Raw genomic sequence first — 72,089 nt, 5'->3', positions numbered from 1 at the left:
GAGATTGATTTATAATGTAGACGTAACGTACTGACAAGATCATGCCTATAATACACATTGTGCAGGCTTTATTTCTGTGTATAAAGTACTCACCTCCGTGACAGCCGTGTCAGTTCGGGGAATGCGCGGGGGGAGGGAGGGGGCGGGGCCAGAGCTAGCGTGCATTGCGTGAGGGGGCGGGGCGTGGTGTGGCCGAATTGCCAATGCCTGCAGGGTGCCGGGGCGAGAGGCCAATCTGTGGGGGGGCGGAACCTGGGCGAGCGGCTGGCCAATCCGTGTGGGGGCGCAGCCTGGGCGAGCGGCCAATCCGTGTGGGGGGGCGGGGCCATGGCGAGCCCAGCGGCCAATCAGCTTTGTGTCACCGTAAGGACACAATTTTGGAGCATGACAGACAGACAGACAGATAGACAGATAGACAGACAGACAGACAGACAGACAGAATAAGGCAATTATATATATAGATTATTATTATTGATAAAAATAATATTAATAGGCACAATTGGAGGGCATTGTAAGGAGTCACAATGGCCGGCATTATAGTAAAGAATAATGGGGAGAGATTATTACAATATAGATTTACATGGGAGCATTAAGATAAAGTGGTACGACGGGAGCATTATTGTAAGAAGGCATATTTGGGCATAATTAGAAAGAAGCACAAAGGTAGCATTATTTCAAGGAGGCACAATGGGGTATAATTAGAAGGAGGCAATGGTAGCATTCTTATAAGGGGGCACAATGGTATCATTATTGCAAGGAGGCACAATGGGGCATAATTATAAGGCGGCACAATGAAGCATTATTATAAGGAGCACAATGGTAGCATTATTATAAGGAGGCACAATGGAGCATTATTATAAGGAGGCACAATGGTAGCAATATTTTAAGGAGGCACTATGGGGCATTATTGCAAGGAGGCACAATGGTAGCATTATTGCAAGGAGGCAAAATGGGGTATAATTAGAAGGAGGCAATGGTAGCATTCTTATAAGGGGGCACAATGGTAGCATTATTGCAAGGAGGCACAATGGGGCATAATTATAAGGCGGCACAATGATGCATTATTATAAGGAGGCAAATGGAGCATTATTTCAAGGAGTCACAATGGGGCATAATTATAAGGCGACACAATGAAGCATTATTATAAGGAGCACAATGGTAGCATTATTATAAGGAGGCACAATGGAGCATTATTATAAGGAGGCACAATGGTAGCAATATTTTAAGGAGGCACAATGGGGCACTACTGCAAGGAGGCACAATCAAAATCATTATCAAGCCCAAAGAAAGCATAATTACAATTAAGAGACACAGAGAAAATTATACAGAGGAACAATGGAGGCATTATTACTTTAAAAAGGAACATGTGGACATTTGTTAGGGCCAGGTGGAAGGGCAGACCCAGGAGGTGGATCCACTGGGCCGAACTCCTTGATGATGGTAAGGGGTCCGGTAGCTGGAGCACTACAGGTAGCAGGGAAGTCCGTGCACAAGAGTATAATAGAGAAGTCCCTGGGACCACGGAGTCACTGATGGTAGTCCGGGTGACGGAGCTCAGGTTCGGAAGCCGAGATGATGTCAGGCGGAGTCCGGAACCGTTGGAGCGAGATGACGGGTCACCACAGGGATCAGAGATGGTACGGACTGTCAGGATGGCAGATAGGCAGCGTTCGGGGTGCGGGATTCGGCAGGACCGGATGGCGAGGCAGGATCGGCTCTAGAAGAGAGATACGTAAGTATGGCAAAGAGACACAAGGAGACCTGACTCCTAGCTTGGGAAACACGAAGATCAGGCCCCGCCCACTTGGACATTCAATCCCTTTATACCCTGAACCTGTGTGCTTCATTTCCTGTCAATGGACGCTGGCCCTTTAAGAAAGGATCAATGACCGCGCGCGTGCCCTAATGCGCATGCGCGCGGCCCGGGTGCCAGAAGCCAGAGCAGGAAGCTGGGAGGAGGAAGCAGCAGAGCCGGGCTGGGGCTGAGACGCCGACGGGCGCCGGGAGCGGGGACCAGGACGCCTAGGAAGCGCCGGCAATGGATGCTGGAGAGTGGGGAGCGGCGGAGACCGGACTGAAGAACCGGGGAGCGAGCCAGGGGAGCCGGGGAGCGTGACAGGTGAGCCGGGGAGCAGCGCAGGGGACCCGGGGAGCGTGACAGTACCCCCCCCCCCACAACCCCCTCCCCGCAACCGGGACAGGAAGGCACGGATCAGCGGAGTACCCACATTCTCCCGGGGCTCCCAGGACCTATCCTCAGGACCATACCCTGCCCAGTCCACCAGGAAGAACTGTCGACCCCGTACGGTCTTCATGGCCACGATATCCCTTACCGCATAGATGTCGTCATTGGCAATAGGAGGCGGAGCCGAACTGGCAGCAGCGGAGAAGGGACCAAGGACAACCGGCTTGAGCAGGGAGACGTGGAAGGAGTTGGGTATCCTCATCGTGGCCGGGAGCTGTAGCTTGTAGGAGACCTCATTGATCTTGCTGAGGACTTTAAACGGCCCGATGTAGCGAGGACCCAGCTTGTAGGATGGTATCTTCAATCGGACGTACTTGGAAGCAAGCCAGACTAGATCTCCAGGAGAGAAACACGGAGGGTCCAGACGTCTCTTGTCTGCATGTCTCTTCATCCGCAGGGAAGCACGCCCAAGGGACGCCTTGACAGAGTCCCAAATGGTTGCAAAGTCACGGGCTACAGCATCAGCAGCAGGGACATCCGAAGAAGGAGATACAGGCAATGGGACGGAGGGCTGAAGTCCGTAAACGACATGAAAGGGAGAGCTGGAGGGGGACTCACTGACGTGGTGGTTATGGGAGAATTCAGCCCAAGGAAGAAGCGTGGACCAGTCGTCGTGATGGGCGTTGACGTAGTGTCGTAAGAAGGAGGTCAAGATTTGATTGACCCTTTCCACTTGGCCATTAGACTGAGGATGGTAGGCAGAAGAAAAGTCCAGAGTCACTCCCAGATGTTTGCAGAGAGCCCTCCAGAAGCGGGAGGTGAACTGAGTTCCTCTGTCGGACACGATGTGTGATGGAAAGCCATGCAAGCGGAAGATGTGATGTATATAGGCGTCCGCGAGTTCCTGAGCAGAGGGCAGTCCAGCCATAGGGACGAAATGAGCCATTTTAGAGAACCGGTCCACCACGACCCATATGACTGTGTGTCCGGAGGACAATGGCAAGTCCGTAATAAAGTCCATTGCAATGTGTTGCCACGGAACTGAGGGTAAAGGCAGAGGCAGAAGACGGCCATATGGCAGGTGTTTGGGCGTCTTGTTCCTGGCACAAGAGGAGCAGGCAGAGACAAAAGCAGCGACGTCCGTGCGAAGGGATGGCCACCAGTAATGACGTACAATCGTACTCCATGTTCTCTTCTGACCAGCATGACCGGCTATTTTCGAGGCATGGCCCCAGTGTAACACTTTTTGCCTGTCAGTCTCAGAGACATAGGTCTTCCCGGGCGGTATCTGGGCCAGGGTGACAGGAGCCACTGGAATGATTTTACTAGGACAGATGATGGGCTGGGATGTCTCTTCCTCCTGCTCCATGGGCATGAAAGACCTGGACAAGGCATCAGCGCGTACATTCTTGTCCGCGGGTCGGAAATGGAGCTGGAAATCGAACCTGGCAAAGAACAAGGACCACCTGGCTTGCCGTGGGTTCAGTCGCTGAGCGGACCGCAGGTATTCCAGGTTCTTGTGGTCCGTGTAAATGATTACGGGGTACACTGCTCCTTCCAGAAGGTAGCGCCATTCCTCCAGAGCCAGTTTTACTGCCAATAGCTCTCGGTCACCGATGGTGTAGTTGCGTTCAGGCGCTGAGAAGCTCTTGGAGAAGAAACCGCAAGTCACCATCTTCCCGGAGGAGGACTTCTGCATGAGCACTGCTCCGGCTCCCGAGGAGGAGGCATCCACCTCCATGGTGAACTGGCGGTTTAACTCCGGACGGTGGAGCACAGGAGAGGAGGCAAATGCCCGCTTCAGGGAGCCAAACGCGGCGTCGGCCGCAGGTGACCAGTCCTTTGGATTAGCCTCCTTCTTGGTCAAGGCGGAGAGAGGAGCGGTCAGAGCAGAGAAGTGAGGAATGAACTGGCGGTAGTAGTTGGCGAATCCCAGAAAGCGTTGGATTGCCTTCAGTCCAGAAGGAGGAGGCCAGTTGAGAATGGAGGAGACCTTCTTTGGATCCATCTGCAGTCCGGTATCGGAGATGATGTAACCCAGGAAGGGGAGAGAAGACTGCTCAAAGACAAACTTCTCATACTTAGCGTACAGACGATTCTCTCTCAGTCTTTGTAGAACCAGCTGCACGTTCTCTCTGTGGGTCTGGAGATCCGGAGAGAAGACAAGGATATCATCCAGATACACCACCACACAGACGTAAAGAAGGTCCCGGAAAATGTCGTTCACCAATTCTTGAAAGACTGCTGGTGCGTTACACAGGCCGAAGGGCATCATGCAGTATTCATAGTGCCCATCGCGAGTATTGAACGCGGTCTTCCATTTGTCCCCAGAGCGGATGCGGACCATGTTGTAGGCACCTCGAAGGTCCAATTTGGTGAACACACGAGCTCCTCTAAGCCGGTCAAACAATTCGGGGATGAGCGGCAGAGGGTACTTGTTTTTTACGGTGATTTGGTTCAATCCCCGGTAGTCTATACATGGGCGTAGGTCGCCCTCTTTCTTCTTAACGAAGAAGAAGCCTGCTCCAGCAGGAGAGGAGGATCTCCGAATGAATCCCCTTGCCAGGCTCTCTGTGATGTAAGTAGACATGGCCCTTGTTTCGGCTGGAGACAATGGATATATCCGTCCTCGAGGTGGTGTTGTTCCCGGGAGCAGGTCGATGGCACAATCGTACGGACGATGTGGCGGAAGTACCTCAGATTCCTTTTTATCAAAGACGTCCGCGAAGGACCAATAGGCCGAGGGCAGTCCCGGTAGGTTCTCTGGAACCGGAGGTCGTCGGATGGGTTGTATGGTCTTCAGACAGTTCTCATGGCACGAAGAGCCCCATCGGGTGATTTCACCAGTGCCCCAGCTGACTGATGGCTCGTGTGTCCGTAACCAGGGAAGTCCCAGCAGGATTTAATGGGACATGTGTGGGAGGACGTAGAGAGCGATGTTCTCGGTGTGCAGGGCACCGATACGTAGTTCGACCGGCCTGGTGATCCAGGAGATGGTGTCAGAGAGGGGTCTCCCATCCACAGAGGCAATCACGAGGGGTTTGTCGAGTGGAGTAACAGGCACCTGGTACTTGTCCACCGTGGCTTGCTGGATGAAATTGCCTGCTGCCCCAGAATCGAGGTACGCCTCGGCCGTGAACCGCGTCTCTCCCGTTGTCACTTGTACAGTCCACATAACCGGGTCTGAGAGAGTCCCAGCACCTAGGGTGGCCTCTCCTACCAACCCTAGGCTTTGGAGTTTCCCGGCCTCTCTGGACAGGAGCGTAGCAGGTGTGTGCCCTCTCCGCAGTAGAAGCAGAGGCCCTTGGCGAGCCGCTCTGCTCGACGTTGTTCAGACTGCCGCACACGGTCGATCTGCATGGGCTCGTGGACGGAGACACCAGATGCCGTTGACTGTAGTACGGCGGGCTTCTGCGGAGGAGAGGAATGCCGTACCGGACGTCTCTCACGGGACACCTCTTTGGATCGCTCCTGAAAGCGGATGTCCACTCGAGTCGCTAGGGTAATCAGGGCATCCAGGGTGGATGGTACGTCACGACCAGCCAGCTCATCCGAGAGTCCTTCCCAGAAGGCGGCAGTTAGGGCCTCGTTGTTCCAGCCAAGTTCCGAAGCCAAGGTGCGAAAACGGATTGCGTATTGACCCACCGTCAGAGTCCCCTGACGTAACCGGAGAAGAGATGAAGCAGATGCGGAGGCGCGTCCGGGCTCGTCAAAGGTGCCACGGAATGCCTGCAGGAACTCCTGGATGTTTGTGGTCACAGGATCCTCCTTCTCCCACAAGGGGTTCATCCACGCCAGTGCCTCACCCTCTAGATGGGACATGATGAAGGCGACCTTGGCTTGGTCGGAGGCAAACAAATGCGGCAGCTGCGTGAAATGGAGGGAGCATTGGTTTATGAAACCCCTGCAGGTCTTGGGATCTCCGGCGTACCGGGGTGGTGAAGCCAAACGAAGTCTGGAAGCATCCGAAGAGGCTGCCACGGGGGCTGGAGCCGTGGATTGGCTAGTGGAAGCCCGAGATGCTGAAGATGTAATTGACGCTTGTAGCGTGTTCAGGCGGGCGTCCACCGAAGTCATGAAGTTCAGCATGCGGGTCTGGGTCTCACGCTGGCGTTGGAGTTCCTCCTGCAAGGCCGCTAGTGCTTCAGCGGGATCCATGGCCTGATCTTACTGTTAGGGCCAGGTGGAAGGGCAGACCCAGGAGGTGGATCCACTGGGCCGAACTCCTTGATGATGGTAAGGGGTCCGGTAGCTGGAGCACTACAGGTAGCAGGGCAGTCCGTGCACAAGAGTATAATAGAGAAGTCCCTGGGACCACGGAGTCACTGATGGTAGTCCGGGTGACGGAGCTCAGGTTCGGAAGCCGAGATGATGTCAGGCGGAGTCCGGAACCGTTGGAGCGAGATGACGGGTCACCACAGGGATCAGAGATGGTACGGACTGTCAGGATGGCAGATAGGCAGCGTTCGGGGTGCGGGATTCGGCAGGACCAGATGGCGAGGCAGGATCGGCTCTAGAAGAGAGATACGTAAGTATGGCAGAGACACAAGGAGACCTGACTCCTAGCTTGGGAAACACGAAGATCAGGCCCCGCCCACTTGGACATTCAACCCCTTTATACCCTGAACCTGTGTGCTTCATTTCCTGTCAATGGACGCTGGCCCTTTAAGAAAGGGTCAATGACCGCGCGCGTGCCCTAATGCGCATGCGCGCGACCCGGGTGCCAGAAGCCAGAGCAGGAAGCTGGGAGGAGGAAGCAGAAGAGCCGGGCTGGGGCTGAGACGCCGACGGGCGCCGGGAGCGGGGACCAGGACGCCTAGGAAGCGCCGGCAATGGATGCTGGAGAGTGGGGAGCGGCGGAGACCGGACTGAAGAACCGGGGAGCGAGCCAGGGGAGCCGGGGAGCGTGACAGGTGAGCCGGGGAGCAGCGCAGGGGACCCGGGGAGCGTGACAACATTATTAGAAGAGAGCCCAGAAGAGCATTATTATTATTATTATTATTATTATTATTATTATTATTATTATTATTATTATTATTATGAGGCAGAGGGGGATTATTATTCTAAAATGGCACAAGTGGTACTACTATTGTATGAACCAGGACAAAGTATGGTCAGAAGTAAGTGCCTGCCTAGGGTGCTACCTCAGGGGAAGCATAAAGGCATGCAACATGAAAGGAAAAATTCCTATTGTTGCTGTGTGGTGCCCCTGAGGCTTCAGGCTCCACAAGGTACTGCACCTCCATTAGGGTGTAGTACTTATCCCGGTTGCAAGGAAGGTCGGTACCGGTTCCACAAACACATACAGTGCCTACAAGTAGTATTCAACCCCCTGCAGATTTAGCAGGTTTGATAAGATGCAAATAAGTTAGAGCCTGCAAACTTCAAACAAGAGCAGGATTTATTAACATATGCATAAATCTTACAAACCAACAAGTTATGTTGCTCAGTTAAATTTTAATACATTTTCAACATAAAAGTGTGGGTCAATTATTATTCAATCCCTAGGTTTAATATTTTGTGGAATAACCCTTGTTTGCAATTACAGCTAATAATCGTCTTTTATAAGACCTGATCAGGCCGGCACAGGTCTCTGCAGTTATCTTGGCACACTCCTCCATGCAGATTTTCTCCAAGTTATCTAGGTTCTTTGGGTGTCTCATGTGGACTTTAATCTTGAGCTCCTTCCACAAGTTTTCAATTGGGTTAAGGTCAGGAGACTGACTAGGCCACTGGAACACCTTGATTTTTTCCCTCTTGAACCAGGCCTTGGTTTTCTTGGCTGTGTGCTTTGGGTCATTGTCTTGTTGGAAGATGAAATGAAGACCCATCTTAAGATCCTTGATGGAGGAGCGGAGGTTCTTGGCCAAAATCTCCAGGTAGGCCGTGCTATCCATCTTCCCATGGATGCGGACCAGATGGCCAGGCCCCTTGGCTGAGAAACAGCCCCCACAGCATGATGCTGCCACCACTATGCTTGACTGTAGGGATGGTATTCTTGGGGTCGTATGCAGTGCCATCCAGTCTCCAAACGTCACGTGTGTGGTTGGCACCAAGGATCTCGATCTTGGTCTCATCAGACCAGAGAACCTTGAACCAGTCTGTCTCAGAGTCCTCCAAGTGATCATGAGCAAACTGTAGACGAGCCTTGACATGACGCTTTGAAAGTAAAGGTACCTTACGGGCTCGTCTGGAACGGAGACCATTGCGGTCGAGTACGTTACTTATGGTATTGACTGAAACCAATGTCCCCACTGCCATGAGATCTTCCCGGAGCTCATTCCTTGTTATCCTTGGGTTAGCCTTGACTCTTCGGATAAGCCTGGCCTCGGCACGGGTGGAAACTTTCAAAGGCTGTCCAGGCCATGGAAGGCTAACAGTAGTTCCATAAGCCTTCACTTCCGGATGATGCTCCCAACAGTGGAGACAGGTAGGCCCAACTCCTTGGAAAGGGTTTTGTACCCCTTGCCAGCCTTGTGACCCTCCACGATCTTGTCTCTGATGGCCTTGGAATGCTCCTTTGTCTTTCCCATGTTGACCAAGTATGAGTGCTGTTCACAAGTTTAGGGAGGGTCTTAATTAGTCAGAAAAGGCTGGAAAAAGAGATAATTAATCCAAACATGTGAAGCTCATTGTTCTTTGTGCCTGAAATACTTCTTAATACTTTAGGGGAACCAAACAGAATTCTTGTGGTTTGAGGGGTTGAATAATAAATGACCCTCTGAATAAACTTTTCACAATTTAAAAAAAAAATAAATAAAGAAATAACATTATTTTTTGCTGCAGTGCATTTCACAGTTCCAGGCTGATCTACAGTCCAAATGTCACAATGCCAAGTTAATTCCGAATGTGTAAACCTGCTAAATCTGCAGGGGGTTGAATACTACTTGTAGGCACTGTACATACAGTTACAGTGAGTTGCCCTCCCCAATAGGGACCGGGCCAGGGTAGAGTCAAAAAAGGGGGCCACTACAGTGGTTGTGTTTACACGAAACCACCACACCAGGAGCTCCCCGATCCACTGGAACCGAAACTCAGGGTCAGGGAGAAGCAACCACCAGGGCGATTCAGGAGCACACAGTGAGAAGAGCAAGTTGTCCTAGTGAGAGTAGTGAACAAGCCGGTGGCAGCGGCTGGCGACAACAGCTTGGAACACACAACACAATTACAACAAAGGGGAGAACAACTACAGACACAGAGCAGAGCGGACGTGCTGCAAGGCAGCTCTGTGGGCCAAGGCATTCAACACGGTCGCTGGGGAGAAGCAGGCGTCTGCTTCCAAAAAAACGACGCTGTTGGGGTACAGAACCCTAGGGCAGGCTTACTTCACATTGTCTACCAACTCTGCACGGGTCGCAAGAACAGCTAGAAAAGTCACCGGACCTGTCCCACCATTTCTGGAGCCAAATAGCATATAGGATCCAGGGCTGAGATCTTCAACCGGCTCCACATCGGGGCGCGCTATCAGCATACAGGGCTGGATACTTTACTGACACCGGGATCCCCAATTACTTCAAGCCATGGGGATCCGATACTTAGCGCATCAAAGGAGGAAGGGCCGATAGGCTGACACACACTGGACTTGACCTTCCACGGATTCGGGATGGTCTGGAGCCCATCATGGCGGGGACCAGTACTCTGGGGAAGCACCTGAACTTCCAGTGAGTAAAAGACCTTCAACTACAGCCCCTGCCTCTGTCTCTCCTTTGCCGACGCCGTTGCCCAGCACTATAGCACCAACGGGTACTACCACTACCCCCTCCATCCTCCATCATCCTCCCCGGGTTAACCTCACTCTGCCTGTGGGGAGCGATACCATCCTGTCTGCGACCTTCTCCATCAGTCCCGGAGAGCAGCACTGCAACAGCAGCCCATCTCTGGCCGCGGACCACAGGTGGCATCACAATCTAGAAAGACTTTCCTAACCGTCACTACCACCCCATCCTCCATCATTCCACCGCCTTCCCTCCCTTCTGTACGCCTCGGGGTCACGAAACCGGGTCAGGCAAGTCCATGACGACGTAGAGGATCTGCACCTTAGGCGATGAGTCGGGTGAAAACCCCTTGACCCCAGGGTGTTACAGCAGCACCAGTACTGATGCTACTTAACCCTTGCATTAACCCTTGCTGTTACACCATCCACCATTTATCCTATCTTCCCAACTTTTTATTCACTTTTTTTTACCTAATCCATTCTGCACATTAACTATTGAAATTCTGCTAAATAATTAGCAACAAATGTAGAATTAGGATTTTTATGTCAATACAGTATTTATGTTTAATGGATACATTTATTATTGCAAATCCAAGTCCATGTTTGGAGTTTGTATTAAAAGGGACGTCGTGGTCTAAATCCACAAGTCTGCAGTCACTCTATGTGAATCCTCACATCTCATGCACTGAGCGGATGCTCCTATATCAGAGCCGAGAACAATGGTCACGTGATCATGAGCATGAGATATGCATATTCTGAGCCAGTATCCCTCTAGATGTGTGCAGCCTCGCTCAATACACTTGCATTGAGCAAGGGTGCAGCTATTTAGTTGGAATGTGACCGGGAGTGTGCATATTACATACTCGTAGTCACCTGACCACCGTTCCCGGCCTGATACCGGAAAATCCCTACAGTTCATGAGGATTCCCAAGTCTCCAGTCACATAAAGTGACTGCAGACTTGTGGATTTAGACTGGAGAATCTCTTTTAAATACTGAATAATTTCTTTATAAATATACCCAATTAATATCGTACATACCATTCAATGTGTATGCATGAGTTACGACAGTAAACCTTGGATTTGTATAGTGTATTTAAATGCTATGAAAAATAAATTTTAAGTGCTACATTTTTGTATAATATTCCCTGTGCATATTATGCTTACATTCCACAGTACCATTTTAACATATAATGTTACTGAAAAAGTGCAGAAATTGAATGGGAACTTAATCAATTTCAGTGCCTAAAGCAGCATCACTAAATGCAATCCTGCTCTCCATTATTTACTACTATCTTATAAGAAATTGGGAAAGAGCAATATAACAAAGCTGAACAATATCAGATCAACATTTGTGTATGTGGCAGGTGCATTAGCCGGGGCATAATTTTCCCCCAGCCAATAAATAGCATTCTTTATACACATACTATATGTGTTCCAGCTTATCATATAAGAAAATTATCATTATGACACTATTTGGCTCATCAGTATGTAAGGGGTGGACGGACCCCTGGTAACGAAGAAGCAGTTTTCCCCCCTGAAGATGCCCCACGCTGGGGTAGCCAGTGATGCTGATGTGATGTTATTTGTGTGTTTATGGTAGTAACTGGTGTCCCCACTAGGTGTCAGGGTGAACAGTGGTCCCGTTGGGAACAGTATAGGAGAAGGAGGGGCAGGACAGCCTATGGGGAGGGATAGAGGGCTCTGGAGCAGAGTGAGAGTTAGTCAGGAGAGGAGTGTGTGTAGAGACAGAGAGGAGCAACGGGGCAGAGTGTGGGAGCGACATGTGGCAGACAGCCAAAGGAAGAGAAAGTGCCTCGAACACGCAGACAGAAATACTCGGATAAGACCCATGCGAGCCTAGACAGAGAGAAGCAGAAGTGTGTGGGTAAAGCCCATAGTAGTGAAGTACGTGTATAGCTGAAGAGACAGAAGTAGACGGGTAACGCCTGCAGAAGAGAAAAGGAAAGTAGTCCCCCGGCAAGAATTGTATTTTGAACCTGAAGGGTTGGTGTGCCGAAACTGTACAGCAAGATGTTCAATAAAGTGTCTTTTGGTTTACCAGCTGAATGTCTGCGACGTTTTACTGAGCCTGAAGGAGAGCCCCTGCCATCCACATTCTGCCCCACAAACGGAACCCATACTTTAATAGTGACGGCGGGCCGGGGGTCAGCCTGATGCATAAAGTGGCCATGACAGCAACCCCCAAGGCACCCCCTGCCCCCGTTACAAGTACATGCACTAATTATCTTGCATATTGACTTTTAAGGGTACGTGCCCACAGCCAGGACACGCTGTGTCCTGGACCGTGAGTCTCCTCCACAGGAGAACGCAGGAGACCGCAGCAGATCGTGCCCACAATCAGGGTTCGGGGTGCTGTGGTCTCTTGCTTGTGTTCTCCCTGTGCAGGACACTTGCAACTCCGCAGCAAAGAATTGACATGCTGTGGCCTCGGAAGCTGCACCACAGGTCAGTTTTCGCTGCAGGCCACACACGCACAGTGGATATGGGATTTCTAGAAATACCACCCACTATGCTTGTACTGTACATTGCAGTGTTTTGGATGCAGCTGAAGCATGCTACATCCAAAACGCTGTGAACACTGATCATGGACACACAGCCTTAGGATTGCTACTTCCAATAGGTAGAAAAACTGTGAATAAAAAGTGCAATAGGGTCTTATCCAAGCATACCAGAAGGCTAAAAAATGGCAAACTGTTAACCTGGTCGGGTTGTGCGACCCACAACCAGTGTATATCACATGTGCAGCTGCTGCACGGACCGCGAGCCACAAGGTCTAAGGTACAAAATCCAGGGGAAACAGGAACAAAAACGTTTTTAATCCTGCACCGCTGATAGTGAAGGAATCTAATATAAAACCAGAATTGAAAATAAAAGGTGGTTTATTCAACGTGCTTCTAAGTAAACTTAACTTATTCTACAGGAAAGGCCACCAAAAGCTTTCCTGAAGAAGTTAAGTTTACTTTCAAGTGAATTGAATAAATCACCTTTTATTTCAAACTTTGTTTTTATATTGGATTTACCATGTTTTTATTCCTGGTTTTTCCCTGGATTTTTTACTTCCCTTAATTCTCAGTCTTAGCCTCTCACCTAGTCAAATCATATCTAATACTATACACTGATGAGTTGCAATAACCCTAAACACAGTGTCTTCAAACTGAGATTCTCATTTGGCTTTTCTCCTAAGTCATGTGACAAGGGTCGTTAAAGGGTCGAAATTGACTTTTAGGCTATGTCCGCACGTTGCTTTTTACCTGCTGTTTACCTGCTTTTTTGCTGCTTTTTCAACTGCAGCGTTTAATGCCAAAATGGTTGTGTTCTGCTTTTCAAGCAAAGTCTATGGGAATTTGGGTTTCTTGTCCGCACTATGCAGTTCAAACTGCAGCCTTTTTGTTGCAGAACTTTGGTCAAAAACTCAGCTTTGCAGTGCAAAACCCAAATGGCAAAAACAATTGACATGTCTATGTCAAAACAAAGCATTTTCGGGAGAAGAAAGTTTTTTGGTTTACACTACATCTGAAAATGTTGTTTATACTCCCAGTGAGAGCCATTCAGATACTTCAAGTGGCTCTCACTGGGCCAAGCACTGAACGTACACAAGCACTCCGATGCTCAATCGAGGGATTTGCATACGAACAGCACCCAAATTTGGGCACAGAGCTTCTTTTAAAAGACCATTTTCGAGTTTGAGCCCCAGACACCCAATATTCGGTATGAACCCCAGAGCTTTACAGGTCAGGTTCACTCATTTCTACTCTTGAGTGAAAAAAATAAACACATTGTCCAAAAAAGGGAAAAAAAATTGGATTTAACACACTGATAAAAAAAATGGTACAGTACTTAAAAAAAATGCCACTCAATAAGATCTAAAATAGAGAATATTTAAAAAAGAGTGTGAAGGGGTATTGGCATCCAGAGGTTAATCAATGCTAATCAAAGAGTATTGGGAATATTACATGTGTGGCACCCCTGACCCGGCCAGGCACCACTGAATACTGCACCCATGCTGGGACAGTGCTTCCAGGTAATACTAAGGGGTACTTTGCATACTGCGAGTGTAGCGATGCCGAGCGTGATAGTCCCCGCCCCCATCGCACATGCGATATCTTGTGATTGCTGCCGTAGCGAATATTATCGCTACGGTAGCTTCACACGCACTTACCTGCCCTGCGACGTCGTTCTGGCCGGCGACCCGCCTCCTTCATAGCGACGTCACACGGCAGGCGGCCAATAGAAGCGGAGGGGCGAAGATGAGCGGGACATAAACATCCCGCCCACCTCCTTCCTTCCTCATTGCAGGCGGGACGCAGGTAATGAGATGTTCCTTGCTCCTGCGGTTTCATACACAGTGATGTGTGCTGCCACAGGAATGAGGAACAACATCGTACCTGTCGCTGCAGCAAAATTATGGAAATGACCGACACTACACAGATCACAGATTTTCGACGCTTTTGCGATTGTTTATCGGTGCTTCTAGGCTTTACACGTTGCGACGTCGTTACCGGTGCCGGATGTGCGTCACTTTCGATTTGACCCTGACGAGATCGCAGTAGCGATGTCGCAATGTGCAAAGTACCCCTAAGGGCCAGAATGAGGTGTGTACACACAGACACATAGCAACTAGGTCTCCCACACGTTTAGAGGGGACCCTTGGGTAGTCTCCAGAGGGGGCTAGCTTTCAAATCTTTTCAAGAGGTGGAGAGGAGGGGCTGGGAGCTAAAGTACAGAGGTTGTCAGGAAAGGAGGAAGAGAACCAGTCTGGTAGTGGAGCATGGCAGTCGCAAGGCGGACACACGCGCTCACACTAGTCAGACCCTGCGCAGTGTAGTGACAGTCAGCGGGGGAGAGCGGTCACCAAGGAGTCAGAGAAAGAGGTGCTCCTGGTGACTAGGCACGTACAAGGAAAGGTCCCTAGCGCAGACTCAAGTTTAACTATCTGCTAAACCTGCCGGTGAGGGGAACTACAAGTACCTCACCAACCATACAGAGTCCGAGCCTCAGCAGCAATGCAGGGACCCATAAGGAGACAGAGCTAGAGCCATCTCACCTGGTCCACACTGCCGACAAACGGTCCAAAAAGGTGAGAAAAGGCAGTAGCGACTCCCTGGATAGACCCCCATGGTACTTCAGGTCAGGGGGTTATCCGAACACAGAAGTGCTAGGAAGGCAAGCTAACCTGTTATCCTCAGACTGGCCTGAAGGAGCCCCTGGTCTTACCTGGTTCATCACAGTAACACCCGGGTCAGCTCACCATAACATCTGTGTGAGTAAAAATCAGTTAAATGACTTTTGGACTCTGCCTGAGTTATTCTGGATCCGTTATTCTACACACCTGAGCCCCTGGGGCCTGCCTCACTGACGGGAGGCCACACCATCTGACTGCAGACCCCATCAGCCCCAGACGCTCATAAAATCTGCAGTGGCGGTCATCCATATCCCTGACCGCAAGCCGTGAGTGGCGTGACGAAACATACAAAATCTGACATACCTGTTTGCCATATACAGAAGAAGAATCTGTGGTGTACCTGAAGCTGGATCGATGTCCCTGGGGCGACACACATGCAATAACACCTGGCTCCAAATTTATTCAGCAGAAGGGCATAGACACCAAATACAATGACCTTAAATATACAGCCCATGTTATTAAGAACTATATATAACTATATTCATCATAAAGAACATGGAGTCCTGGAAGTAATGACATGGCCCCTTCAGAGCCCGGATCTCAACATCTTCAAGTCTCTGGGAATTACATAAAGAGACAGAAGGATTTGTGCCAGCCTACATTTACAGAAGATCTGTGGTTAGTTCTTCAAGATTTTTGGAGCAACTTCTCTGACAATTTCCTGCAAAAACTATGTGCAAATGTACCAAAGAATAATTGATGCTTTCTTTCTGTTTGGAAGGCAAATGGTGGTCACACCTAGAGATGAGCGGTTCTGTGGAGGTTGGGTTTGAAGGCAGCAAACAAGCTGAGCCTCCACTGGCTCGAGCTTGACCCGAGCCCCGAAGCAAGTAACTGATTAGCAGTTTGAGTCTCCGCCCACATACAGCCAGCCATAAGCAGATCACTTCCGGGTCGGGCTTTTTCAAACAATTTTTTGGGTTGCACACTACATGTAATCGTGCTGATGTTACCCCCAGTGTGAGCCGTTCAAACACTGCAAGCGGCTCTCACAGGGCTGAGCACCAAGTAGATCTGCTCGCGTGAGTGAAGTTCACACGTAAAGCATCCAAACTTCGAACCCGAACCTTGATTATTTAACCCCATAACGACCCATGACGTACTGGGTACGTCATGGATCGTGTGCAGGTAATCCTGCCCCCTGCCGCGGGCAGGCGGCAGCGATCTGCGCACATATCAGCTGTTATCAACAGCTGACGTGTGCCTGCTAGCCGCGGGTGGAATTGCTTCCACCCGCGGCCATTAACCCCTTACATTTCGCTGCCAAAATCTGGCAGCGATATGTATATGGGCGCCGCCATGACAGTCACTTACCCCGCCCCCACCGGAAGTCACGTGACATGATCACGTGACTTTCGATAGTTGCCATGGTAACACAGGGTCATGTGATGACGCCTGTAGCTAACATGACACACTTCCTCTCAATGCCGGAATACAGCCGGCATTGAAAGTAAAGCAGCAAATCTGCAGTTCTCAGCTGTGTAGCTGAGATCTGCAGATAGTGCAGAGCGATCGGATTGCTGATCGCTATAGCCCCCTAGGGGGACTAGTAAAATAAAAAAAAAGTAAAAAAAAAAGTAAAAAAAAAATAAAAAAAAAAATAAAAAAACCTAAAAGTTCAAATCACCCCCCTTTCACCCCATTGAAAATTAAAGGGTTAAAAAAATAAAAAATACACACATATTTGGTATCGCCGCGTTCAGAAATGCCCGATCTATCAAAATATAAAATCAATGAATCTGATCAGTAAACGGCGTAGCGGCAAAAAAATTCCAAACGCCAAAATTACGTTTTTTGGTCGCTGCAAATTTTGCGCAAAATGCAATAACAGGCGATCAAAACGTAGCATCTGCGCAAAAATGGTACCGTTAAGAACGTCAGGTCGAGACGCAAAAAATAAGCCATCATTGAGCCTCAGATCCCGAAAAATGAAAACGCTACGGGTTTTGGAAAATGGCGCAAAACGTGCGCCACTTTTTTTGGATAAGCTTGTGAATTTTTTTAACCCCCTAGATACAAGTAAACCTATACATGTTTGGTGTCTACAAAATCGCACTGACCTGAGGCATCACATAGATACCTCAGTTTTACCATATAGTGAACACAGTGAATAAAATATCCCAAAAACTATTGTATGATCACACTTTTTTTGCAATTTTTCCGCACTTGGAATTTTTTTGCCGTTTTCCAGTACACTATATGGTAAAACTTATGGTTTCATTTAAAAGTACAACTCGTCCTGCAAAAAACAAGCCCTCATATGGCAAGATTGATGGAAAAATAAAAAAGTTACGCCTCTCGGAAGAAGGGGAGCAAAAAACAAAAACGCAAAAACGGAAAGTGCCCGGGGGCTGAAAGGGTTAAGTTGGTGTTCGGTTCAACAATTGAACCTCAGGTTCACTCATCTCTAATCACACCAAATATTGATGTGATTTAGATTTCTCTTTTCTGTTGTCATTTGTATATTGTTAATTGATAAAAATAAATAGGGATGATCGAATATCTCAAATATTCGTCAATATTCGGCTTCGCGAATATCCGACGAATAGGTCGCCGCTATGCGAATATTCGATGCGCAATGTAAGTCTATGGGAAGCCCGAATAGTTGCTATTCGACAACTATTTGGGTTTCTCATAGACTTACATTGCGCATCGAATATTCGCAAATAGTCGAATAGTGGCAACCTATTCGGCGAATATGGGTTTTGCCGAATATTTGAGGTATTCGATCATCCCTAAAAATAAACCATTAACACTTTTATTTTTTAAGCATTTTTACTTTGCAGCATATTTTTTACACCTGCCTAAAACTTTTGCACAGCACAGTACATTGCCATGTAATCTTTTTTAAAGGGTTCCAAAGTAAAAAATGACTGTATATTAATTTTAATGGAAATCACTATAATATCTACCTTTCAGATGCTCAAATGTAATCACTAAAACACATTTGCATATATGGACCTATAATTATTCCATGTGATTATGATCACAAAGTAAATTTTCAAACAAAAAAGCTTTTTTTTTCCATTTTTTTGTACTATTATGTTAGAAAGACAATGACATATTCCCATTTTTTTGCTGGAAATCCTACAGCAGAGGGTTGTAAGTGTAAAAAAGAGATATGCTGTTCCCTAATGGCTTATTACCATCATATTTGCAATTCAGATCAGCTGTAAATTGACTGAAATTTTTAAACACATAGCAGGCAGTTTAAACTAATGATTGTCTGGAGGTTCACATCTGACATGAACTAAGCTTCTGTTCAAAACAAATTGCAAATAATTCCTCCCTTAGAGTCAAAATGTCACATTTTGAACCTTGGATTACTTTTAGATATTGTTAGTTGTATAAAAAAAGAAAGATCTACTTCAAGTAATTGATATGTATTTAAAAATACATGACACATTTTAGTATTTTTAAAAAAAAACATTCACTTTTACAATTGTCTGAATGTTTTTTTTTGTTTCATTTTCACATATCTAATTGTAAAGTAAAAGGCCCTTGGGGCAGAAGTAGGCCCACGTTGCCTAGCAACCATCAGCAGGTAGCAAAGATACAGCTCCGGCTGCCCTGATTCTTTTCTATTCACCTTATTATTGCTGCTTGGATTAATCTTAAAAATTATGCTATATCTGTTGCTTCCTTACTAAAATCACATAAAGTGGTTCTAAATATATTCCCCTTGAGGAATTTACTTTCTATAAGGTATGTCAAAATGTGAGCAAAGATTTAGTTATTTAAAAATATTATTTGTAATTTTTTTGGCAACATTATTTCAAGTTTGTCTATGGTTTTATCCTGCTGGGGTGATAGCCTATTGCCGTATTGTTTATTTATATTTTTCTGTCCAATTTAAATGAAGCCTAACATACTGCTCTGTTCCAAAATGCTCTAAAATTTGGTCTGTAGGTTGTAATAATTATAATATATCATATTTGTATGACATATGTATGTATATACAGATATATATATATATATATATATATATATATATATATATATATATCTCTATATATATATATATATATATATATAAATATATATATATATATATATATATATATATATATATACATATATATATATATAATATATATATATATATATAGAGAGAGAGAGAGATATGTATATCTAATATATAGAGCTGAGTGTATGTATGTGTGTATGTGTGTCAGCTAAAGGAATCCGCACCGTCGCATGTACAATCACAACATTTTGCACAGATGCCTCATGTGACTCAGGGAACGTTATAGACTATGTTTTAAACGGGAAAATTTAACTACGTGCTTCACAGTTACGCTCCAACAAACATACCTCCATTAAAGTGAATGGAGCTACAAGTTTTAAGTTATTAATAGCAGCTGTGAGTGGTTGCTATAGAAACGAAAGACATTCATAGTATAACAAGCTTATGTGTGAGGTGATAAGATGTCGGTAGAGAAACAGAGAGAGACAGACAGACATAGGCACAGACAGAGTAAGAGGCAGACAGGGAAAGAGACAGAGAGAGAGAGAGAGACAAACAGTCAAAGAGACAGAGGCAGACAGAGACAGACAAGGAAAGAGACAGATAGAGAGAGACAATCAGACAGACAGACATAGACACAGACAGAGTAAGAGGCAGAAAGGGAAAGAGACAGAGACAGACAGAGAGAGACAAACAGTCAAAGAGACAGAGGCAGACAGACAGGGAAAGAGATAGGGAAAGAGACAGACAGACAAAGAGATAGAGAGAGACAGACACTCAAAGAGACAAAGACAGACAGAGACAGACAGACATGGACAGGGAAAGAGACAGACACAGGGAAAGAGACAGACAAAGGGAAAGAGACAGAGACGGGGAAAGAGACAGAGACGGGGTAAGAGACAGAGACAGACGGGAAAGAGACAGATGGGGAAAGAGACAGGAGGAGAAAGAGACAGGCGGTGAAAGAGACAGGCAGGAAAAGAGACAGACAGACACAGACAGACACAGAGCTAGTGAGAGATAGAGACAGACAGAGAGATAGACACAGACAGACAGACATAGATAGAGACAGAGACACACATTGATAGAGACAGACACACAGACAGACAGAGACAGAGAGAAAGAAACAGACGGGGAAAGAGACAGGCAGGGACAGAGACTGACAGACAGACAGACACAGTCAGACACACAGCTAGAGATAGATAGAGACAAACACACACACACACACACACACAGACAGACTCACACAAACAAAGACAGACACACACACACACACAGAGACAGACACACACAGAGACAGACACACACAGAGACAGACACACACACACAGAGACAGACATACACACACACACACACCGAGACACAGAGAGACAGTCACTATCCCAGGCAACGCCCGGGTACTACAGCTAGTATATATATATGTAATATATATACTATAATATAATATATATACTAACATTCATTGAAACACCTTGTTGTATCTAAAAAATTGGGAACATATTGTTTAATAAACAAATTTATTGGAATATTAGACCTTGTGTCACTGGATTTCAACCAATACTGTGGTTGTTTATGGGTTAAAAAAAATATAAATATATATATATAGATAGATAGATACAGTATATATACTGTACAAGCATATATTTATAGATATATAGATATCAATATATATATATATATATATATATATATATATATATATTGATACATATCTATGTCTACATATATATATATATAGCTGAGTGTATGTTTGTGTGAAAGAGACAAAGAAAAAGACAGAGACAGGAAAGAGAAAGACAGGGAAAGAGACAACCAGGGAATGAGACAAAAACTTGAAAAGAGACAGAGACAAAGAAATAAACAGGGAAAGAGATAGGGAAAGAGACAGAGACAGATGGGGAAAGAGACAGATGGGGACAGAGACAGTCGGGGAAAGAGACAGACCTGGAACAAGACAGATGAGGAACAAGACAGACAGGGAACGAGACAGATGGGGAACAAGACAGACCTGGAAAGAGACAGATGGGGAAAGAGACAGACAGGGAAAGAGACGGAAGGGGAAAGAATCATTCCTGGAATGAGACAGGCAGTGAAAGAGGCTGACTCCAGACACAGAGATAGAGAGAGACAGACAGACACAGAAAGAGACAGATAGACACAGAAAGATAGAGAGAGACAGACACAGAGACATAGCGAGAGACAGACACAGAAACTGAAACAGAGACAGACAGAGAGATAGACACAGACAGACAGACAGAGAGATAGACACAGACAGACAGAATGACATGGATAGAGACAAAGACACACATGGATAGAGACAGATACACAGACAGACAGAGACAGACAGGGAAAGAGACAGACACAGAAAGAGACAGACAGACACACAGGGACAGACAGGTAAAGACACAGAGAGAGAGACAGACACACATAGACAGACAGAGACAGACACACAGAGACAGACACACAGAGACAGATACACAGAGACACACACAGAGACAGAAACACAGACAGAGACAGACAGACAGAGACAGGGAGAGAGATAGAGATACAGTTACTATCCAATGAAAATTATAAGTAAATACTTATGCGGGCTCACCTCTTTTGGTTGTGTAGGTCACAACTACCACAAACGTCTGTAGGCCACTGCAGAAATCCACGTGGAGATCAAACAACGGAAATGAAGAAAGAGTTAATCTCCTGCGCAGCCACAAGGTCCAAACGGTTTAAGGTAGAATATGATTTATTGGTCAACTCATTTCAAAGTCATCTAGACGTTTTTATCAGGACAATCATATACTATATATATATATATATATATATATATATATATATATATATATATATATATATATATATATATATATATAGTGCCTACAAGTAGTATTCAACCCCCTGCAGATTTAGCAGGTTTACACATTCGGAATTAACTTGGCATTGTGACATTTGGACTGTAGATCAGCCTGGAAGTGTTAAATGCACTGCAGCAAATAAGAATGTTATTTCTTTTTTTTTTTTTTTTTTTTTTTAAATTGTGAAAAGTTTATTCAGAGGGTCATTTATTATTCAACCCCTCAAACCACCAGAATTCTGTTTGGTTCCTCTAAAGTATTAAGAAGTATTTCAGGCACAAAGAACAATGAGCTTCACATGTTTGGATTAATTATCTCTTTTTCCAGCCTTTTCTGACTAATTAAGACCCTCCCCAAACTTGTGAACAGCACTCATACTTGGTCAACATGGGAAAGACAAAGGAGCATTCCAAGGCCATCAGAGATAAGATCGTGGAGGGTCACAAGGCTGGCAAAGGGTACAAAACCCTTTCTAAGGAGTTGGGCCTACCTGTCTCCCCTGTTGGTTGCATCATCCGGAAGTGGAAAGCTTATGGAACTACTGTTAGCCTTCCACGGCCTGGACAGCCTTTGAAAGTTTCCACCCGTGCCGAGGCCAGGCTTGTCTGAAAAGTCAAGGCTAACCCAAGGACAACAAGGAAGGAGCTCCGGGAAGATCTCATGGCAGTGGGGACATTGGTTTCAGTCAATACCATAAGTAACGTACTCCACCGCAATGGTCTCCGTTCCAGACCCGCCCGTAAGGTACCTTTACTTTCAAAGCGTCATGTCAAGGCTCATCTACAGTTTGCTCATGATCACTTGGAGGACTCTGAGACAGACTGGTTCAAGGTTATCTGGTCTGATGAGACCAAGATCGAGATCTTTGGTGTCAACCACACATGTGACGTTTGGAGACTGGATGGCACTGTATACGACCCCAAGAATACCATCCCTACAGTCAAGCATGGTGGTGGCAGCATCATGCTGTGGGGCTGTTTCTCAGCCAAGGGGCCGGGCCATCTGGTCCGCATCCATGGGAAGATGGATAGCACGGCCTACCTGGAGATTTTGGCCAAGTACCTCCGCTCCTCCATCAAGGATCTTAAGATGGGTCGTCATTTCATCTTCCAACAAGACAACGACCCAAACTACACAGCCAAGAAAACCAAGGCCTGGTTCAAGAGGGAAAAAATCAAGGTGTTGCAGTGGCCTAGTCAGTCTCCTGACCTTAACCCAATTGAAAACTTGTGGAAGGAGCTCAAGATTAAAGTCCACATGAGACACCCAAAAGAACCTAGATAACTTGGAGAAGATCTGCATGGAGGAGTGGGCCAAGATAACTCCAGAGACCTGTGCCGGCCTGATCAGGTCTTATAAAAGACGATTATTAGCTGTAATTGCAAACAAGGGTTATTCCACAAAATATTAAACCTAGGGGTTGAACAATATTTGACCCACACTTTTATGTTGAAAATTTATTAAAATTTAACTGAGCAACATAACTTGTTGGTTTGTAAGATTTATGCATCTGTTAATAAATTCTGCTCTTGTTTGAAGTTTGCAGGCTCTAACTTATTTGCATCTTATCAAACCTGCTAAATCTGCAGGAGGTTGAATACTACTTGTAGGCACTGTACAGTATATATGTATACCTATATATTTATATATTAAATTGCTAAATAAAATTGAAAATAATTTATGTCACATCAGGCTATAACATAAGTAGCTGGACCAAAAGCTTGTGCCAATACCATAAGCCAATAGAGTAATCAAACATAAAACATAGCTTTTAATATTCCAAATATAAAAATGAACTATAGTTCATAGCATGAGTTAAAACCAAGGTTCGCGATCGTACCAGTAATGGGACGATTAACCAGATCCTGAATATAGCGGTATTCGGATCATAGATAAACGGACTGCCTCAGCTGGTTTTTAATTTTTAGTAGGTAAATGCCAAAAAAAACACTTAATTCAGCTGTAGTAAATACACAAGGGGTTCATCAAAACCCTGGACAAAAGAGCCTGTCTTGACGTGTATTATAGGCAGATTTTGTTACATTGAGGAATTAGACTGAAAATATTCCTCTCAAATAAGGAATGGTCTTACCAAATCCCAAGATGACAGGCAGGCATTAATTGCAAGTTACCGGCTCCAAATACAGGGGGGCTGTTTCCCAGCACATCAAATCCCATTAGCCAGATAACCTCAGTCAGGCAATTTCAGTGGTTCCCACTCCCAACGTTTCAAACTGGATCATCAGGGGAGTCCAAGTGGGATATCAGCTGTGGACGTCATTAAGTCTCGCTTTAACAAGACCCTCCACAGGTGCCCGATTCACTACAATGGCAATAAATACATATCAAAAGAATGCCCTGGGAACTGCCATATAGGCTACGTTTATCATGCCCCATGGTTACATTAACTCACCGCATCCAGGCGTATGTCAGACCTGATTCAAGCTTGCCGCGCTTAGCATTTGGAGTACGCTCCAAATATAGCACAGCGCATGCGCGGATTGGTTGGAATGATGACGCGCACCTCCCAGAATGCCTCCGGACCGGAAGTACGCATCATTCAAGGCGGCGTCGCTTGGAAAGCGTCATCCTCCTCACCCGATGACCTCATATCCGGGCGAGTGGAACGCAAACAGCCCCATTGAAAGGGTGCATGTGTTGGCGCTGCCTAGCAACCTCGGTTCGCAGAACCGAAGCTGTATTTCTGATTAAACGGCATTGGGCACGAGTCCACATAAAGAATGCCGGTGTATAATAGCAACATCACAGGTCAGGTTTATACTCATAGTGAATTAAAATAGAAAATAGACCGCACTAGGCCGGTACAGCCCAAACAGTGTAAACAGGAGAAAAAAAAAAAAAAAAAAAAAACTTAGATAAAGATTAAAAAACAGAGGGCTTTTTCGGATAGGCTCAGGCCCAATCCAAAACATTGTCGGGAAAAACACAACAGGGTCAATTGATAACCCGATGGGACCCACAGAGAGAGGGCTAAGACTAAACAGAGACGATCAGGGGACTCTGAGGGTACTTGAATGTATATTATTTATTTGTTGTTTTTTGTGTGTGATATATAGTGGGGCAGGATCAACTATATGTGTTTTTCTTATAGTCTTCTAGGGAGGGTAAACTAAACTAAGGTGCACACTAATCACTGACCCTGGATGTAAATGCACCCTACCTAACATGTGGGGGTCGGCACCCTATTAAAACCCACGCCCGTGGTGCCCCCACTCGGGCGTCGACTCTCCCTCCTAAAAAGGCCCCTATTTCTAAGGTGCTCCTAGAAAAGGGGAAAAGGAGAGGGATTCATTTAGACCAGCTGGTACCATAGTACCCAGAGTGTATATCCAGAAGCATTCCTTCTGGAGGATGATCCTGTCCCAATTTCCACCACGTAGGGGGGGATGGATCAAATCAATACCCATTACTCTGAAACTTCCCAAATCGCCATTATGGGAAGCATTAAAATGTCTTGCCACTGGTGTGTCGTTTTTATTCAGAATGTCATTTTTGTGTTCCCCCACTCTGCGCCTCAGCTCCCTGATGGTCTTTCCCACATACAGCTTACCGCAACCACAGCTCACCTTATACACCACCCCCTTTTATTTGCAAGTTATAAGCGACCTCAAGGAGTATGATTTACTGCCTGTTGAATTTTTGAAATCCTTTCCTTCTTCCATATACTTGCAGTTAATGCAATCATAACACTTAAAACAGCCTTTTACATCACTTCTTTTAGCTGTTTTCTCCTGGAAATGACTGTGAACCAATCTGTCACTCAAAGATCTCGCCTTTCTATAGGTGACAGATGGGTAATCCAAGAGATATTTGTCGATCGCAGGGTCCATGTGTAATATGGGCCAGTATTTTGATAATATTTTCCTTAAATCCACTGAACCGTTGTTAAACGTTGTAATGAACCTTAAGGTGTCCGTGGTGGTGGCATTCTGGTTGTTAGGATGTAGTAAGGAGCTCCGATCCAAGCCGCATGTGGACTTGTAGGCCGTCTTAATAACCTGCTCAGGGTAGCCCCTCTCTCTCAGGCGTCCCATCAGGTCATCTGATTGTGCCTTAAAGGCCGCATTGTCTGAACAGTTTCTCCGCATTCTTGTAAACTGTCCCTTAGGGATCCCCCTTTTAAGGGAAACAGGGTGAGCACTCTCCCACTTGAGCAGGGAGTTTGAGGAGGTGGCCTTTCTATAAGTAGTTGTACTGAGGCGACCCTCTGGTCCTCTCTCGACTAAAACATCGAGGAACGCCAGCTTGTCTCCACCTACTTCACAGGTGAAGCGTAGGCCAATGTTGTTATTATTCAATTTGGCCATAAAGATGTGAAACTCCGCCTCCGAGCCCTTCCAGACAAGGAAGACGTCGTCAATGTACCTAGTCCACAAGACGACGTCCTCCGTGTCCAACAGGCCGCCAAAAACCATCTTCTCCTCCCACCAGCCCAGGAGGAGGTTGGCATACGATGGGGCACAACACGTCCCCATCGCAGTCCCCCTGAGCTGATGGAAGAACCTCCCATCGAAGGTGAAGACGTTTCTGGTCAAACAAAAAGTAAGGGCCTTAATTTTTTTTTTTTTTCCCCTTTTCTAGGAGCACCTTAGAAATAGGGGCCTTTTTAGGAGGGAGAGTCGACGCCCGAGTGGGGGCACCACGGGCGTGGGTTTTAATAGGGTGCCGACCCCCACATGTTAGGTAGGGTGCATTTACATCCAGGGTCAGTGATTAGTGTGCACCTTAGTTTAGTTTACCCTCCCTAGAAGACTATAAGAAAAACACATATAGTTGATCCTGCCCCACTATATATCACACACAAAAAACAACAAATAAATAATATACATTCAAGTACCCTCAGAGTCCCCTGATCGTCTCTGTTTAGTCTTAGCCCTCTCTCTGTGGGTCCCATCGGGTTATCAATTGACCCTGTTGTGTTTTTCCCGACAATGTTTTGGATTGGGCCTGAGCCTATCCGAAAAAGTCCTCTGTTTTTTAATCTTTATCTAAGTTTTTTTTTTTTTTTTTTTTTTCTCCTGTTTACACTGTTTGGGCTGTACTGGCCTAGTGCGGTCTATTTTCTATTTTAATTCACTATGAGTATAAACCTGACCTGTGATGTTGCTATTATACACCGGCATTCTTTATGTGGACTCGTGCCCAATGCCGTTTAATCAGAAATACAGCTTCGGTTCTGCGAACCGAGGTTGCTAGGCAGCGCCAACACATGCACCCTTTCAATGGGGCTGTTTGCGTTCCACTCGCCCGGATATGAGGTCATCGGGTGAGGAGGATGACGCTTTCCAAGCGACGCCGCCTTGAATGATGCGTACTTCCGGTCCGGAGGCATTCTGGGAGGTGCGCGTCATCATTCCAACCAATCCGCGCATGCGCTGTGCTATATTTGGAGCGTACTCCAAATGCTAAGCGCGGCAAGCTTGAATCAGGTCTGACATACGCCTGGATGCGGTGAGTTAATGTAACCATGGGGCATGATAAACGTAGCCTATATGGCAGTTCCCAGGGCATTCTTTTGATATGTATTTATTGCCATTGTAGTGAATCGGGCACCTGTGGAGGGTCTTGTTAAAGCGAGACTTAATGACGTCCACAGCTGATATCCCACTTGGACTCCCCTAATGATCCAGTTTGAAACGTTGGGAGTGGGAACCACTGAAATTGCCTGACTGAGGTTATCTGGCTAATGGGATTTGATGTGCTGGGAAACAGCCCCCCTGTATTTGGAGCCGGTAACTTGCAATTAATGCCTGCCTGTCATCTTGGGATTTGGTAAGACCATTCCTTATTTGAGAGGAATATTTTCAGTCTAATTCCTCAATGTAACAAAATCTGCCTATAATACACGTCAAGACAGGCTCTTTTGTCCAGGGTTTTGATGAACCCCTTGTGTATTTACTACAGCTGAATTAAGTGTTTTTTTGGCATTTACCTACTAAAAATTAAAAACCAGCTGAGGCAGTCCGTTTATCTATGATCCGAATACCCCTATATTCAGGATCTGGTTAATCGTCCCATTACTGGTACGATCGCGAACCTTGGTTTTAACTCATGCTATGAACTATAGTTCATTTTTATATTTGGAATATTAAAAGCTATGTTTTATGTTTGATTACTCTATTGGCTTATGGTATTGGCACAAGCTTTTGGTCCAGCTACTTATGTTATATTACCACTGTGGATCTAGTCCTGTATATTGCTAATTTTCTATCAATTTTTGGCTGTCATATGGCAGGTTTTTTATCGACAGATATTGACACTAGGCAATGGGCCTCCGAGGCCAAAGATGTGTTTTCTGAGAAAAATCTTGTGTTGAAGAGGTACACACCAACTTTGAGTGGTGCTTTCAAGGACCTCACCAGGGTATATAAGGAGCGGATAATATCCTGGTGGGAGGTCCAATCACTAGAAAGCTACCTAAAAGACAGAATAGTCCCCAGACACCTGAGGATAACCCTCCAACCAGGTTACCGTCAAAAAAATCCGGAGTTCATAAGCAGATGGGAGAAGGAAGCTACTGACAGCTCCCTTCGGCTTATGAAGCTTCTTTTGGATGAGGAGAGGAAAAATTTGTTGACTCTTGAAGACTCTTTAAAAGAGCATATTGATATAACACGCAAATTCTCCAGTGAAGGCGAGTTTGCAAACAAAGAACTTGTATTGCAAGGTGTTATTGAGAAATTCCAATACAGATTAAAAGAGAGAAAACACAAATTCTACATCAGGGACCTCCAAGATTTTAAAGATAACAGAGTTTATGTCCCCTCTAATAATCGAACTACGAGGCAAAGTGAGACTGACTTTTCATCCACAGACGCAGAACTGTCTGACACTGATATTAGGTACAAACCTCCACAACAATACAAAAAACAGAGGGGAAGAGGGCGAGGAAGCTACAGGGGAGCTAATTACAATCAGGGCCGGGGGGGTTTTTTAGACAATCAGTATCACCTGAGAAGCAAGGGGCTGCCAAACCCCATGTAATAATGGGGGGAGCTCCTCAGGTGATCAATTTGTCTGCTAGACCCCTCAATAATACTGAGCTATTGGTTTTGAACAAGGGCTTGTCCTTTGTCCCTACCACTGATTTCAATGAGTTTACAGCAATTAAGGATCTTAACTTATTTGCTAGACGCCTTAAGTGGAAAAAATATTTTGATAGACAAAATGAGAAATCATCAGCCGAACTAGGAATCCCAGGAGACCTCCTAGAAGACGTCAGATTACTCTTTCATCTGAGTGATACTAACCCCAACGACTTGGGTGAAGGGCCATTCACGGACCTTAAAAATAGAAGCATGAAAACACCGCCTACCTGTGCAGAGACAGATGCAATAGATGTCTTCGTCAATTTGGGGACAGAAGATATAAAAAACAGCATAAAAACACATAGGGGTCAATATAATCTGTCAAAAACGGAGATGCTAAGTCTGCAAACCTTGGAAAGGGACTCCAGTATCACCATCAAGCCCTCTGACAAGGGGGGTAACGTGGTGATACTGGACTCCCAAGATTACAAGAACATCTGTCTTGAGATCCTCAATGACGAGGCATGTTATACCAGACTTGATTCGAGTCCAATTCCGATATTCAAAAATGAACTAAGGAATATGTTGGACGAAGCTCTTGGCTTGAATCTTATTAACAAAAACGAGTTTGACTACCTATTACCTACTTTTCCAGTAATGGCAACATTTTACATCTTGCCAAAAATACACAAAGGATGCAACCCGTTGAAGGGTCGCCCTATTGTGTCGGGTATTGGGAGTATAACAGAAAAATTGAGCGTCTATGTTGATAGGATTTTAAGACCGTTTGTGGCGTCCCTTAATTCGTACTTAAGAGACACAACTGACTTTCTACGCAGAATTGACGATATCTATCTAGAGGAAGGCATGCTCCTGTGCAGTATCGACGTGGAGGCTCTATATTCATCTATCCCCCATGAGGCGGGAGTGGAGGCGGTGAGGTATTTTTTGAGTACTAGAGGGAACCAATATATGCAGCACAATGACTTTGTCATTAAGGCCCTTACTTTTTGTTTGACCAGAAACGTCTTCACCTTCGATGGGAGGTTCTTCCATCAGCTCAGGGGGACTGCGATGGGGACGTGTTGTGCCCCATCGTATGCCAACCTCCTCCTGGGCTGGTGGGAGGAGAAGATGGTTTTTGGCGGCCTGTTGGACACGGAGGACGTCGTCTTGTGGACTAGGTACATTGACGACGTCTTCCTTGTCTGGAAGGGCTCGGAGGCGGAGTTTCACATCTTTATGGCCAAATTGAATAATAACAACATTGGCCTACGCTTCACCTGTGAAGTAGGTGGAGACAAGCTGGCGTTCCTCGATGTTTTAGTCGAGAGAGGACCAGAGGGTCGCCTCAGTACAACTACTTATAGAAAGGCCACCTCCTCAAACTCCCTGCTCAAGTGGGAGAGTGCTCACCCTGTTTCCCTTAAAAGGGGGATCCCTAAGGGACAGTTTACAAGAATGCGGAGAAACTGTTCAGACAATGCGGCCTTTAAGGCACAATCAGATGACCTGATGGGACGCCTGAGAGAGAGGGGCTACCCTGAGCAGGTTATTAAGACGGCCTACAAGTCCACATGCGGCTTGGATCGGAGCTCCTTACTACATCCTAACAACCAGAATGCCACCACCACGGACACCTTAAGGTTCATTACAACGTTTAACAACGGTTCAGTGGATTTAAGGAAAATATTATCAAAACACTGGCCCATATTACACATGGACCCTGCGATCGACAAATATCTCTTGGATTACCCATCTGTCACCTATAGAAAGGCGAGATCTTTGAGTGACAGATTGGTTCACAGTCATTTCCAGGAGAAAACAGCTAAAAGAAGTGATGTAAAAGGCTGTTTTAAGTGTTATGATTGCATTAACTGCAAGTATATGGAAGAAGGAAAGGATCTCAAAAATTCAACAGGCAGTAAATCATACTCCTTGAGGTCGCTTATAACTTGCAAATCAAAGGGGGTGGTGTATAAGGTGAGCTGTGGTTGCGGTAAGCTGTATGTGGGAAAGACCATCAGGGAGCTGAGGCGCAGAGTGGGGGAACACAAAAATGACATTCTGAATAAAAACGACACACCAGTGGCAAGACATTTTAATGCTTCCCATAATGGCGATTTGGGAAGTTTCAGAGTAATGGGTATTGATTTGATCCATCCCCCCCTACGTGGTGGAAATTGGGACAGGATCATCCTCCAGAAGGAATGCTTCTGGATATACACTCTGGGTACTATGGTACCAGCTGGTCTAAATGAATCCCTCTCCTTTTCCCCTTTTCTAGGAGCACCTTAGAAATAGGGGCCTTTTTAGGAGGGAGAGTCGACGCCCGAGTGGGGGCACCACGGGCGTGGGTTTTAATAGGGTGCCGACCCCCACATGTTAGGTAGGGTGCATTTACATCCAGGGTCAGTGATTAGTGTGCACCTTAGTTTAGTTTACCCTCCCTAGAAGACTATAAGAAAAACACATATAGTTGATCCTGCCCCACTATATATCACACACAAAAAACAACAAATAAATAATATACATTCAAGTACCCTCAGAGTCCCCTGATCGTCTCTGTTTAGTCTTAGCCCTCTCTCTGTGGGTCCCATCGGGTTATCAATTGACCCTGTTGTGTTTTTCCCGACAATGTTTTGGATTGGGCCTGAGCCTATCCGAAAAAGCCCTCTGTTTTTTAATCTTTATCTAAGTTTTTTTTTTTTTTTTTTCTCCTGTTTACACTGTTTGGGCTGTACTGGCCTAGTGCGGTCTATTTTCTATTTTAATTCACTATGAGTATAAACCTGACCTGTGATGTTGCTATTATACACCGGCATTCTTTATGTGGACTCGTGCCCAATGCCGTTTAATCAGAAATACAGCTTCGGTTCTGCGAACCGAGGTTGCTAGGCAGCGCCAACACATGCACCCTTTCAATGGGGCTGTTTGCGTTCCACTCGCCCGGATATGAGGTCATCGGGTGAGGAGGATGACGCTTTCCAAGCGACGCCGCCTTGAATGATGCGTACTTCCGGTCCGGAGGCATTCTGGGAGGTGCGCGTCATCATTCCAACCAATCCGCGCATGCGCTGTGCTATATTTGGAGCGTACTCCAAATGCTAAGCGCGGCAAGCTTGAATCAGGTCTGACATACGCCTGGATGCGGTGAGTTAATGTAACCATGGGGCATGATAAACGTAGCCTATATGGCAGTTCCCAGGGCATTCTTTTGATATGTATTTATTGCCATTGTAGTGAATCGGGCACCTGTGGAGGGTCTTGTTAAAGCGAGACTTAATGACGTCCACAGCTGATATCCCACTTGGACTCCCCTGATGATCCAGTTTGAAACGTTGGGAGTGGGAACCACTGAAATTGCCTGACTGAGGTTATCTGGCTAATGGGATTTGATGTGCTGGGAAACAGCCCCCCTGTATTTGGAGCCGGTAACTTGCAATTAATGCCTGCCTGTCATCTTGGGATTTGGTAAGACCATTCCTTATTTGAGAGGAATATTTTCAGTCTAATTCCTCAATGTAACAAAATCTGCCTATAATACACGTCAAGACAGGCTCTTTTGTCCAGGGTTTTGATGAACCCCTTGTGTATTTACTACAGCTGAATTAAGTGTTTTTTTGGCATTTACCTACTAAAAATTAAAAACCAGCTGAGGCAGTCCGTTTATCTATGATCCGAATACCCCTATATTCAGGATCTGGTTAATCGTCCCATTACTGGTACGATCGCGAACCTTGGTTTTAACTCATGCTATGAACTATAGTTCATTTTTATATTTGGAATATTAAAAGCTATGTTTTATGTTTGATTACTCTATTGGCTTATGGTATTGGCACAAGCTTTTGGTCCAGCTACTTATGTTATATTACCACTGTGGATCTAGTCCTGTATATTGCTAATTTTCTTCACATCAGGCTATAGCATAGTTATTATAATTCAATTTGGCTATATTAAAGGGAAGAAAAACTATAGCACATTCACATGTTGCAGAAATTTGCCATTGATTTGGTATTACCTGAGGACTTGTTTACTGACTTGGCAGCGGAATTAACCCAACACCATTACAAAGCATTGAATAGGATGACATTTCTGATGATAATCTTTACAAAAATAATAATGGCAGAAACGGGAGTGCCTGTTTCCACAGGCTACAGAGGTCAATATGTTATGCTATGGCCACTGCACATAAGCACACAGGTAGTCCTCTCCCTAAGGAACCAGCTTGGCAAATCCCTTCTCCTCAAAGGTCCTCTTTTTCTTCAGTGCTCCCAAATCCAAATTCTCCCCTTCTTCTGAGCCCCGCTGTGTCTAAACCCAGTAAGTGACCACGTGTGTGGCATTATTGTAGTGGGGAGAGCAGACTTAACAATTTACTGGGTTTGTGTCTCCAGAAGCACAAGCTCGGCACAATATATAAGGGCGTTACAATATATGTGGGCACAATGTATGTGCTCTAAACTGGCATAGTTGTAATTCTCCGGAAATAGAGCATAGCTTGGATGCTGAAAAATTGTCAACCAGCAATAGATAAATTATTTGAGAGATGTAATTTCTACAATAGAGTTACTTTAGTTTTGTTTTTTTGCTGTTCTGGCACCTTATGGGCTCTGCAAAATGTCGCCTGTAAACTATTCTAGTAAAAAATCTGTGCTCTAAAAGCCAAATATCGCTCCTTCCTGCTCAGCTCTACTGTGTGGCCAAACAGTAGTCTCTGATGAGACATACAGTGAAGGCAATAACTATTTGATCCCTTGTTGATTTTGTAAGTTTGCCCACTGACAAAGATATGAACAGTCTATAATTTTAAGGGTAGGTAAATTTTAAAAGTGAGAGATAAAATATCCAAAATAAAATCCATAAAATCACATTGCATAAATCCGGTGACTACCTCTTGAAGCTCATCAAGAGAATGCCAAGAGTGTGCAAAGTAGTAATGAAAGCAAAATATTGCTACTTTGAAGAACCTAGAATATAAGACATATTTTCAGTTGTTTCACACTTTTTTAAGTATTTCATTCCACATGTTTTAATTCATAGTTTTGATGCCTTCAATGTGAATCTACAATTTTCAGAGTCCTGAAAATAAAGAAAACTCTTTGAATGAGAAGGTGTGTCCAAACTTTAAGTCTGTACTGCAGGTGTCACACGAAACGACATCGCTAACGCGGCTGCATGTGCGTCACGAATTCCGTGACCTCAAAGACATCGCTTTAGCGATGTCGCTGCGTGTAAAGCGGCCTTTAATCATTAAGATTTTGAGGCTGTCACTTGACAACTCCGAGCTTCTGCTCCCTCCCTAAGTTTTCTATGGGATTAAGGTCTCGAGACTGGCTAGGCCACTCCATGACCTTAATGTGCTTCTTTTTGAGCCATTCTTTTGTTGCCTTGGCTGTATGTTTTGGGTCATTGTCATGCTGGAAGACCCAGCCATGACCCATTTTTAATGGGAAGGTGGTTGTCACTCAGGATTTTACGGTACATGGCTCTATCCATTGTCCCATTGAAATAGTCCTGTGTCCTTAGCAGAGAAACATCCCCAAAACATAATGTTTCCAACTCCATGCTTGACCGTGGGGACGATGTTCTTTGGGTAATAGGCAGCATTTCTTTTCCTCTAAACATGGTGACTTGAGTTAAGGACAAAGAGCTCAAATTTTGTCTCACTTGACCACAGCACCTGCTCCCAAACACTCTCATAATCATCCAGGTGTTCATTGGCAAACTTAAGATGGGCCTGCACATGTGGCATTTTGAACAGCGGGACTTTGCAGGCACTGCAGGATTTTAAGCCATTATGGCATAATGTGTTACCAATGGTTTTCTTGGTGACAGTGGTACCAGCTGCCTTGAGATCATTAATAAGTTCCCCCATGTAGTTATAGGCTGATCTCTCACCTTCCTTATGATCTGGGATATGAGGTGAGATTTTGCATGGTGCCCCAGATCAATGTTGAGTGACACTCATTTTGCATTTCTTCTTCTCTGTTTTTAGTATTGCACAAACAGTTGTCTCCTTTTCACCCAGCGTCTTACTTATGGTTTTGTAGCCCATTTCAGCCTTGTGCAGGTCTATGATCTTGTACCTGACATCCATAGAAAGCTCTTTGATCTTGCCCATGTTGTAGAGGTTAGAGTCTGACTGATTCATTGAGTCTGTGTACAGAAGTCTGTTATACAGGTGACAATTTAAGACCGCTGTCTTTAATGCAGGCAAGGAGTTGATTAGGAGTGTCCAAGTGGTCTGTAGGAGCCAGAACTATTAATGGTTGGTATGGGATCAAATACTTATTTTTCTCCACAAAATGCAAACAAATTTATATAATTTATGCAATGTAATTTTCTGGATTATATTTTGCATATTCTATCTCTCATTGTTAAAATTAACCTACCCTTAAAATTAGAGACTGTTCATGTCCTTGTCAGTGGGCAAATTTACAAAATCAGCAAGGGATCAAAAAATTATTTACTTCACTGTAGGGCATCACCAGGTTTGGGAAAAATTACACAATAAATGTTGAGGTCCATTTTACCCTTTTAACCTTTGCATAACTGTCAAATTTCCAGCTTATAAAAGTTTTTATTTTTACTACCATGTTAAATTTCCACTTTCCAATGTTACAAAATTCTGTGAGGCACTTGTGGGTTCAAAATACTCACTACACCCCTACGTGAATTTCTTACGCAGTGACGTTTCCAATATGAGGAGGACACTTGTGTGGTTACTGCTGATCTGGCACCTCAGAAGCTCGGCTAATGGAGGCCACAATCTATTGAAACAGAATCTGTATTTTAAATACCAACACACTCTTCTTCCCATCTAATCCTGGCTCAAAAAGTAGTGTACAACACTATATGAGGTACTACCACTTTAGGTTTAAATTGTATAACAAATTGTCCTGTCCACTTTTCTCCTGTTACCCTCTGTGCGAATTAAAATTTTGAGGCTAAAGTAAAATTTTAGTGGAAAAACAATGTTTGTTGTTTTCAAGGCCCAATCTAATACAATTTTGTGTAATTTGTGGGTTAAAAAAATCCTCACCACACCAATAGATGAATTCATTATAGAATTTAATTTGCCAAATAGGGTCACCTGTGGGTGTTTCAGCATTTTTGGCCTCTCAGGGGCTCTACAAATGCAACAAGTTCTCCAAATTTCAAATAGCGCTGTTCACTTTCCGAGCCCTGCCTTGTGCCCAAATTTTAGTTTTTAAAACACGTATTGGGTATCACTGTGTTCAGGAGACATAGTGTAACAAATTATGTGGTTCATTTTTTCCTATTAACTATTGTCAAAATTAAAAATTTTGGGCTAATATAACATAGCTGAAAAAACATAACTATAATTTTTACATCCACATTTTAAAAAGATATGTGAGGCAGCTATGGGATCATGATTTTTTTTTTCTTGCTACGCCCTTTACTGATCAGATTAATTGATTTTTTATTTTCAGAGATTGGTCATTTCTCAACTCAGCGATACCAAATCTGTGTGTTTTTTTATTATTATTGCTTTATTTTCAATAGGGCAAAAGGGAGATGATTTGAACCTTTTTTTTAGTTTTTCATATTTTTAAAGCTTTTTTTCGATTTTTTATTAATTTTCCTAATCCCTTTAGGGGAGTTTATGCTTATACTAACCTATTGCTGTTCTCCTGTGAGTGCCAGCACTCTGCTGCATTCACAGGAAGTAACCCCGCACTGTCATGACAACCCATTGGTTGTCATGACAGTGCGGGGTCACTTCCTGTGAATAGGAATTGGTATTGTCATGGCTGTGATTTGACCTGCACACCATTGTAAAAAAAAAATTAGGCTCCTGCCCTATTTTTGATATCCAACACAATTAAAGCACAGGCTACAGGCTGCAACCCCCAGCAGTCAGCTTTACCATAGCTGATTATTAAAAATAAAGGGGATTAAAAAAAGTGGCTTGGGTTCCTCCCCATATTTGATAACCAGCCAATTTTAAAATTGACCGCTTGGGGCAAGTATTATCAGGGTAGGAAGAGTCATGGTTATTGGCCCCTTCTAGCCTGACAATACCAGCACACAGCCATTCCAGAAGTGGTGAATTCATTAGATACAGCAATTCTGGCTCATTACCTGGCTCATCCTGATTTCCCTCATGCTGTGTTGTTAAGATAGCAGCCGGTTCACCGAACCGGCAAGAAATTGCTCTGGTGATCTGGTTCCCTGTATTCACTTGTGTTAGTGTCTTAGCAGAGAAACATCCCCAAAACATAAGACACTAACACAAATGAATCCCTGTACCTCCATACGCGCCGCACTTCGGGGTTCAGTGGAGCCTGTCTGCTCCCTGACCTGGTGTGCAGCGACGCGCTGACGCTACAGAGGGGTTACAGAAGTGTGGTGAGGTTGCTCCTCCTGCTGCTGCCTGTCAGTGTCAGTGTGACTGCAGAGTGCCGCGTAGGACAGAAGACAGAGGCGAAGCCACTGATGCTTGGAGCAGGTAAGCGCTCATAGAGCCGAAAATGCAGGGAGCAGGGAGAGGAGCTGCATAAAGATGGGAACTATATGGGGAGAGGAGGCCGCATAAGATGGGAACTAGATGAGGAGAGGAGGCAGCATAGATGGGAACTATATTGGGGGAGGAGGCTGTATAAGATAGGAACTAAATGGGGAGAGGAGGCTGCATAAGATGGTAACTATATGGGGAAAGGAGGCTGCATAAGATGGGAACTATATGGGGAGAGGAGGCTGCATAAGATGGGAACTAGATGAAGAGAGGAGGCCACATAGATGGGAACTATATGAGGAGAGGAGGCTGCATAACATGGGAACTATATGGGAAGAGGAGGCTGCATAAGATGGGAACTATATAGGCAGAGGAGGCCGCATAAGATGAGAACTATATGGGAAAAGGAGCCATATGGGACAGGATCTGCAGGGGAAATGGAGCCCATGGAGTGAGATCTACTGGGGAAAGAGGCCATGATGGGATCTGCAGGGGAAAGAAGCCAAGATGGGATCTGCAGGGGAAAGAAGTCAAGATGGGATGAGATCTGCTGAGGAAAGAGGCCATGATGGGATCTGAAGGGGAAAGAGACCACATTGGGTGAGATCTGCACTGGAAAAGCAGCCACATGGGATGAGATCTGTATGGGGAAGGTCGTCCATTCCAATTTTAGCAGGGCTCCTTTAGAAATAATTTTTAAAAATTGTAGAAAAACCGTTTAATACAATATGACTGACAGTGACTGGAACCACTGGTACTAGACAAGAGAGTGAAGGTATAGGAGGGTAAGAAGGGGAAAGAGATTTTACTTTAAATTACTTGTATTTTTTGGTTGAGGAAAGTGCGTGAAAATTTGTGTGGCTAACAAAATGGGTGTCGTTACAGAATGGGTGTGGTGTTATGAATCAGTGCCGCCATAGCCGCAAGCAGCCAGATGCGGTTCCAGGTGCGCCCAGGCACTGGCCGCCATTTTTGGCCGTTCCTCTGGTCATTTAGCTGGCTGCTTCTTCCTCAAGTGTTGAGAGACGGCTAGTGCGCATGCGTGTGTCGATTTACCCCAGCCAGAGCCTAAGTCCAGTGTTTTGCCTAGTGAGCATGCTCAGCCTAATAGTGCCATTTCTGAGGCAAAGTCCTCGGTTTAGGCTACTGAGCATGCTCCTACACTTAGTGCGAAAAGCCTCTTTGCACAGGTATTTGGACATCATGCCGTGTCTAAGTCCTGTGTTGTGCCTACTGAGCATGCTCAGGCAGATAGTCTGATTTCTGAGACTATTGTTCAGGCTACTGAGCATGCTCAGGCATTTAGTGCATCAGTGGCTAGGTCCGGTAAGGACCTCACTGAGCATGCCCGTGAGGTGGCAGGCCCTGATAGTCCGGCAGGCATCAGATATCCTGATGATGTGGCCACTCCGGACTGGCACCCTACCATTGGTCGTCAGATGTTGACTGGTGAGATGTTTGGGGCATTGCTGCCATTGAGATCATCAGTGACATGGCGGTTCTAGATAGGCCACTGGGGATGTCACTGATGACGTGGCACTCCGCTATTTGCCCCTGGAGGTGCCATTATGGTCCAACCTCGGTTTGGGGCGGACCTAGGTTATAAAAGGTGCTGGAGACAACATGGAGGGGCGCAGTATTCACTTATGCCATTGCTTTGTGCACATCTCCATGCACTGAGTCTCTTTGCGGCCATAACCACTATATTAGAAGTGGTAGGCAAGATTAGGCGTTCAGTGCTTGTCACGCCAAGCATGGTAGGGTCAGGCGCCGGGCTTCTACTTCCTACCATCCAGTCCTGCTAGTGCAGCCCAGTGGAGTCAACTGGGCTGCGGCTGCTGCGCCATCTGTTCTCTTCATAACGGCTTCCCAGTTAACGCTACCAGTGTGACCACTTGGCCTGATGTGTCCTGTACACACGTGGCCAGTTGAGAGCCCCGGTGTCCAGAAACGCTAATCGGGGGACTGCTCAGTCTGATGTGTCGTACACACGTGGCTGACAGGGCGCTTTCGCGGCGGTCTTCTGATCAATGCTACCTGGTCACCACCCGGCATGATGTGTTCTCTGCACACGTGGTCGGAGTAGTGCCACAGGTACAGCAAAACGCTAGCTGGGTTGTCGTCCGGTCTGACATGTCCCTACACACGTGACCGGTTCCCAGGTCTCCTGTGTTATTTCAGAGCCACCCAGCTCTGTAGTCTCCTCCTAACCTTCTGGTTGCCAACAGCTCCTTTGTCATCTGGAGCATGGTGGACCCTGACTGGCAATTGGGATAGATACCACCTTATCCTAATCCCCCAGTCCCCCCGTAACATATGGTTTTCAAATGGGCGGGGTTTAAAGAGAATTTGTTGTTAAAAATTTGAATCCCACCTCTGTGTCTATGTCTCCATTATTAACCTGTAAGTAAAAAGAAATAAGCATGAACGCCAAAAAATCCTTTATTTGAAATAAAATATATACACTCCTTTTTTCACCACTTTATTAACCCCCAAAACAACCCTGCAGGTCTGACGTAATCAATACAATGTCCTACGATGATCCCAGTTCTGCGACATCCAGAGGATGCAGTGATGGGACATGTGACCAGTCACTGCAGACTCCAGTACACACTAACAGTAGCGGGGGACCTAGCTGTGAGAAGCAATGATGTCAATGAGTTTTTAACAAATTACAGCTGTCATCAACCCCATATATTACCCCTATTACTACCACACTAGGGAAATTAGGATAAGCAGGGCAAAGCACCAGTATTGGCACATCTAATATGATATGCCAATTCTGAGGTGGGTGCAGGCTAATATTTTAAGGCTGGGAGGGGCCAATAACCATGGCACTTTCCACCCTAATAAAACCAGCATTCAGCTGTCTGTTTTACCATGGATAGTTATCAAAAATTATCTCCCCAAACCAAACTTTTTTTTTCAGTCAGTGCAGATTTGGTGAACCCGAAATTCACTCTCTGTAAATTAAAGTAGTAATAAAGCTATATTTGTATGTGTATGTGTTCACATTAATTGATTAATTAAGTTGTTTTTTTTCTTTGTTAAGGCAATCTAATTATATGAATCCTATGAAATATTTTTGGCAATCCCGTCTACTGGAATCTCCTTTGTAGTATGCAGGACTCATTGTTAAAATCGCAATCACATGTGCAGTTTTTTTTAAGTGGGCCAATATTGTTTGCATGGTGTATTTTTTTTTCCAATAATTTTTATTCATTTTATTTTAATACATTTTGAGGTTTCAAATCGAGCTCATAACAAAAAAAAAACAATTTGAGTGCATATATCGTTACAGTTCCAAACCTCTTAACTCAATAATAATAGTGCATACAATATAATATCTAAAAACTACCCCATCTCCACCACCCGCGCATCCATTTTTGTTCCTATATCACAGTGATGCAGATAATATGCTCCATGGACACTATCTCTAAGACTACCACTCCATTCTCAATACATCGGGTTCGCTGTCTTTTAGTTACCCACTGGCACTTTCAGTTTCCCAAGCTTATATCCTCTAACAGATACCACTCTGTTAGTGTGAATGTTCTCATGTAATTGACTATTTCCAGGTCTGTATGGTAGCTCAACAGAAATGCTTTCCATTTCATTATGAACGGCTTTATTCCCTTATCTTTATTTTGTTCAGCATCTAGCCAATCCAGGTTAAGTATTGCCTTGAGTTGAGTTACAATCTCGCCTACTTCGTTAAGCAAGTCATTTAACCAATGTCTCAATATACTCGTTTTAATCATGATACATACCGAGTGAAACAAGATCGGACTGGGCCCTCCTACCTCTATCCACCTTTCTTCTTCCTCTTCTACATAGTGAAATAAGAATAGCAAGGGGTTTAGGGGTAAATCTTTCTTCCATAATATGCTCATCATTCGTCTCACGCTGTCCTATTGTCTCCTCACTGACGCACATTCCCAGAGCCCATGTTAAAGATCTGCGTTCCTCAACTTACATTTTGGGCAGTGGATTTTCTGATCCCTCATAGCCATCGAGACTGGTATATTATAAGCTATAATTGCTCTATTCATAATACGAAACTGTGAGTCTCTCCCCACCTCGCTCAAAGCATTTTTCCTGAAGGTTCTCCACCCACTTAGTAACTTCTCTCCAATCTCCATACATGTGGCCCCAAACTGCTTTACCCAACTACTGAAAATTAAGTCTAGCTCCTTCTGAACAAGCACCCCCTAAACTCTTTGTAAAGTGTTTTGATCGTAGGTTTATCCATTGATCACAAGAGGAAGTTATCCATGCTATTGTTCCTTACCTCTTCCTCTACCCGCACCAGCAGTCACATTATCAACCCTTTACCCTGACCGTACTGCAGTGTTTGTTGGCTTTTCAATGTGTATTTCTCTATTACCTCTTCTTTTCTCAACCAACTGTGCTCTTCATCCTGTAGTAAGTGTGCCACCTTATGGATCCCCTTTCTTCCCCACTCTTGCAACAAACTAATTGCACCAATATTTGGAAAGGCTGGGTTTTCCCATAATGGCAGGTATTTAGAAAATTCTCCATGACAATTTTACTTTCCTCATGAGTTCTTTCCATGCCACAATTGTGTCCCTAAATATCACCGTGTGTTTAATCTAGGAGGGGAGAAGACCCTGAGGCATATGTAGTAGTGAAATTATGTCCCATGGGTGGGCAAATGATTTTCCTAGTCCTGTGTCCGAGTATTAACTGGTATTTTTTAGCCAGTCTGTTATATGCCTAGCTATACACACCAGATTATATCCCCTCACATCTGGCAGATTTGTTCCACCCTCTTCTCTGGCCATCATAAGTGTTTGTAATTTTATGCAGGGGCATCTTCCCTTCCAATAAATTTTCTCATAGCTGTGTTGATTTTTTTTTTTTAACATCCGTGTGCTTTACCAGCATTGGGATTGTTTGCAGGGGATACAAAAGTTTAGAAAAACTCATCATTCTTAGTAATTGTATTCTACCCAAGAGACTTAGGGGCAAGTTCTGCCACCTGTCCAACTCTGCCACTATTTTTGTTATGACCAGTGGAAAATTCAAGTTATACACCAAGTCTATTCTCCGCCCTAGTCTGATTAATAAGTATTTTATAATTGTTTTAGCTAGTGGAATACCATTCACATTGTTCCCTCCATGACTTGGCATATCTTTATCCCTAAGGAAAAGAACTGCTCATTTTGTTTTGTTCAACGCGAACCCCAAGAACTCCCCGAACTTCCAAAAATGTTCAGTACCTTAGGTAAGTCTTGGTCTACTTCACCCATATACAATATAATGTGATCTGCAAAATACACCTGTTTCAAACTTTTATTTACTACTGCTATCCCTTGAATGACTCGTGCTGCTCCAAATATCATGCCAGTGATTCCAATGCTAGGTCAAAAAGTAATGGTGATAATGGGCACCCTTGGCATGTTCCCTTTTGCTGTGAGAAGGCATCTGACAAATGTCCCGGTATTTGTATTCTTGCAAAGGAATTAGTGTAGAACATTGTTATGTAGTTTCTAAACTAGTTCCCTTAGTCCCACCTTGTCGAACACCTGCTCCATCTATCTCCATTTTACATTATCGAATGACTTCTCCACATCCAGAGTCATCAACGCCAGTCTACCCCTCCCATTAACTTCCTACCCTACCACATCGATTGCCAGCAATGTTCGCCTTATATTTGTGACTGCACTTCTTCCCTTAATGAATCCTACCTGTGCCAGAGTTATTATTATTGGCAGTACCTCTGCCAGATGGTTTGCTATGATTTGCAAGATTATCTTGATATCCTGGTTAATTAGTGATATAGGACTAAAAGAGGCTGGGTTTTCAGAGTTTTTCCCTTCTTTGGTATTAAATTAGTATATGCTAAATTTGTGCCTTCTAATAGTGTGTTACTCTGCAGAAATTCATTGTACCAGTACCATCTCGTCAAAATGGGGGTTATCTGTTAAGCCATGGCTTTAAAAAATCCCCCGTTATACCATCCAATCCTGTCAATTTGCCCAAAGGTAAAGATTTTATGACTGACTGGACCTCCTCCTCTGAAACATTTCTGTTTAAAGTGTCTAGTTGAGCCACTGTTATTTTAGGAATCTTTATCCTCTACAAAAATCTTATACCTCCATCCTCCCCCATGTCTTTTTCTCTGTAAAGCTCTGAGTAATATTATTGCAGTTCAACTATCTCTACCAGCATAGTGACAACGTTGCCATCTTTCTTTTTTATTTTTAAGTTGCTATTCCTGTGCCTCTTCCCTTTAGCAACATTAGCTAATAGTTTGCTGCCTTATCCCCAAACCATTGTAAAATTATGTCCAATTGGGATTTTTCTCATTAGCTCCCATTTTTCCACCCATACCTCAAAATTTCTTATTGCCTGCTTCCATTCTTCCCTGTGTTTATTTGAGGCTTCTCTCAGAAAACTTTTATAGGCTGCAATTGGGAGCTCAAACTGTCAAACTTCTCATTTATCTGTTTTTTAAGCCTAAGTACTTGCGCAATTAGGTTGCCTCTCATTACCGCCTTCCCCGCCTCCCAGTAGAGCTGCGGCTTCATTCCCTCTGACTCATTATGATACTCAAAATCTCTCCACCACTGCTGCATCACCTTTATGAACTGTATGGTATGTTTTTAATCCATTTGAGATTTTGGAGAAATCTAAATAACTATTTACATCTACATTTTTTAAATAATTACAAGTAAAAATATTCCCTTTTTTCATCACTGAAGATATTTAAGTCTAAAAATTAAATTTTCTTTTCTGAATAAGCAAATGTAAATTCCAAACCCCAATTGTTTTTATGTAATGCATTGACCAATGTTTGCAGTTTATGCATTAGCACCAGGCAAATGAAACAGAGATCATCTATCTTTTATAAAATAAGATGTGACCCATCAGCAGGAGGGACTGCCTTATGAACAGCAACTCCCAAATGAGTGGTCTTAAATAAACTTCTCTGCATACCATTGAACATCATGATTCTACTGGCAGCACCCGCCAGCTATCATTTTTTGGGTGGATGAGGGGTTAAAGAGAGTTTTCTCATTCTTGGAATGTACTGTATGAATCCTGGAAATAGCAGTCAGAGCTGTAGTCAGTTGCCGGAGATATATCCTCACTTTCCGCTGTGTTGTGTTTGCAATGCACAACTGAATCAGGTGAGCAGTTTTCAGATTATCTACTTATCCCCATGGTTTAGTAATCCACACATTAGGTGCCTCAATTCCCTTTGGATTAGCAGTGAATTAAGGGCAATTAAAAGAGCAATGTTATAATGTGAATTAGCTTAGGTGATAATAAAAATGATTCTGTAATAGAGATGACTTCAGGAAAAAAAGAGCTCTGCAGAAAGAAGAATTTAGGTAATTCTCAAGCTTGTGTGTGTGACAGAGAATAACACATGATCAAGAATGGCAGAGAACTTCATAGAGGCAACTCTGAAGAGATGAGGTTGCAAAATTGGAGAAAAGATTGAGTATTAGGTTACAGTTCCACTTGCGTTTTGCAAGGATGAGTGCAATCCGATAAAACAATAGAATTGCTCTCACTCTAGTGCAAAACTATTGGACAGTGTGTTATGATTCGGGGTTCATCAGAGCCTTGAACTGCTCCTACCCTGGCCTCATCCCCTGCTGTAGTGGCAGCTGACTCTCCACAGCCACCTGTCAGCCACTCCAGGCGCTTGGCTGGTAGGTGTCAGGTGTCCAGGGATTTTGTTCATTATGAGGGTAAGTCCCTGTTTTGCCCTATTGCGCATGCGTGGGTTCCCGCTGCTTTTACTGGCTCTAAGTGTGGGATTCCTGCTACTGTGCATGCACGTGACATCACCAGTGACACGGCAGCTCCTGATTGGCCGTTGCTGACATCCCCTATGACGCGGCGGCCGCTGATTGGCCGTCGATGAGATCAGCAGTGACACGGCGGCCCCTGAGTGGCCGCTGCCGGCGCCATTGCCAACTGGTGCTTGGCTTGGGGCAGGACTTAGTCTTTAAAAGACCCTGGATGACGCACATGGCTGCTCATGCATCATTTATGCTTTGTGACATCAGCAGAGCACTGCAGTCATATATCGGCCATAGCGCCAATACAGCCCTGTAGTGTCTGTAACAGGGCTGAATTTTTTACTGGAAGCGGTAAGCAGGGTTAGGTCTGGTACCCGTCATGCTAAGATTCGTAGTGAGGTAAACACAGGGCCAGTATTCCCGCTTCTGCTCTACCACTCCGGTCCTACTGTGGCAGCTCAGTGAAGCTAACTTGGCTGCACCTACTGTCCCAGTGTGCCCCCTACGTACATGGACAATTTACCTCAGGACTCCCTGTGCTGTTTACAGGAGAGGTCCAGTACTTGGTGGGTGTGCTACTAACACCACCGATTCTTTTTCTTTTTTCTTGTTCCTCTGAAGCTATGCCTTCTGGCCGCTTGTCCATCTGTGGCTTTACCATCTGCCCAGAGGACCTCGGGAGACGTTAGAGCTGTGACTAGTTTTGCTCTAACCGTCCTCCCGCATAAAACAGTGTCCATCTGCGATTAAGTTCTTATGCCATACCAGCATGAGAAATGAATCACAGTATGCTGCATTTGGCAGTGAGTCTCGACTTACACGCACCCATACAAGTCTTTGGTAGTTTGGCGCCCTGGACAAGCCAGGTCGTCACAGGTACTACACCAACACACCCTACACCCCGGATAGGCACACCTAAGCCAAACACAAATCCTTATTACAAAATGTGTGCAACACACAATGGAGTTTATTTAAATACACGGTTTTTATTTAACATAATAAAAAGGGACAATACATCACAAACATCATGTCTATCCCAGATGTAACATTAAGTATAGGCATACAAGGAAGTAACCTCACAATGTGGGGATCAGGATTAGAGTAACCATATATGCACTCAATATTGGCAGGAAATACGGTCATTAATATATAAAGGGAAAAACTTTCCCACGTTCATACCTGCAGGGTGCAACGCAAAGTTGGAAAAAAGTCCCCAGTATTCTGATACCTCAAGGATAACCACACTCAGTCATTCAACTGTTTCATGAATAATCCTATTGCTGTTAACCAGCGTAAAGGCAGACAAGTGCGATCATACATACCAATTGGCATTCAGAGTAAGGGGGAGCTAATCCTGGTCCACGCCCGACGCGCGTTTCGGCTGCCTTTCTCAAGAGCCACCACACGTCCACGGGCAGTTTTATCAATGCCGGCAACGGCCTGCGGATAGCATTCGGGACTACGCCTTGCGTCTGCAAACAGCACTCCGCACACTGAAGCAGGTAGACACCATCAACGATGTGGACAGCAACAAAATGCTAGTGGAGCAGTTTGTACAGGGGATGAGGTCCTCGGAGGACCGCAAGCAACTCTGGCTGTGGGCCCTAGAACACCCCAATGTGGGCTTTGCCGTGTTAAAGGAACGGGCCATTAAAGCTCTGCAGCCTCCAGCCTCGGAAGTCCCTGAGGCAGCTCCATGGCCGGCTGAGACGGCTCCCGTCGTGGTGGCCCCTGCCCTTCCAACACCTCCGGTACCTGCAGCCCCAAGCGGAATGATGGAGGAACTGGCTGCCCAAGTCCGCCGCATGGATGGGGACCTCGCCAAGATACTCGCCGAACTCCAGCCTTCGACCAGGTCCCAGCCCCCGGGGAAGCTGCAGCTCGCCGACCGCCCCGAGGACGTCCCCTGGATGCAGCGGAGAAGAGCCAACGCGGTATGGACCTCCGATTTGTTTCAGGTGCAGCAAGCCCGGCCACTACTCCCGACGGTGTCCGTTAAACGAGCAACCCCTGGGGCCACGGGCCAGTCCTCAGGAGTCGAACCCAGTGGCCCGCCCGACTGGCGGGACCGGTACATCAGAGCTCGGCCCATCATCCCCCTGGCAGTGGACGGCATCCCGCTGATGGCTCTCCTGGACACTGGATCACAGGTAACCACAATACCATACACACTGTATCAGCAATATTGGGGGAAGGACGAACTAGCCCCCCCAGATGGCAGCATGACACTGATTGCCGCTGATGGACTCCCATTGACCCAAGTGGGGTATAAAAGTGGCCATGACCGTGGGACGAGCTGAACTGCAACACCAGGGTTTGATTGTGATAATGAATGAACCCAGTGATCATAACCCGAAGGTAGTGTTAGGGACTAATGTGATGGAGCACTGTATGAGTGACGTGCTGACCCTACTGCAGCAGCTGGCCGCCACGGCGGCGGGGAGCCGACAGAGAGCTGTGCAGCGTGAGATCCGGGCCCTGATGTATCGCCAGCATGTGAACTCGACAGGAGGAGAGATTGGGGGAGTGAGAGTGATGGATGCGGCCCCTTTGATTGTACCACCCAGGAGTGAGATGATGATCTGGTGTAGGGCAGCAGTAGGGCCCCAAGGACGAGACTACCCCTCCACAATAGAGCCCATATCTTCCGAACACTGGCCCACAGTAATGGCCGCCCGAGGGGTGGTAGACGTCAAGAAAGGGAGAGTGCCCGTACGAGTGCTGAACTGTGGGGAGGAAGAGGTTAGGCTTCCCCGGTATGCTACCCTTGCCAAATTGCTCACTCTAGATCCCCACACCATCCATGAAGCCGTTCCCCCGGTCACACCGCCTGCTGCCGGTTCCCACTCATCCCTGGGGGAGTTAGATGAGTGGTGTCGAGAGCTACATGTCGGCACTGATGATACCCCCCACACCACAAGGAAGGGGTATACCGGGTGGTACAGGAGTATGAGCGGGTTTTTAGCAAGCACCCTCTAGATTTTGGGCAGATTAAAGGGGTTCAACACCACATCCCTACCGGTACACCCCCCCCTATTAAAGAGAGATACAGGCCTATTCCCCCTGCGCACTACCAATGCGCCAAAGACATGTTGAGGAACATGAAGGAGGCAGGGGTTATTAGGGACAGCTGTAGTCCCTGGGCCGCCCCATTGGTGCTGGTTAAGAAGAAGGATGGCATCATGCGGATGTGTGTGGATTACTGGAAGATTAACCAAATAACGCATAAGGATGCTTACCCTCTGCCCCGCATTGAAGAGTCCCTGGCCGCGCTGAGAACCGCTAACTACTTCTCTACCCTTGACCTCACCAGCGGCAGGTGGCCGTGGCACTGGAAGACCGAGAGAAGACTGCCTTCGCCACTCCTATGGGACTCTGCGAGTTCAATAGCATGCCTGTCGGGCTGTGTAATGCCCCTGGAACCTTCCAACGGCTGATGGAATGCTGTCTGGGGCACCTAAATTTCGAGACCGTCTTGCTGTACTTGGATGATGTGATTGTGTACTCACAGACGTATGAAGCCCACCTGGAGCACCTAGCCGAGGTGTTCGCGTCCCTTGCCAAGTATGGGATGAAGTTGAAGCCCTCAAAGTGTCATCTGCTGAAACCCAGAGTGCAGTACCTAGGACATGTGGTTGGTGCGGAATGTGTCGCCCCCGACCCCGAGAAGATCACCGCCATCCAAGACTGGCCGAGACTGACCACGGTGAGGGAGGAGAGGCAGTTTCTGGGCCTGGTGGGATATTACCGTCGCTTCATTAAGGGGTACACGAAGTTGGCTGCCCCCATGCAAGACCTCCTCGTGGGACAGACCAAGGGTGGTAGACCCCTAGGAGCCCCATTGGTGTGGGAAGAAAAGCATGAGGAATCATTCCGCCAGCTGAGAGCGGCCCTGACCGGAGAAGAAATCCTAGCGTACCCTGACTACAGCCGCCCATTCATCCTCTACACCGATGCCAGCAATGTGGGCTTGGGGGCTGTTCTATCAGAGGTCCAAGATGGAAGGGAAAAGGTAATAGCTTATGCTAGCCGAAAACTCCGACCGACTGAGAGGAACCATGAGAACTACAGCTACTTCAAGCTTGAGCTCTTGGCACTGGTGTGGGCTATCACCGAGCGGTTCCGCCATTACCTGGCAGCAGCCAAGTTCACTGCGTACACAGGCAATAACCCGCTGACCCATCTAGATACGGCCAAGCTGGGCGCGTTGGAGCAGCGGTGGGTGGCCAGGTTAGCCAACTACAATTTCACCATCAAGTACCGGGCTGGCCGTACCAACGTCAATGCCGATGCACTCTCCCGGATGCCCCACCTGTCGGAAGAGGGGCCAGAGGATGATGACCTCGAAGAGATCGAGTTGCCTGCATTTCACCGGCCGTTCACTGAGAAGGTGCACGTCCACCAACAACGGGTGAACCTGGATACGCTGCCCCGACAGGAGTGGCAGGAAGCTCAGGACAAGGCACCTGCTGTTCGCCTGGTCAAGACCCTAGTGGAACAGGGTTCTGCTGGGATAGACCCTGCTGCCCCTGCCGAAGCCCAACGTCTGTGGCGAGAACGGACCCGGCTGTACCTACACCAGGGGAAGTTGTATCGCGAGCTGATTAATCCGAAGACTCACGAGAAGAACCACCAGCTGGTGATTCCCCAGGCTAACGTGCCCACCGTCCTGCAAGCATACCATGATGGTGCTGGGCACTTTGGGTGGAAGAAGCTGGAGATGTTGTTGCGAGAGCGGTTCTATTGGAGTGGAATGCAGGAATCTGTGGAGGCCTGGTGCCGAGAATGTGGCCCTTGCGCATTGAGAAGGAAGGACGAGGCCAGCCAGAATGCACCCCTACACCCGATCATTACACACCAACCGCTGGAGCTGGTTGCCCTTGACCATGTAAAGCTCACCCCCAGCCGAAGTGGATACACCTACGCTCTGACCATCGTAGACCACTACTCGAGGTTCATGGTGGTTGTCCCAGTTAAGGACTTAACCGGCCGCACCGCTGCTAAGGCTTTCCAGGCTTATTTCTGTCGACCGCATGGGTACCCGGAGAAGGTGCTTACCGACCAGGGTCCGGCCTTTGAAGCAGAGGTATTCCAGGAATTCTGCCAGTTGTACGGCTGCAAGAAAATCCGGACCACGCCTCACCACGCCCAAACCAATGGCATGTGTGAAAAGATGAACCACTTGGTCCTGGGCCTCCTCAAGACGTTACCACTGGAAGAGCGGAACCTGTGGCCGGAGAAGCTACCTGACCTGGTCAATATGTACAACAACATCCCTTCCAGCTCTACGAAATGCACTCCAGCATACCTGATGAGAGCTCGTCCCGGCCGGCTACCGGTGGATCTGGAAATGGGCTTGGAAGCTCCAGAAGCACTCCCGTCGACAGCTGAATGGGACACTCGGCGGAGAGCACAGTACCGACAGGTCCAGGAATATGTTGAGAAGAACTTGTGCCGGAGCCGGGGACAACAGGAGCAGTGTTTCAACAAGAAGGCGCTTGCCGGTCCCTTCCAACCTGGGGATGTAGTGCTGAAGCGGAAAAGAAGGGCCCACAAGCTGGATGATCAATGGGAAAAAACCCCGTATGTAGTCCAGCCCACAGGATGGGAGAATGGGAAGGCCTACCAGATCAGCCGTGACCAGGGGGGGACTTTGGCTATGGTTTCCCGAGACCACCTGAAGAAGTGCCCACCAGCATTGAGAGTAGCGGATGAGGCTCCAGTTCCCAGTCCAGTGGAGAAGGAAAAAGAGGTAATCCACACTATGATGGGTGATTTTCCAGCAGACTGGCCTACACAGAACGGTGCGGTGATCCTTCCAGTGATACTGTTCCCACAACCCGTGGATGAAGAAATGATGGAAACGGTTAACCACGAGCCAGTGCCCAGGGATGTACCTGTACCCAGCTCCCCTACGCCACCGCCTGCCCCACATGATAGCAGGGAGGAGGAACTGATTGTTCCCTCTGCCCCACTGCCTGTCACCACTGACACCGGACCCCGAAGGTCCACTCGCCCCAACCTAGTTAGACCCCCACTTAGGTACAGGGAAACTACTCTTTAAAAGGGGGGGGGCTTTATGTGTTGAGTGTACAGTTTGAAAGTTTTGAATGATAAGTAAAGAAATCAACTGCAGAAGTTTACCTGATTGAACCGTGATTGAACCGGCCGTTGCCGGCAACTGTTGTCCCCGTAGGGACTGTCTGCAAACCTTGCGTAAGGAACTGCTTACGGACAAGCCCGAGAACTTGCAGGGCAACCACAAACTCAGTGGCATGTAAATAAAAATGTTAGTTGGCTTGAACTGTTGCCGCCTCCAGAGAGGCTGATTTGGGAGGATGGGCCCGGAGGAAAGAGATGGCCCAGGCCCGCCACTACCGTAACCGGTGGCAATCCTCCGGGGGTTCAGGGGTCCCCTTGGACGCGGGTCCCCTGAAAGAGACAGAACCCGCTCGGGCAACTTGGTGCTGGATGGGGTCAAGGGGTGCTGCCCGCTTCTTAGGGGCAGCATCAGGGCCAGGTTGTTTGGGTGGGAGAAGAGCAGAAGCCGTACCGTTAAAAATGTTGATGATGTTTTATATGTGATTTTACCATTTTATTCTTTTTCAGTTGTGAAAATAAAACCGGTGATGGACGGGCAGCCCGTGGACAGTCTGCATTTTACTAAGGGGGAATGTGGCACCCTGGACAAGCCAGGTCATCACAGTTACTACACCAACACACCCTACACCCTGGCTAGGCACACCTAAGCCAAACACAAATCCTTGTTGCCTTCCTCCAGGGGCTGATGTCCACACCAGGGGGTGGGCCAGGCGGTTGGTCCCGCCCACCGAGGAGTTCACAGTCCTGGAGGCGGGAAAAGGAGTCAGATTAGTTCTGGAGAGTGAAGTGGTAGTAGAGGAGACTGACCGTGTCCGGGTGTGTGGCCCGGGCACTCAGCAAGGTTGGCAGACGGTGGTGATCATCTGCAGGAGAGGCTGATTGGAGTGAACCGTAAGGACCGGCGACGGGCGGTGGCCCGCCGGTACCGGATCGGGGAGTGAAGAGAAGCCAGCACCATCCGGCAGGGCCTATGGACCCCGACCAGGCTAGGAGTCGCCGTGAAACCGGTCAAATCCATTAGCGAAGGGAACCTCCGGGGTTTCCCAGCAGCCAAGACCCGATTGAAGGCAACAGCTCACACCGTAGAGGGAAACACAGTCACCGCCAAGGTTACAGTTCCCAGGGCCAGAGCCTGCGGGCAAAAATGGGCTCCTTCAGCATCCATCTAAGCTGGAGAGCGGGTTACCGGTGGGATGCCATTGGAACCGTAAACACAACACAGGCAGTCACCATCAACCTACCGGGAGGAGAACAACCGCAGCCGCCTGTGGGACCCGTCCATCCAGCCGTTTGTTTGACCACAGACTCTGTGTGAATTTCTGGCTGAGTGAGTACCACCGTGCCGTGCGGCACAGTGCTGCCCCCGTGACCCTGCACTTCACCAGGCCCCGTAACCCGCCTGCCAACCCTAACCCCTCACTGGGCCCCGGGACAACCAACCCCCCTACCCACGGAGAGGAGAACAAACATCCAAGCTGCTCCCTGTCATCGCTCCCGGGATCCCCGTCCAGAGCAGCGGTGGTGTCACAACTTCACCACAACCGTGGGTGGCGTCACGGACAATATCCCCCAAACCACACACCAACCCCTCTTTCACTCACGGGCGAGGAACGCCGCTCAAGTCCCCGGGATCCGGCCCACCGCTCGAGCCACCACCAAGCAGCAGCAGCAGTAGCCGGACCCGAGCAGTGGGTGAGCGCAGCGTCCCCTCCTCCGCCCGCAACAGTAGCGTGTGAAACATTGCACTGCACTTGCATTTAATCCAAGTGCAGTACGATATATGCAGAGAAAGGCCAGGGAGGAGATGGGGAGAAAGTGCCCCTCCCTCTTCTCCGCAGCTGTGATTCAATTGCAAGATCAGATCACAGTCGCATGACCCTCGGCTGACACTCAAAGCAGAGGGTCATTAGCATATCGCTTCTGATCTTCTCGCATCGGAAGCTATACGCAAGTGGAACCGTACCCTTAGATTGGTTACAGTGCCAAACCTAAGATTCATGTTTTGGGTTATCTTTAAGCACATAACTAAGTTTAATAGAAGCAACTGCCAGTTGGAAGATTTGAGAGAAAGATTGGGATGGCAGCCAGACTCTCTAATATTTCCCCGCATTGGAAGACATAACCCATCAACATTTTATAAGGGGAAACAACCAGGATAGTGCTACTTCCAGAAGAAGCTTTGACTGGACCTGCTGGTACTAGAGGATATTTATAGAGATACCACTTTTCTAGGAGCATTGAGAAAACAATGCATCCTACCAAGAAAAAGGCGAAGCACCACTGCAGTTTGCAAAAGACCTCCAAAAACTGATGTCTTTGGTAAAATACCAAAAGGAACCAGGAAAGTAAATTGCAGTATGGGGCTAATTATTTTTTTTTTTACTATATATCTGACATACTATTTAAAGCCTATTACGCTGGGAAAGCAATAAACATGCCAAATGAAGTAAAATGTAAAGCAAAAACCACTGACATTTAGACAAAGGGATAAATAATACTATACAAAATAGAATAAAAAAGGGAATGACACATGGGTTTGCATTTGTTTTATTATCAGCTATTCTATGAATCAACAGGAATCTAGAAGTTTATACAGTATTAATCTAATTGAAACAAAGCAACAAAAGAAACATCTGACAGATTCAGAATTAAAGTTGTTGTTTAGATAGTATCACATTTTCTTTCATTTTCTAGTAAATTATAGATTTGTCACAACTTAACAGTTGCCTTCATGTATAAGACGACATTTTAAAAGTTTCAAATAGTTATCAATTTTATGTGAATCTCTTCGAAGGCAATGAAGAAGGTTATAAAATGCAAATAGCCGTGAATTTTCATCTCCTGGTAGTGAGGCTGGTGGACCTGGCCACGGAGAGTAGACTTCATTTTCTAAATCACCTGGATGAATCTAGAAACAGAAGATTGATTGATGAGTTACTGTATTACTTGTGTCTAGTATTTCAATTTAATTGACATGAGCTATAATTCATATGATAATAGTCTATTAGGTTTACCCTTCCAACTATCCTTTCCATTCCTTCAAGGAGACGTTTGGTTTGTTCTTCTATTTCAACAGCTTTCCAGAGAATGGTGTCTGGTGCTTCTCGTATATCTTGAACTTCAGAAACCATGTGAAGCAAGGGATCATTCCAGGATCTTAGAACTTTCAACACTAAATTCAGGAGATCTTCATGCTTTATTGATAAATAGAAAATGAATATATACAAATTAACCTTATTTGCAGTATTAAACAAACATTGCGTATGCCTGGAACCACTGGCGGACACAGACAGAAACGGGACCCTGTGGAAGAATAATACATGGGCCCTTTGTAGAAAAATAGGTCAAAACAATTGTTTTAGAGGTAGGAATGGGCCACCATACCGCTTGGGCCTCTGTGCGCCTTCACAGATTGGCCTAATATGTTCGCCCCTGCCTGGCATCCAAAAGAAGAGTGTCAAATGTCATTTATATTTAGCCATATTTGTAAATTACAGAAACATCCATGTAAATGTGGAGACGACTGTGTATGGCACACCAATTGGCCAAGCTGGAAATTACAGAACACTAGAAATAGGCCCAATGCTACCGAATCGGGAGTGCAGTGAAATGAACATCTGTCTATGCTTAGTGGTGCTGACAGGTGCAGTGGACATGTCTCACACTGTTTGCGCTTTCCAATATATCTTGGCCACGCCTCCTTACTGCTCTGTGACATCGCAAATGTGTACTTTAAAACACCAACATCTCATCATATTTAGATGTGGTATGGGTAGCACAATGTTATACTGGGAACAGAATTGTGCTTACTCAGCCTACAATTTGGGCTCCGCCTGCACTATTGTCCCTGGTTACTATGGCAATGATGTGAGCGCGAACTGCGGCTGCGCAACTGACAGTGCCGCAGTGCATTGTGGAATACAGTTACATCCGCAACTGGCAATTATGTATGTAGATCGGAGACAGTAAAGACATAAGCTTTTAAGCTTTTTTTAAACAAATGTATTACTAATTGCAGTTTGCTCTTAGTGTTTTGTGTTTGCTTTTCAAGTTTTGCTACGAGGTTCCTACATTTTCTAGGTATTCTCTTGAATGGATATACATGTTCTTGGGGAGAGGAGAAATAGCTTTATTGTATTCAGCTTTCACCTTTCTGCTCATTCTGCTGAGAAGGTATGTTATGTTGTGGAGATCATTGGTATCGTAAAGATTAGTGCTGAAAAGCAACTGAATTTCAAACATTTTAATGTTTTAACTGCAATGCAGAAAATCTCACTAAAAGTCAAGCTTTTAAATCATATTTACATCTGTCTAATCAAAATTATTTCATAGCTATAAGTATTCTTTCTGATGAAAACATTGTATAGCAATGTTCCTATGTGAGCAGTTTCTCAATTAATTCATTAATATGGTAGTAATGGTAGCTCTTTAATTTAACAGTAGGGAAAATAGAAAAAAGATCGGCACAAAGTGCAAGAATAAAACTAAAATTTTCAAAATTTAAAAAGCAAGAGAAATGGATAAAGTACATCTTACGCGTTTTGAGCCCATACTGCGTTCCTAATCATAGATTATCTTTTTCTGTGTTTTTGCGCTTTATCATCAGGTGAAAGGCACTTACTTCACTGGCAGAATTTGCACATAGTTTGGTGAACAATTTGTTTGTGTTTCTTCAGGAAAATAGTATTTATTAATTCCCATAATTATACGTTCTATAAGGGTCTTACCTGTATTTGTTGTGCCTGCTCTTTGTCTTCAGGTGTATTTAGTGAAGCCGTATGACAACTCATTCTAGATTTTGCTAGAAACCTGCGACCTGGGGTAAACCTTTCATCCTGTAAAAAAAATAGATAAATAAAATTGTAAAACCTAAATTATTGCAGAGATAGGATTTCATAACCTTGAAAGGTTCAATGATAATAATGAACAGTAGGAAATAGTAATGAAATTAGCAATGCAGTTTGCTTTACTTGTTGGGCTTTTGAATGTCTTGGCAGTTGGCACCTTGTGCTATGGATTGTGTGTGCTTGGCTTTATACATGAATACTGACTTATCTGCCTCTATGTACAAGCTGCAAACATTTGACTCTGTGTACTTCAAAATATAAACCTCATCAATAAGTAAATGAGAAATCAATTTATGTAGTTTATTTATAGAGGTATGGACATGAGTGATGCAATCGTATGATGCTCCAAAGGAACTAAATCTCTGCTTGGGTGGCAAATTGGTAAGCATATAAGGCAATTTTCATAGAAACATAGAAAGTAATGTGATTTTCATCTAGAATAAATTGCCAATTTTTCATCTGCATCGTCATTCATATGCAATCTGTATGGCATCCATTTTTATACATGAGCAGTTATTAAAATTTAAAAGACCAAATACAGTGTATATGGTAAAGAATAGCAGTTTATCCAAAAAAATCGAATGCTTTACTGTTGATCCATATTGGATACAATTTTCTTTATACCCCAATAGAACTGAATTGGTGAGTTTAATCCGAAATATCAGAGACTAGTACATGCTGTAATTGTATTTGGTAAGTCCATGTAAACAAACGGTCATCTGAAGTGCCCTATTAAATAACCTTGTCCAAATGCTAAGATTCCTTTAACCGCTTCTACTAATTTGAAGTACATGTACATCACAAGTATGGTGCAGGTGGTATATAGGGGCTCAGTCTTTTATTTCAGTGTCACACCTGTTCAAGCACCCATTGCATATCTCCATATGATGTAATCTTGGGATGCTGATTACTTTCCATGGAAGCCAGGGTTCCTGAAGGGTCTGCTGAATGCCCCTGTGACCACTATCATGGTACGGTTGTGAAGCTCAGCCACAAACTGGGCTTCATAGGAGACCATGAATAGAAGTATTGCTATATATAGTACAAGTGATCAAACAATTATTGGTTCAATTCTCCTATGGGGTCTAAAAAATGTAAAGAAATAAGTTTTAAAATATATTTAAAAAAGGATAAAAAAAAGTGAAGATTGAGATCACCCTCTTTTGGTACCAATGGCACGAAGCAAAAAAAAAGCTCTCTTACAGTTTCAAAAGATGGAAAAAAATATTGTGGCTTTATGAAAATGATGACACTTTTTGTGAAGTGCTGACTTTTTATATTAAATAAAAAAAAAATTCTAGAGAGATTTGTTATCACTATAATTGTACGGATGTTACCAGGTCATTTGCGCCACATAGTGAATGTCATAGAAACTAAACCAAAAAAATATACTTTTTTATCATTTCACTTAGCTTGTTTCTCATTTCAATTTCATTTTTCGATAATTAAATGGTAAAATGAATATTGTCAATCAAAAGTACAAGTCGTCCCACAAAAAAACATACAGGTATGTTGATGGGAAAAGTAGAAAAATGATGGCTCTTGGAAAAAGAGGAAAACAGATAAAAGTACAAACCCAAAATTTGTCAGGAAGGGGTTAAATCAACACTGGGCAATGCTAAAATATTGCTTATTACATAAAGTGTGTTTTCAGGTGGATTTTGATTGAAATATGCGTGAAAAGATGCCAAGTGCTCCTACCCTAAATGCGTGTTTAACTCCGATACTTACAAATTCATTGAACATTTCCGATGTCAGAGAATGAATATAATGTGAAAGTTTCACCGCACGATCAAAGAGCGCTCCAGTAGAGATCTGACAGTTGGGTCCGCCATTCGGACATATTGGTTGTGAGATAACCCCATTTCTTTCTAGTATTACACTGGACCCTGCTAATATAATTAGCACTACACCTTAAAAACAAAAACAGAATGTAATGACATAAATAAATGAACAAAAGAGGAGACTAAAAGAAATGGAAAACTTTGAAGGTACAAAGAAAATGAGTTTTTCGTTACAGTGAACTTGACATGCTGCTTTTTTTTCTATCATGAATCATTTCCATGAATTCATCTTAAAATATTTATTTATTAAATAATGTCCCAGAAATTTACATACATATGTTTTATGTACAAAGCTCAGTGACAGCTGCCATTATTGATAAAATGTATCTTATAAATACGTCTTTAAACGAAATGAAAAAGCATGTTAAAGCTTGGGTTTGAAAAGCTTATATGTTGAATAAAGATCAAATAGAATTTTAGCCTATGATCAGTATAGCCTATTTTAAGAATTTTCAAAGTAAATGAAAACTGTCAAGTATAGAATTATGTATTGTAGTGCAAGCTGTTTTCTTAGACAGCTACTATGAAAAAAAAACAAAAGAATAAAAAAAAGAGTCCAGAAAACAGAAGTGGAAATAAACAAATATTACCTTTAAGTGATGCACCCATCAGATCAATCATGACCGAGAGTCTTACACTCAAGTGGAAATGGTCTTTTGTTCTCCTGCTCTACATTTGCAGTATTTATACACTTATCCACCATTGATGAATTAATGCATCTGCTCCACACATAATCACAAACATCAAATGCCCTTATCTCTCCATTCATATTCACAAATGTTTTATGAAATCTAACAAAATACATTTATTTAACTCGGAAAACTTTTGTGATGGAAACCAAAAAAGGGACTCAATGTTCTGATGGGACATTTGCACTAAAAAGTTATTTTACACCTTCAGTTAAAGGTGTATTTGTTTTTTAAATAATTTTTACAGCTCTATATCAAAGCTAAGGTATCTAGATACAAGCAAAAATCCCAAATCTATTTATTGGATGTATTTTAGTAATCTGGAATATGTAAGTGCACAACATCGTGCCAATTTTCACCCATGGTTTAAGTAAAACCTGGATGAAGTTAACTACCGTATTTTTCGCTTTATAAGAAACACCTGATTACAAGACGCACCCCCAAATTTGGTGAAGAAAAAGAGATTTTTTTTTTAATGTTAAACAGGGTCCGTCTTATAATGCCAGTCTCCTATAGCTGTCACAAGTCTCCTATAGCTGGCACATGTCTCCTATAGCTGTCACAAGTCTCCTATAGCTGGCACAAGTCTCCTATAGCTGGAACAAGTCTCCTATAGCTGGCACAGGTCTCCTATAGCTGTCACAAGTCTCCTATAGCTGGCACAAGTCTCCTATAGCTGGAACAAGTCTCCTATAGCTGGCACAGGTCTCCTATAGCTGGCACAGGTCTCTTATATCTGACACACATCCCATATTGCTGGCACAGGTCTCCTATAGCTGGCACACATCCCACACAGCTGGCACAGGTCTCCCTGTATTTGATATGGCCCCCATGCTGCTGGCCATAGTAAAATAAACACTTTACTTTACCTTCTCCAGTGCTGTCCTCCCTCGTGTCTCCCTCCGTGCTGCTGAGCTCCTGCACTTCCTGGTTCTCAGAGCCGGTCATGTGATCAGCACAACAGAGTGACATGATCTCTGCGTGCCTGATCACAGCGGAGCAGTGAGATCGGGGAGACACCAGGAGACACGCTGGAGGAGGTAAGTAAACCTTTTTATTTTAGGATGGGCAGCAGCATGGGGGCCATATCTAACACGGGGGTGGGGCATGAGTGGCCCCCACCTCCCCTGGACCCGTATAAGATGCACCCCCTTCTTTCCCCCAAAATTTGGGGGAACAAAAGTACGTCTTTTAAAGCGAAAAATACGGTAAGTTTCTGACTTTAGAACTGTTATGTTATTAGGATAATTTGAGGATCTCAACCAAAAGTAAAATCCTGGGGAATGATGAGACCTGCCTTATCTTTTGATTCTTGTTTAAGGCAATTAATGTGCTCAGCTGGAGTTTATGATTCCTACAAGTGTTTGAACTTGTACAGTAGATCAACTGAGGACAGAGTCCAGAAGAGAAGTTAGTGAATGTACATTGCTAAAGCACACAAACCCTTATGATAAATTGATATTTTCCACATCAGTCTTGAAGAAAAGTTTCCTGGATTGACATGCCCCAAATTCATGATTCTTGTACATCCAAGCGCTGTCTGTGAGCCACAATCTCAATTATACACTAAACTAAGCTAAGACTGGACAACGTTTAAGAAAATAGTTAAAATTACTGTAAAAATGTCAAAAGTTTCCAGGTTTTTGCAAAACTGTTTCTGACAATGTTAAATAGCTAAATATATTGTGAGGTTTTCTGACTTTTCGCCTTGTTTTGTCATTTTGCTTTAATCTGTTTTTTCTTCATTGGCCATCTTGCTTCTTGTTCTGTTGCCCTCACCTTTGCCCTCAGTCAATATGGATTCCTCAGCTTCTATGTTCCCGCCCTGTTCCCTGCCAATTACCTGCTTAAGCCATCTCAGCTGATGGACCAGTGCTTCTGAATCCTGTTTGCAGTCTGCCTGTACCTGGTCTCCTCAAGTCTTTGGAAGAACTACTTTTCTGCCATCCTCTGTTTTGGATCCCTGTAACTTGTGTCCACACAGGAACCCTTCTGCTCTGTCATGGACATTTACAAGTACAGTAAGAGAGACTGAATTATACTTTGACACTTCTGCTGAACTTTGAGGATCCATTCCTGCTTAATTTGTTCCCAGCCTCTGCACCCTGCAACTGTTTAACCCTTCATGTTTTGTGCACTTGTATGAAGCAATACAAGAACTGTTTAGCAAACCTGTATCTCTGTGTTTACCTTGTACCCTTGCACTAGACTCTATACAAACAGTATTTAACACCTTACATATATATGTGGTGACCCTGAGGCTCAGTCGCCACAGGGTATTGTATCTGACTTAAGATGCAATGCTTAATCCCGGGAGATGAAGGAGTTGACCACTGGTGTTTGTTTCACTAACACAAAATCCAGTCAGTAAATCAGCTACTTACACCCCTCAGGAAGCCAGCCAGCCTGTGAAGATTCCGGTTACCAGGCTAACTGCCACTATGAGTCATCCCAAGGGTGGGAGCTGCCAGAGGAAGTGAGCAAACACAAACAGTTTCTAGTCAGATCAGTCTGAGACACAGAAGAGAGCAGACAGCCTGAGCAGAGCTAAAGCAGACTGGTCCTGGGAATGGGAGGCTGGTGAAATTAGTGCCAGGACCAGGGGCCATAACACCGCACTGAGCTAGAACCGGTCAGCCTGGAAGAGGGCGAGAGGCAACCGGTGGAGATGGTGAGACAGAGGAGAACATGGTAGCTGTAGGTCAAGCCTAACCGTTCCCACAGTGCCAGCACTGACAAGTTGCATAAGTCCTAGGGCAGAATATACTCTATGTTGTCTGCCAGAATCTGCAGGGGATGTGGGGTTCCAAGTCCCATCATCCACTACCCATTGTCCTGGAGCACAGGGACACATAAGATCCGGGGTCGGGATTGCAGCCAGGCCCCATGGCGAGGATCCGTGCCACCTGCATATGGGACAGGACACTTAACAGAGACATCGGGGTCCCCAAGCCGCTTCAAGCCATGGGGCTCCACAATCAAGCGCAAGGAAGGGAGGTCTCCCACTCCACAGACACCAGTGATTGCTTCTACTTTACCCGGAAACGGCTGAGGCCCAGAAAGCGGCACCTCTGGGGCATCTTAAGAACTGTGAGTAAAAAGAACTTTGAACCATAGCCCTGGTGTCATCCTTGTCATTGCCTGCGCCGTCGCCCCACGCTTCGGTGCCATCAGCCGTCCCCACCGCCCTCATCCTCCCTGGGGCTCACTTCACCTGTGGGGAGCTGGACTACCTGAGCTGCGTTAACATTAGCCCTGGAGGAGAGCAACATCTCGCAGAAGCGGCTAATCCCTGGCCGCATACCACTGGTTGCGCTGCAAAGCATCCCCTATTTCCATCCAACACTGCTCCTGGAAGAGGAAAAGTTGCAGGAAGGGTCGGCGGCGAAGGATGCCAAGACCCCAGTCACCACTGCAACTGATGCGCTTCCCAGGGACCCTTCACCCTCCTTCAATCCACCTTTATACCGGACACCTGTTTGTTTGTTTTTATATGTAGCCGACGGGGCCACGGAGCCGGGTCAGGCCAGTCACAGCAACCCCACAAAAACCACTGGTCCGGTGATGAGTATCCTCTGAGGCCCTGTGGGGCGCTACATATAGATACTTCCAAACTACTATATTAGACCAATGTGAGATAGCATATAGTAGATTAAGGGATATTCCTTACCAAATATAAAAAATGTATTTCATTGGTATGCTTTAAAAAGATGTGTCTATAAAAAACACAACAGGAACATTAAAACAGCAATTGGTCCAGAGCTATCAGATATACATCATTGTCACACCCAATACACCCCTATGAGATTAAATAGACAACAATGGTGTAAACAAAAATACATTAAAACAGCGGTATTACAAAATCTGTATTTTTAGTGCACAGGTTATCTAAATCTAATGTATCTTAAGGAGACTTAACATCAGATTTAAATTAATCCTCCACTTAAAATGTCATATATTCCTCATACTAAACAGACATTAATCCTCAAAGGATATACTGCAAACTGTTCTATTAGGCCAAATAGTCCTAATTATTAGTGCTCTACTGCATCCCCATAGGGCTAAGACACAGATATTCGATAGACTGATTTGATCTTAATAAACAGGACAATGTCACCCACTAACTGTTGGTGCCTTCATAGTTCCTTGTAAGGCTATGTGCACACACTACAATTTAGTTTCTTCAGCAAAAATTGCACCCTCTGTCAAAAAAACGCACCCTCTGGCTGAAAAATGCATCAAAAAACGCATGTGTTTTTGCCTCGTTTCTGTGTTTTTTTTAGTGAGCTTTTGGTCCAATGATGGGAACGATTTTGCCTATGCGTTTTTTAAAGGAGAAACAAAATAGGATGGGATAATTGATAGATGACCAAAAAAGCGCCAAATAGAGGGGTCAAATCAACAATATGAATTAAAGTGTAGTACACCCTGGCATAGTGATCAAAACACAATCAATTGAAAACGCTAATGAAGAACCAAAGCATATAGCTAAAAATAAAATGTAAATTTTATTTGAAATAATTAAAATACAAGGTGCAAAACTGTGATTGAAAAAGAGGCAGCACAACTCAGCAGGGGGAGAGATAAGGAATGTAGCCACTCAGAAGCTGTTACACAACAAAGCTCATATGAGACCAGGAGATGAACTCACAAATGTGATATATTTATTCAATCTTCCTGTATCATATGAGCTTTGAAGTTCAACAGCTTCTGTGTGGCTTCATTCCTTATCTCTCCCCCTGCTGTGTTATGCTGCCTCTTTTTCAATCAATGTTTTGCACCATATATTTTAATTATTTCAAATAAAATTTACATTTTATTTTTAGCTATTTGCTTTGGTTCTTTATTAGTGTTTTTATTTGTTAGCTAGCTAGAATAGATAAGAAATATAGAAAGAATAGATAAAACATATAAAATAGATAGAAAGAACATATAGAGTAGATAATAAGAAATAACAGAACAGATAGAGAAATAACAGAATAGCTTGATAGAGAGATAGCTAGCTTGATCAGCTGTTTTTTTAATTATATTTTGGTAAAAAAAAAATGACGTAGGGTCCTCCCATTTTTCATATCCAGCACAGGAACAGCAGCAGCTCTGCGCTGCAACCCTCAGCTGTTTGCTGTCCCTTGGCTGCTTATGAACAATAGAGGAGATGCCAAGCTTTTTTTCATTTAAATTATTTGATTTATATTTTTAAAAAAAAAATGATGTGGGGTTCCCCCAATTTTCCTAACACCAGCCAAGGAGCAGCAGACAGTTACTGATATTGTTAGGAAGGGCCATGGTTATTTGACCCTTTCCAGCCTAACAATAGCAGACTGCAGCCACCCCAGAAGTGGCGCATCCATTAGATGCGCCAATTCTGGCGCTGGACCTGGCTCTTCCTTTTGCCCTGGTGTAAGGGGTGGGCAGACCCCTTACAAGGAAGCACAGGTTTTCTCTGAAGTGGTTAATGCTGTCCCCATAGAAACTGTACAGGAGGGAGGAGGAGCCGGCAGCTTAGGGGGAAAGGAAGTGTGTGCTGAAGGCAGTTGTGTCCGGGACGGGAGAGAAGAAACAGCCAGGGGCAGAGTGTGGAGCTGAGTGGGCAGAAAGAAAGAAAGGAAGAAGGGAGCTGGAAGAACAGGGAAGCCGGAGAGAAAAGGAGCGGGCGGAACCTCATAGTGCGAAGCAGTCCCGGTGTGGGTCCGGGCTGTGGGTAGCCATAAGTGGGAGCCAGGTGAAGTAGAGTAGCCGGGCATATCCCCACTGGAGGAGACGTCAGGGCAGGCTTTCCCCAGCTAAGAAAAGAACGTGAAGTCATCTGTAACTGCCGGTTTTTGGAAAGAGTTGTGAAATAAAGAATGGCTTTTATTTGCATCGAACCATGCCTGGAGAGTGTTTATACGTCGGACGACATCTGCACCACCACACTCTGCCCCACCAAGACATCTCCCGTCCCGATAGTGACGGCGGAGCCAGGGGTAAGCCTGACAGAAGGGGCCACGACTACAAGCCCAGAGGCGCCCCTGGCACCCCGTTACACTGGTATGGGGTACTAAGGAGTTAATAGCAGTTAATCTCTAGTTCTAGATTAATAAAATGATTTACTGATGTTTTTAAAAAACTACAGGAAGGTTGGAGCACTGTTTTTCTAACCTAACCGTTACCATTTTACAAAATCCCCATTCACAGTTTGGATAGCTAGTTCAATTGTAACATGTTTCCTTATCATCGTCAAGTAAGTATATGTGAGGAGCATCTCTGTACAGCATGTGCTATAATGAAAATTTAATTGCTTATATATTCTTTTTTTATCTTTGTACTTAATTCAAATAGTTAAAAATACATTAACGTCACCCACTGTTAATCATCTCTAGCACACCAGCATCAGAAAATGTAATTAAATAGGGAAATTAATCATTTCCAAATGATGTGGTATGTGTGGTTATGATGCTTGAAACATTACCATTTACTGTGAAATGGGCTTGAGTCAAAAAGCCAATAACTCCTCAATTAGTAGAACTTACAATGTGTTCCTAGGTCAGGTTTTCCAAATGATGGGCCTAATAGTTTGTGTCATACAGTAAACCATCTGTGAGAATATATTCCATTAGGACAGATTAATCCATCATCTCCTCAAGTCTGTTTAATCATCAGGTGCTTTTAATGAATGTTTTACCTAGTAATAACACACTGACTACTAGGAATGACGTTCAATTAGATACTGTATGCAGATTGTTATTCTGCAACATTCAAACCAATGGAAGTCACGTCAGGTTAATGTATAAGACCCCTCTACAAATATTTATTCTGTCGATTAAACGACTTTTAAGGCGTGTTACAACTTACTTTTCAATTTTAGGTTTCCTTGCTGAACAATAAGGTAGATTTACTATTATCAATAAATCTGGAGAACATACAATGAGCTCCAATTGATGTGTTTTCAACACCTATATTTGGTTTATTTGGATAGGGGTGCCCAATTGCATCAAACTTTGGAGGCAAAATCAAGGTCTAAAGTAAGTGCCTTTAGGTGATGTAACTAAAGATGATTGAACCTTTGTATATTTGATTCGTTCGCAGCAAATAAACCAAATCTCCATGTGTCCTTGGAGGTTCGGAAACACTAATTGTCAGTTTGAGTCTCCTCCCACATGCAGTCAGCCATAAACAAATCTCTTCGAGGGAGGGTGGGTGGACATTTTCAAATTTTTGTTTGGAGTCGTACACTACATGTGATCATGCTGTTGGTACCCCAGTGTGCGCTGTTTAAACACTGCAAGCGGGTCGCACTGGGCTGAGCACTGAGAGTATCTGAGCACAGCGCTGCTTGTGCGAGTTACATTTGCACATAAAACATTCGAACTCCAAGCCCGAGCCCTGTTTTTAAAAGTTAGTGTTTAGTTTGAAAACTGAACCTCAGGTTTACTCATCTCTAGATGTAACGTTAGTCTGGACAGTCCAAGGATACTTCAAATTTGTGCATGAGGCATGTTGATAAATTTGGTGCATCTAGTCTAATTCTTTGCTATCTAACTTTAATACAGAAAGACTGTAAATATCATACCTTTCATGACATTTATTAGTAATTGTGATAAAAAAAATTGAGATTGCATTTACTTCCACTGGCTTTGGATTCGTGTTTTTAAAATAATAGTATTTTTAATAGGATCTGCCATGTACTCAAAAAAATGAGATATGGCTTGTAAAATACATTGAGCTCCCCTGATTCTGCCCTTCTTTCCTTTTAGCGCTGGGTCCAACTGGGTGCTTTTTCAGAGTTTACTCTTTGGGCATGCACTTTCATCCTACCCTCCCAAATTGCACCAATAACAGCTTAGCAGTGTCCAAGACTGCTAGATCAGATACTGAGCTGTGATTGTCATCAATTGGGAGGGAGAGGTGAAACTACATGTCCCCAGAGCATACTCTGAAGAAACACCTAGTTGGATTGCAAGCGGAAATTGCACATATTGCCCTCTAAAAGCAACACATTTGAATATAACTACAATGTCACTCCGTCTTCAGTGCAAAGGGAGAGAAGTGACAGAATCTGGGGGACTCATGGTATTTAAGTCAATCTTTTTGAGCAAATGACAGGCCATTTTTAAGAATTGTAAAGTATTATAATAGAAATGAGCGGATCGATCTGCGTAAGATCAAATTTCAGTGGATTTTCCTAAAATGTGCAGTTTCACATGAATTTGAACACTCTGAGATTTGCATTTCTTAAAAAGCCCCATGCCCTGCACAATTTCCCACACCGCTGAAGTATTAAAGGAAATCTGTCAGCGATTTTTGCCACCTCATCTGAGAGCAGTATGATGTAGGCAATGAGACCGTGGATCCAACGATGTATAGCCTAGTGTACTGAATGCATGGGTTCTGATGAATTTTCAGATTTAGGATGTAGCAGAATTCAGAGAGCTGCCCCCACCCACACCAGGCTCTCTATATACAAAGTCTATAGACAGTAAGCTGCTAATCACAGTTGGGGCATGTCAGACTAGCTGAAATTTAGCTGATCTAGTCCAGCAAGATAATCTCCTGACGCTAAAACATACTTTGCAAGTAAACAGCACACAGTGTGATAAGAGACGCATTGCTGAAATCTATGTTAACCCATACATCATGCTGTCATCAGATTACATAACAATAATCTGGTGACAAATTTCGTTTAGAGAGTAGGCTAATGGGTCTTTTGTGTGGTTGTTCGGGCTTTCCCATAATACTCTGAAGCCATGACATCCAATTGATTAACATAACTTGTACAGTGGTCATCAGTATGTGGGTCATCAAAGATCAGAGGTTCCCAGTGGAGCACAATTTTCCATCTGCAGAGTTACTGTCTTCTGCAGAGTGTAAGCTCTTAAGGTTAGTACGGTCCTCTCTTTATCTCTCTCTCTCGCACTCTCTCTCGCACTCTCTCTCACGCTCTCTCTCCTCTCCTACAGATGTATTTTCTGAGAAATTCTAGCTATTCATAAAGCTATTCATTATCGAGATTTGCACAAATTTGAATTTCAAAAGATCCGATCATCTCGAATGATGGCTTTGTCACACATTTTATTACTTTGGATATTTAGACATAATAATAAATGAAAAGCTGTAAGCAACTTTACTTCTATCATTGCAAGTTACTGCTTTATTGTATTACAGATTAGCTATTATTCTACTCAGATAATAAAATCCCTTCCAAGCTACACTTGGTATAAAGTCCTTGGATAATATTATACTATCTACATGCAAACTACTATACTGCTGTATTGAGCAAGGTTTTTTTTATTCTTTTCTCTTACTGTGGGAGGGGAAAAATGTAAGTATTAATTTCATTAATATTGTAGTTTTTAATGAACATGCTTAAGAACAATCAGCTAGATGATCTAATTTGTGTTATGTTGCTGCAATGCAGGTTTAATAGTTTGTGATTTCAATGCTTTATTTCAATCCAGAGTAATCGCTTTATCATTTTTATGTAAATGAGACACAATTGCAGGGGGCATCACCTTGCACTTACTGTACAACTCTCCGACCTTTTTCCCTCTTTCCCCACTCACTGTTATCCTCTAGCCATCCTCTGGCCTCTGAGTGACAGCTCACTCTTGCCTTCCCTAGCAAAATCTCCTCCTGGAGCCATACCAGCTGTGACATCACTTGCTGGGGTGATGCTCCTTTCTCCATACTGGGGATTCCACCAATGTGTACTGACAGTGTACTCTGCTCCATAGCCAGCTCATTATTACTGATCTTAGCCAGCAACACAAAGCGCACTGTCACTGTTCAAATCACACAATGCACAGCGTCCTGGGACTAGCCAAACCCCTGAAACAAGAAACAAGCGTCACTGATGACGCTTCATTTCATGGAGGGAGTCTCGGAGGGAGTCTGCCCCCTTATGATGCTTTGTTTTAATATCCCAGTATGCACTGGGATTCTCAAATAAAGCATCATAAGAGAGGAAGTAGAGAAAAAAATATATAATACAGTTAGATAGTGTAGTTAGGGAAGGATAGGGATTTTTTTAATGCAGACATATTAAAAATGAGATTAGGTTACGGCAATAAATAGGGATTTAGAAAAAAAATTGACAAACTGCTTAGTATAAAATGATTGAGGCCCTCTTAGAAAGAGAATATTTCTTTGTATAAAACAAAGTATAGAACTACAGTGTACTTTGTACTTTAGATTAAACAAATAAATATTCTTTATCTATCATGGAGTAGGAGCCTATACAAGCACTTACTCAGTTTAGGACTACAGTATTTCCTCAAATATAGTTTATTACTTCTCTCACATGTTCAACAGACAGATTTTCTTTTTTACTACTTGGACAACCCCTTTTACTTTTATCAAGCATGCACGATAAAGGACCAACACAGATCATAGCATTTTAACAAAAACTAAAGTAATCCTAACTTGCTCAGTTGAAAGAAACCTGCTTTTATTAAAGCAGGGGTGGGGAACCTTCAGCCTTCAGGCCGTATATGGCCCGTAATGAAGTTTTCTGCGGCCCCCGGGCAGATTCCTGGGACCACAGTGCTCGGGACAGCTACCACGTCTAGACAGCCGTCAGCACTTTAAATCCTCATGTGCGCTGCGAAGACGCGCATTTCGGAGTCATACTTGTAAGTGACTCATGCTAGTCTTACAGCACATCACCCGGCAAGGCCGCACTCTTCCCTGACAGGAGCGAGTCGGCTGCATATATTTCTATGCACCTGAGATACCCCTGTCCTGAGAATGTGCGGGCCATGCCGGGTGATGTAATGAAAGATTCATGAGCGTACCATTGGGTCCCAGGACTTACTTTGTGTGCAGGCTTAGTGCTCTGCGCTCCCATCCCACAGAAGATGAGCAGCGGATTCTCAGCTTCCAGCTCTGTGTGGCTGCCCTCCGATGCGGTGTGCCCCCTCCCACAGTGCTGTGTGTGCCCCTCTGTGCTGTGTGCTACCCATAGTGCTTTGTGCCCCTCCCCAAGTACTGAGTGCACCTGTGCTGTGTGCCCCCTCCCTCAGTGCTGTGTGTGACCGCATGTGCTGTGTGCCAACCATAGTGCTGAGTGCTCTCCATGCTTTGTGCCACCCCCAGTGCAGTGTACCATCTCCACAGCTGTGTGCTACCCCTTAGTGCTATGCCAGTGATGTCCATGTTCCTATGTGCTGTCCGTGCCCCCCTAGTGATGTCTGTGCTCCCCAGTTCACTCCCTAGTGATGTCTGTGCTCTCTTAGTGATTTCTGTGCTCTGCAAGTGTTATCTGTTTTCTGCAGTGCTCTCCTAGTGCTGTCCATGCCCTCTAGTGCTGTCCGTGCGCCCTCGTGATATCCGAGCCCACCTTGTGCTGTCTGTGCCCCTAAGTGCTGTCCATGCTCCCCAGTGATGTCTGTAACCCCCAGAAATGTCTGTATCCCCCTAGTAATATCTGTGTCCCAGAAGTGCTGTCTGGGCTCCCCCAGTGCTATCTGTGACCTCCTAGTGATGCCTGCTCCCCAGTGATGTTTGTGCCCCAACAGTGTTTTTCATGCCCCCCAAGTGCTGTCTGTGCTCCTCAGCCATATATATGCCTCCCGGCCACTCATTTTGCTGTATGTGCCCCCAGACCCTTCAGTGATGTGTATGCCCACAGCATCTCCTGTGATATGTATGCCCCCAGTGTCTCCTGTGATGTATATTCCCCCAGCATCTCCTGTGATGTATATTCCCCCAGCGTCTCCTGTGATGTGTATGCCCCAGTGTCTCCTGTGATGTGTATGCCCCTAGCGTCTCCTGTGATGTGTATGCCCCAGCATCTTTTGTGATATATACATCACAGGAGGTACTGTGCATATACATCACAGGGGGGCTGGAGGCATATATAACACATTGGAGACGCTGAGGCATATACATCACAGTGGAGAAACTGGGATCATACACATCACAGGAGGGGCTGGGGGCATATATATCACAGGAGGAGCTAGGGCATATACATCACACAAGCGGCTGTATCAAATACATCACAGGGGGGCTGGGGCATATACATCAAAGGAGAGGTTGGGGCATATTCATGTCCCTAGCCCCTCATATGATGCATGTGCCCCCAAAGTCTCCCATAATGTATATACAGAAGTCCCAATGTCTCCTATGTGATATATATTATTTACCAATCTTATTATCACAAAGAGTTGACTGCACTCCAGACAGAGACAAACCTGGAAGAGTAGTTGTGCAAAGCAACATTACATGATCAATGTCACCGAAAATAAACTGCTGTGAAAAAGAGAAGCAGCTCTGGTCACCACAGTACGGATGAGTTAATTGATTGCTTGATCAAATATAACCGGGTAAAATTCACATTTACAACGAAGGTTGGTAGAAATTTACAAATGGCCCCTGGCACTAAAAAGGTTCCCCACCCCTGATTAAAGGGAACCAGTCAAGTTTGATAATGCTATGAGTATTAACCTGTAGATATGGCGTTAATCTGCAGGCTTATAGTGTTATGAAGATTCCAAGCCACTGAACTGAAAGTACAACAAAGAGGAAATGGACTTAATTACTTCTGGGAATCACTGACTTGCAGTCATATAGGCGTGCCACTGTGGCTATAGTCTCCGCTCTCTATTTTGTGAGCAGCAGCTGAAAGCATGCCCCAGCACATTGACTGACAGCTCATTCTGCACTAGTGCATTGTTGAGCCGAATGTCAGTCACAGTTTTAGGTGTTCTTACTGCTCACTGTGTACTAAACAGTGATTGAAGCAGCGCCGCTATGCCTGCATGACTAAAAGTTGGCGGCCGCCTGGAGTAAAAAAAATCATTTCTTTTTGATGCCTCACTTTTAGTACAGTGGCTGGACATCTTTCTAAAACAAACAATCTGCACATTTAACCCTATATCTGCAGGTTATTAGAAGTATCCAATCTCACATTTTCCCTTTAAATGTGAATGTGCCAAATATAGTATTACTATTATTGGTTTCACATCTTTTGCACTTGGAATGTTTCACGTGAAGAACTGTGAATAATTCTTCACAACCTTTGCAAATTTCTTTAGTTTGCTATTAAAGCTGTAGAAGGTAGAATAGTCACATTTGAAACCTGTTTGTAGTATGTTGTATTGCATTTTTTTCCTTGAAATATGCTCAGTAAAAGGTAACTGTTTTTCAATGTGCATTTTGAACCTGTTATATATCTGCGAAAGGCCTAAGCTATAAGGACACTACTGATCAAGCACCATCAGACAATACTGACCTTATCCATCCATGTGTACTTGGAACAGCTTCATTCTAAAGCTGGTGTCACACATAACGACGACGACAACGACGTCGCTGCAACGTCACCATATTCTGTGACGTTGCAGCGACCTCAACAGCGACGTTGCTATGTGTGACACATAACAACGATCAGACCCCTGCTG

The 72,089-nt window shown here is 44.9% G+C and overlaps 1 protein-coding gene and 1 long non-coding RNA gene across 2 annotated transcripts; one reads left to right on the top strand and one right to left on the bottom strand.

The window, feature by feature from the left end:
• Nucleotides 1-18,734: 18,734 nt before the first annotated feature.
• LOC142244231 (uncharacterized) lies at nucleotides 18,735-42,692 on the top strand. The gene is made up of 3 exons (XR_012724477.1): nucleotides 18,735-18,808; nucleotides 21,684-21,798; nucleotides 42,620-42,692. It is a non-coding gene; the product is annotated as an uncharacterized LOC142244231 (long non-coding RNA).
• Nucleotides 42,693-53,864: 11,172 nt separating this feature from the next.
• Nucleotides 53,865-58,672, bottom strand: PRL (prolactin). Its single transcript, XM_075316433.1, has 5 exons — nucleotides 58,615-58,672; nucleotides 57,912-58,093; nucleotides 56,061-56,168; nucleotides 54,348-54,527; nucleotides 53,865-54,241 (listed from the first exon to the last, which is right to left on the bottom strand). The coding sequence occupies exons 1-5, from the start codon at nucleotides 58,643-58,645 to the stop codon at nucleotides 54,050-54,052; spliced, it is 693 nt and encodes a 230-aa protein (XP_075172548.1). The 5' UTR covers nucleotides 58,646-58,672; the 3' UTR covers nucleotides 53,865-54,049.
• Between the last annotated feature and the right edge of the window lie 13,417 nt (nucleotides 58,673-72,089).

The sequence above is a fragment of the Anomaloglossus baeobatrachus genome, chromosome 6 (genome assembly GCF_048569485.1).
Source record: "Anomaloglossus baeobatrachus isolate aAnoBae1 chromosome 6, aAnoBae1.hap1, whole genome shotgun sequence".
NCBI classification, from domain to species: domain Eukaryota; kingdom Metazoa; phylum Chordata; class Amphibia; order Anura; family Aromobatidae; genus Anomaloglossus; species Anomaloglossus baeobatrachus.
The sequence above is the reverse complement of the archived record's forward strand: the minus strand, read 5'-3'. Positions and strand labels throughout refer to the sequence as shown.

Coding starts and splice junctions, on each gene's coding strand:
- PRL (XM_075316433.1), bottom strand. CDS start 58,645: ATGATTGATCTGATGGGTGCATCACTTAAAG. Junction 54,528..56,060: donor AGCAGGCACAACAAATACAG/GTAAGACCCTTA, acceptor TTATCAATAAAG/CATGAAGATCTCCTGAATTT. Junction 54,242..54,347: donor TGGAAAGGATAGTTGGAAGG/GTAAACCTAATA, acceptor TTCTGTTTCTAG/ATTCATCCAGGTGATTTAGA.